The sequence below is a fragment of the Atractosteus spatula genome, chromosome 14 (assembly GCF_055471065.1).
Source record: "Atractosteus spatula isolate fAtrSpa1 chromosome 14, fAtrSpa1.hap1, whole genome shotgun sequence".
Taxonomy (NCBI): domain Eukaryota; kingdom Metazoa; phylum Chordata; class Actinopteri; order Semionotiformes; family Lepisosteidae; genus Atractosteus; species Atractosteus spatula.
The window spans coordinates 30,766,291-30,837,371 of NC_142719.1; the positions used below are offsets into that span (position 1 = coordinate 30,766,291).

A 71,081-nucleotide genomic window follows, 5' to 3' on the forward strand; every position below is an offset into this window, starting at 1 on the left:
TAGATCAAACTGCCCAGTTTCTGGGACGGGGACATAACACAACAAGCAGTGTTACTTCGGGGGAGTCACTGAAACTTACTGCAACATGTTGTTGCCAGAACGATAGCTCTGTTTTTTTGACCCATCTGTAATGAAAAGGCTGGAGGTTGGAGAAGCAGTGGTGAGGGTGGGTTGCCGAAGGTTTGTGCTGCGTTGGTGAAAAGGGGGATCAGTAGTAGTGTGGCACTGACGTCCTCACTCACCAGTACGATCTGCCCAGATAGCTCAGCCCTTAAGCCAGTGTCACCTCGGGCCCCCTTCAGCTTTCCTCTGATCCCTGAAGAGGATAAATTAGTGGGGAAGGTCAGGCTTGAACTGCACATCCGGCTTGAGTGCTTTGTGAGCCTTGAGCTCTCCCTCCCTCTCTCCGTCAGCCTCACGACATGCTGTTTCCCCTCCTCTGCCCTTCCACAGAGGAGAGTAGCTGTCTCTTGGAGTGGCGATGTCATGCGTGTGACATGACATCCTGGGGTAGTTACGCCATGCGTGTGACAAAATGTCCTGGCATAGCTGAGTCATCTGTGTTTTTCCCTCCCTGATGAAGGTATGTCTGTGTGTGTGGGGGGGAGGTTTCCAAAGGACATAGTAGCTTGAGGATTGAGAACTGATCTGTAACTCCCACCCCCTCCCCCTGAATAAAGGAGAATGCATTGCGGGCTCAAAAGCAAAGTGAAATCTCTTCGACATGGTGCGAAGACGGGGCACTCTTCTCTAAACCAGGAGCCTCCATTAGTTTGGGGCCTCAGCGCTGCTGCTGCTGTGCCGTGCTGTCTGGCACCAAGATCCCTAAAAGCAATTTATTTTTTAAACAACCGTATCTTGTCAACAAAAATCAGGAGTGGTTCTTTGCACTCTTTTATATTTCCCTACTTTTCATTGCTGCAATATTTCCTGGTGCAATTAACGCCGTTCCAAGGCAAATCACACTACGATTGCTGATGCTTCTTTCTTCCCTGAGAATCGGGCTGCGTGTTGAATGGAGCGTCAGTTTTGCTGCTGGAGTGATTTTTCTGATCATATTTATCGCATCCCATGTTTCTTGCAGCACCTACAAACCTGCTGGCATCTCGGATTGGACAGTAGGGTGATGAAAGAACTACTCTCAGTTTCTAATATCGTTAATTGTTCATTATCACATTAGCTATGTTAGTTCTCTTTTCTTGCTCACAGGCGTGTGTTCTTGCTAGGGTGTGTTGGATTCGGAGAGGGGAGGGGCCCTACTTCAGCTTTCATCTTTGCAGCTGTTAAGGGAGAGGTAGCCGTAACGCTCCCTAGCGCGGTGCACAGTACGTCACGATCCGAGCATTAAACGTCTTCCGCCAGCCCGCACCTCCGAACGAGAGCAGGTTTGATGAGGCAGTCTAAGCTAGAACGGTCGGGGACCGTGTCTGCTGGCGAGGGTGAACGTGTCACTTGTGTGCAACAGAGGGCTTTTGTCACAAGCTGAGCTTGGTAGAACACAGTGCACATTTTAAAATTGATTTTCATTTTCACACATGCTGGAGTTAATTTTGAGTACCGATGAGACATCTTTTTTTTTTCTTCCTGTTTTTACAAGTCTATGGAGTAGAGGGAACGCGAGGGGGGAGGATGACGTTACACCCTGTTTTCTATAGTCTTCTGAAAGTAATTTATTTACCTTTCGTTGTCCCTTAGGTGTATTAAAATAGGAGTCCCTGTTGATTCTTTCATTACTGCTTTGGAGTAGCCAGTTAGAATCTGAGCTTTTTTTAGTGCACTCGGGGTGTGGGGGGTTCTGTATGTTCCTGTTAATCTCCAGGCATCAGCTTTCTCGGCCTGTCCTCTGACCACTCCGGCATCGGTGCTAATTCAAGATCAGAGTCCGCCGCGCTGACGTGCGGGACAGTTCTGCAGGGCCCTGGCTGCAGGTTGTCTCGTTGGTCATGGACGAGAAGGTTTTCGGTCTCTTCAGGCCAGATCGACTGCCGCGATGAAGTGCCCTGGGGTGTTGGCCGGAAACAAGTTACGAGTGTCGTTCCCTCAAAACGCGTTCCCCCTCCCACCTAGATGTTGTGTATCTGCAACAATCTTCCACTTCCCTGGTAGGTCCTGTGAGGCTGTGTGCAAGCCATCCTCATTTAAACTCTCCTGCTGTGTAAAAGCATCCAGTGTTCTCTCTGAAGGAACAGTGGGCACTTGATAAGTGACATGGCTGCAAGGTGAAGTGCTGGGATTATTTTTGTCTTTAGCAGAATTACATCTTTCTAATCATGTTTTCACAGTGGGGGTGGCGGGGTTAGGCAGGTATCATTCAGCTGTTAAGACTGCAGGCATCCATTTACTGTATATCCTCTGCAGATGAAAGCAATGAAATGACCTTGGCGAATCCTTTGGAAACATAAAAAAAACAGCTAGTTCCTAAACTCTTCCTAAGGTGTTTTTGTGATATTTTTTGTCTTTTGAACAACTAAAAGCAATGCAGAGCTTGTGTCCTCAAGACCCCAGTCTCCCCCAGCCTGCTCTAGGACTGGTTAACAAAGCTGTCTGCTGCCCCTGTGGTTCACCCCTCCTCCTTAAAGAGACTCTCGCCATGGCCCACTGGAGTGGACATCTTGCTGGTAGAAACACACTGAGTGACTGTCAACCCCAGTGAGAATCAGTTCTATTTATAATGGTGGTTGGCTTTGTATTTTTTATGTTCCCTTCCTTATCTGTTTGCAGATCAGAGAATGCTGTATATTGAACAAGGAAAAAAAAAAAGTTAAGACATTATTTGTGTAAATGTTTTCTGATGTACAAAGATTATGTAAATAAAATGTTAACTACAAGGAATCTGACCTAGTTGTCATTTTTTTCCTCCCCCTCTTCCTCTGCCCCTGTATTCCCTCAACTGTTTTGGTCTCTTTTTAAGAAAAAGAAGGAATAAATGAACAAAGCTCCATTTGCTTAGGTAATGGTTGTTAGTCCAGTTGCGCGTCCCGGTCACTTATCCTGTGTTGATCTGAAGCATATAGAAGGCTCTGCCTTCGTTGCAGCCAATCCATGCCTTTTAACAATGGGCGGATGGTTCTAAAATCGCTCCTAGTCGGGAGTTTGGATGAGGCGTGACACTGCGCCTTTTCAGACATAGCAAACTTGAGAGGAGAAAGTTGAGGCTTCCTGCTTACCCTGGGGAAGGCCGATACCTCGGAAAGCATAGCTGCATCTGAGGAGGTGTGGAGACGCAGGCTTTGCTCTTCACTACGATGCAAGGAGGGTTTTACTGGATGAGAGGGTCGTTTGGTGGTTTTGAATTCTTGGCACAGTTTATTCTCTCACCTGCAAACAGATTTTCTTCTACCTTTTTTTTTTTAAAGGCCTCCCTGTTCTAACATTGGCCTCGGGTGTGATTCTCGCATTGTTCTTGACTTAATCTTAGGGTGATGAGCGTGAGCAGGGTGTGCAGCCGAGTCACAGCAGGCAGTGGCTTTGTTCCCTTCTTCATTCTTTTTCTACCTGGTGCCAAAAATATCTCAAGCAATCAGCCCTGGTACCTTGACGTTTGTGTCACTAGAGAAGGTTGAACCGAAGGGAGTTTTCTACCTTGATGCAGAGTGAGTTTTTTTTCCCCCCACAGCGAGATTTGAGGGCACTGTGATGGAAGAAGACTAGTCTAGAACTGTTCAGCTTTTGGAGCGTAATCCGTGCTGTCGGTTTGGAACTTGAGTGGCCTCTGCTGAGGACCCTTTTTTTTTTTAAAAGCCACCCCCCTTTTTTAAATTGACATTGAAGCATGGAAACCCAGAGGATTTCCAATGGCAGGAGATATAGGTCCTGTGTTTCTGCACTGGCAAAAGTGCATTGAACTGTAGACCCCTCTGGGAATGGCTAGTTGCGCAGAGTTTGAAATGGGAGCTGGGGTGGCCCTACGACACCGTGATCCCCGTAACACTAGAAGGGATCGGTTCTTGACTGGGTCACATTATAAGGCAATGTGTCGCTAGGCAACTGACAGTGGCCACCTGTTGCTAGCCAACTGTGTCACTGGCGGACTGTGACACCGGCTGGTTGTGGTGCTAGCCGACTGTGACTGGCCAAGTGTGACATTGGCCGGCTGTGTTAGCTGAGGGACTGTTAGCTGACTGTGACACTGACCACCTGTTTGTAAAGCAACAGTGACACCGGCCAGCTGTGGCACTAGTTGACAGTGCTGCTAGCCGACTGTAATAACTGGCCAACTGTGACATTAGCCGACTGCGACCAAGATCCTCCAAGCAGTGGGGCATGGCCTGGGGCCGGGCTCGCTCTCTTCCCTCCCCCGTGGCTTCCCAAGCGCTTGCGGACTCCGCAAGGGATGCTGCTGTCTTCCAGTCATGATGTGTCAAAGGGTCACGGAATTCATGGCATATCAAAGGGTAGGATACGTCTCTCATTACTATGTTCCTCGTTCTCCTTCTTATGGGTGCAGAGCTCCTCACTGCAACTGGGTACTCTATTTTCCGTAGGTATCTAATTAAAAATACACCTGTCCCTCAATTTGCAAGTAATATCACCTGATATTACTTGGGTTTACCCTAACAGTGCACTGAATTCTGAAAGAGCACAATTGTTTATTCATGTTAATTACCCTGTTTACCCTGGGGTAAATAGAAGGAGCCCTAGTTGCCCCTCTGCTTCCAAACCTCCTCAGATAGCTCCCCCCAGCCCTCCAGCTCATTAATGCCACGTCCACAGTAAACAAAGGCCTTACAGCTGCTGTCGCTCAAGCCTCATTTCACGTCTGTGCTTCAGAAGAGCTTCACAGTTAACAAGATAAGCAGACAAGTGAGATGTGTAAAAATTCGCAGAACGCAGACGCGCCAAGGAACTGTGTTGTGGGAGGTCACGCTTGTCGTTTGTTCTAGCGAAAAGCTCTTTGGGACTGCGAACAACAGGTTTGTCAGAGTGAAGATCTGTACACCAGGCATTTGTGGATAGAGGGCCGGTATAGCAGGCGATTCTAAATTTTCAATAAATATTTAAACACTTTCAGTAAGAGACTTTCCTGAAACCCCTGAGGCCCAGTTATATCAGCAACCAAAGCCCACGAATGTTAGGAGAATTTGGGGGAGAACACTCCCCAAAACCCCTCTTCTAAGAGGTGAAAGTAGAGAGGGAAGGGGTTTTGGGTCAGAGACTGCAGTCAGACAGCTGCTGTGCCAATGGGAATGAGCACAGGGACCTGGAGAGCGGGGGCATTAGGAACACGCGTCCTGCCCTCCACCCCAGAGGGGGCGTTTTTGTGGTGAGCCTAAGTGCTGCTGAATTATTTTTGAACATCCCATTCATTTTCCCTTTAAGTAGTTCCTGGCTCCCACCCCTCACTCCTGTTCCATGCATTCTGAGCGTGGTTCAGTCTTCGAAGAGCAGGCAGCCTGCAAAGCTTGGGCAGAGACTTCTGTTTGGCCAAGAAATACTAGGCTTCCAGGCAGTGCAGCGGTTAGTATTGCTACCTAACAGCACTGGTGTTCAATCCTGGGCCTGGGGAGCTATCTCTGTGGAGTTTGTATGTTCTCCCTGTGTTCGTGTGGGTTTCCTCCGGGTGCTTCAGTTTCCTCTCACAGTCCCAAGACAAGTTGGTAGGTTAATTGGCTTTTGGGAAAATTGGCTCTGGTGTGTGCGTGTGTTTGTATCTGTGTGTGCCCCGTGGCAGTCTGATGTACTGTCCAGGGTGTATCCTGCCTTGCAGGCTCCAGCTCCCCCTTGACCCATCCAACTGTATTGGATGAAACCATTAGAACATGGATGTGTAGGTACTGGGCTCCCTATTGGGACCAGTGTGTGCTGCCCCCCGGTGGCAGCTACTGGACTCTCATCCTATAGCAACGCAGCTGCATGTCCTCATGCCTCCACTGAAATTGCAGCACTCTGACGCATGGCAGCACTACTTGTGCTTCATTGCTGCAGTAAAATTCTGCTGGTGCCCGGGTTGGGTATCTGCAGTCCTGTGAGCACTTGCCCTACACTTCGCAACTCACTAAAGAAGACCTTGAATAAATGATGTGTAGCGGAAAATGGCTGCAATTGCATTGTTAGATACAATCTTTGTTACAAAGGCAAGTGCACACCACGGTCAGAGGATGGCTTTTGTGCCGGAGTCTTTCATCAGTAGCAAAATCCTGTGCACACAGATGGTGGCCAAGGTTTCAGCTATTTATAGTCATTCCTCTATCTCACAGTCCCTTTGGACAGAGAAGAGCACATTCATGTGTTTTATGTTTTCGGCATCTCGTCCTGCACCTGTGAAGCACAGGACTGGAATCTGAATGTTATGGATGATATAACCAAGAGTCTGGGAACAAGGATGTCACTTCTCCTTGTTCTTCATTACTCTTCCCTGAGAACAAAGGCATCACTTTTTGTTCTTCATTATTCTGCCCTGAGAACAAGATCATCACTTCTCCTTGTTCTTCATTACTCTTCCCTGAGAACAAGAGCGTCACTTCTTGTTCATTATTCTCCCCTGAGAACAAGAGCATCACTTCTCCTCATTATTCATTACTCTTCCCTGAGAACAAGGATGTCACTTCTTGTTATTCATTACTCTTCCCTGAGAACAAAAGCATCATTTTATTATTGTTCTTCATTACTCTTCCCTATGAACAAGAGCATCACTTCTTGTTCTTTATTACTCTTCCCTGAACCTATAGATTACTGTACGAGATGGGCTATAGTCAACAAAATATCTCCCCCTCCAAAAATTATAGTTCTTCAGCCTGCACAAACTTTTGGAACAAAGTGTTGCTTCTAAGTTAATCCGACCTATAAGAGCTCCCTATCCTATTTCTTTTTTAACAAAGGAAATGGTTTATGTGTTCAGGGAGTCCCAGGTTTTAAAAAAAAATCCAAAAGAATGATCGACTGACCCAAACTCTTGGCACCTGTTTCCAAAGTGGTGATGCTGTACTGTCGTAACCAACATGTGAGCTTCCCGAATTGGAATTTCTTGTTTGGCACACACCATGTGTTTCTGAGCTGCTGCCTGATTGGTGGGATAAATAATTGTATAGATGAATCCCTTCTTTGCACAGAAAATATATTTTAGATGGCACACGTGCCTGAATCACATACATCTTTTCACTGTGTGTTAGGAAACAACCTTATGAAAATGTGAAGTATATTCGGTAGGGACAATACCTGGATTGCTGAAAAGGGCATTTCTGAGACTAAAGAAAGTGTGTGAAGGGTGTTGGTTATTTGGCTCCATGCTGGACATCAGAGAACTGAGATGATCAACTCGGCTGATTTAACACTTTAATCTTTCACCCCCTGTGAGGCACTGAGCTCCTGTATGAGGAGTCCAAGCCTTCTGATTTTAAACACACTGCATTTTTTAGCATGGTTCACCCTCACACTGGGAGCTGTGATCATTGGTTTTACTTGGCCTGACAAAGCTCTTTAGAGTCAAAGTGCTGTCTAATGCATAATTTATACGCTGTCAAGTCTAGGTGGGATGCTAGTGGCCTCTTCAAAAAACCTGCAAAAGTTCCCAGCATTGTATTTCAGAATCATTTGAAAAATAAGATTTACAAACTAGCCATTTCTTGCAGCTGTATGGATCTCCTAAAGGACACACCAGTGCGTGATGCAGGAGGTATTGTGTTATAGATGAGTAGGAGCTCAGTGTGAGAAGTCTTTGGGTCCAGCAGTGCACTGTTGGGGAGATGGCCCATCTCTGGCCTTTGCTGAGAATCTCCATGGCCCAGGAACTATGACCTGATCTGTGCGACATCTGTATTCTTCCCTCTTCAACTTCCTCCCATTCAGCCCCGGGAGTGCCACTCAGAAGCTGGTATGTAGTTAGTGTGCTATGCAGACATGAAAGGAGCTGTCTCCTCTCTGTGCTCGTGTGCGTTTCCTTTCGTCAGTGTGCCCTGCGGCGTTTGTCTTCTCTTTCGATTATGAGGGAGGTGTTATGTGTTAGGGACCGAAGGCTGACTTCCTTGTTTCTGCAATTTCCCTCACGGGATCAATAAAGTATCTATCTATCTATCTATCTTGTTATCATCAGATGAGAGGGCGAGCTCACCTGTGAGAGGAAAGACTAGTTTCTGAAAGCAACCCTATCTGCCCGGATGAAGATTTGTGTCTTTCAGCCCTTGGTGATCTAAAGCTGACTAGATTATTGCATTGGGTTTATTCCATGCTGAAAAGAAAAGAAAAAAAAGGAAACGCAACGTTTCGGCTGTGGAGCCTTCTTCGGGTGTGAAGAAGGCTCCCTCACACCTGAAGAAGGCTTCACTGCCGAAACATTGTGTTTCCTTTCTTTTCTTTTCAGCCTGCAATAAACCCGCTACCTGTTCCTTTGCAGTCTGCGCATGCGGACGCAGCTCCCTACTTGAACTAGATTATTGCATTGCCTGCTATCAGCCTTGGCTTTCAAGAGGGCTCTCCTGGCTGTGTGAAGGCAGTGTTGATTTTCAATCAGGACGGGCTGGTATAGTTGCCATAGTGTATCATTTACGCCAAGCACACAAATTAAAGCTGGAGGGCAGCAGGGGCTCTGTGGTCCTGTCTGTTTTGGGAGGGAGCACTAACAGTATCTCCCTGTACTAGACAGCCAAAAACAAGGCAAGACACCTCCTTATCTCCCAGAGGAGGCCAAAAGAAGAGGATCCGTAGGGTGCCGTTTCCTTCCAGGAAAGATCCACCTTAAATCTGAATAAACACACGGGAAGAGGCCAGCAAAGTTAGCCAGGTTTCTGCGCTCTGCGGAGGAAACTCGGACGTTTCTAATCAGATCAGTCTAATCCTTCACTTTGCCTTCAGCGGCGCTAGCTGACAGCTCTCCATGAGTTGCTGCTTCTCTGTTTTTGATGCCTGCAGGGTGATTTCTTTTTTACGCTGAAATTGCGTTGTCTGGATTGAGGACAGGAGGAGTGGAAAGTTTTCTTGGTTTGGTATCGTGTGGTCAGTGCAACCCAGGTTTTAGCTGAGTCGGAAGAAGGGGGCTGTTTTTCGGTGTCTTGTTTTCCCACAGAAATAAGGCCTGTGAGCTGCTGCCCTGGTACTGTAGCTTGTGCCCGGTGGATTGTCGAATTCCAAATCTGAGCTTTCTTGGCGTGACCGATGGATCGCAGGGTTGCCGAGGCAGAAACAACTGACACGACATCTCCAGTAAAAAACTCTCTGTCCATTTCTCTGTGGCCACTGCATTCATCCCTGGGCTGGGCTTGTGCTGGAGGCAGATTTTTGAAGCGCACGGCTTGTTGTGTTTCTGAAGAGTTTCCAGCTCTCCCTCTGGAAGATGGAGGAGTCAGCAAGCCTGCCTGAGCCGGAGGGCTTGTTGATGGAGGAGGGTGATTAACCTCTGACCTGCCTGCACACCTGCACGCAGATCTGGGGTCGCTTGGCCCTGTTTGACCCCCTCCCCCCAGCTCCCACAACCCTGGACAGATCAAGGGTCGTGACCTCTGTGGCCTTTAATGGAACAGAGCAGCAGTGGGGCGGGCAAGAAACTGGGGAGTGTGTGTGTGGGGGTGCAGAGCGGCAATCAGCTGGTTTCCGAGCTGGGAGGCTGCTCTGTCGGCCTGCTAGCAGTGCCGTGTTCGTAGCACCCTGTCTGGATTCACGCAGGGGGGGAAGTCCTCGACTTGCAGGCCTAGGCACTGAACTCCGAGAGTCGCAGGAAATGACCAGGCTCATCTCTCGGGTGGAGCCGCTGGCCCGGACGTCCCCGCGGGCGGCGGGCGCGTGTCGGCCTCTGCTCGCCCATCCCGGGTCTGACCCCCCGCTCTCTGCTCTCTTCCAGCGCGGCGACACTGAAGGGCTGCTGATTGGTCCGCGCCGTCCACACGAGCACTGCCATTGGTGGGGAGCCAGCGGCAGGAGGGGGGTCGCCGCGGGGGACGGTCCAGGATCCCGGAGCACGCGCCTTATCTTCGCATCAGAAGCCAAACGGACCCCGCTCCCCCCTCCAACCCCCCCCCCCCCCCGAATTCCCCTCGTCTGGACCCCCCTGTTTAACCCTCTGAGCCCCGTCGGTGTGGGAGAGGCGAAAGACAGAACTCACAGGTCAAAGGTCAGGAGCGCAGCGAATGCTGGGAGACGGCCGAGCGGCGCAAGGGGCTCAGGACTCGCGATGTTCACTTCCTGGATAATTTTACTGCATCCGCCCCCCGGTGACTGTCCCAGTGACAGCCGCGGACAGCAAAGAGACGATGTTTTATTACGGAAAAACTTGGCAATAAAACGCAGGACCGTGAGCGAGTGTGGTGGGGGGAAGGAATCTTTCGATCGAGACGGCCAGAGGGGACAGAGGTCTCAAGGCCTTTCACGTGTCCCAAGACCCGTCCCGTCGCGCACTAGCCCACCATCCCCTGCAGGGGGCGCTGTCTCTGCTCTGCTAGAAGGGAAAGAGAATTATGCTCACGTCGACGAAGCACAGGGCTGACTTCCACCGTTGCCGCGTTTATAGGTTTGTTTTGCCTGTCTTAATTGCACATTTTTAAAAGCATATATATATATAGCGGGGGTCATCAGTCAGAAAATAAAAGCAGTACAGTTGCAAGGTTATTTTCATTTGCTTTTCTGATGTGCGCGCACACTGGCATGTATATATCTGTAAAGCGCCCTGCTCAAGTCTGCTTGTGCACCAGGACTCGAGTTCCTGTGCAGCTGTGAGTGCGTGTGCGTGTGCCCGTCGCCAGGTCTGTCGCATAGGTCGACGGTACGAGTGTCCCCGGTCGCGGCCGCTCCCGGTTCGGAACAGAACAGAACCCGGGGGCGGACAGGAGGGCGAGTGTCGCAGATCGTACCGAATAACCAAAAACAGAAACTATCTCCAGTCGGACAGGCTGGAGGTGAAGAAGTTGGGCCGAGGGGCTGGGAGGTGGTGCCTTGACTTTTTTTTTCTTAGAAAAATAACCTAATCGAAAAAATAATTTATAATCACGGACTTCAGCTGATCGTGTTGCTTTCACGCCTCAGTACACTGCCGCTTTGTTGTTTTTTTTTTTAAATAATGTTGTTGGAACTTCATTAGCAAGATGACATGGCTGAAAATTGTCTATGCAACTGTTTCATTTGGTGACGTACAATGGGCTTCAGTTGTTGTTATTATTTAATTGTTGTGTTAAACACACGCACTAGGATGGCTCAACCTCCCGAATGGTCCAAAGACTCCGGTAGCAGTGTCGTCTGATGCGTTCTGCTCTTGTTAAAACATTGTTGAAGAGGTGTATTCTTGTTGATGACTTTGATACAAATCAAACGGAGAGGAGGCGTTCAGTGGTCTCTGCATGTAGGGCGAGCCCTCACTTGTGATGTGACACTTCGCCACAGGTGCAGAAATGAGAGTTGTGCTTTTTTTTAAACAAAACAGAAAACTCATCCTGCCTAACCCATCAGAACAGCTCAACACCCCATCCACTTTTTATAGAATCCGCTTTATAAACTTTCCCAGTTCTGGGAACAGCTGTGCACTCTTTTCCAATGTCTTGCAAAAGGCAAGGACTTGAAGTATACTGTTAAATCGAAAAGTTATTATCTCGACAGCTGTATTCATACCTCCAGCAGTTTTATTTTATCTCCCAGTACAGTGATTGGAATGGTTTTTCAGGGCTCAAGAATGGACTTTAATCGTCCTTTAGCCCAAGATTCTTTTGTGTGAGCCTGAGGTGAGAAAATCAACTTTACAAGTGCTTTCTCCATGTCAAAACAGCAGTTTTTTTTTATTTTGCAATCACTGACACTTTATTGGCAGTGGATTGGTTTAAAAGACCTTTCACATTCCTGTGGAAAAACTGGGTTATCATACTTAAACTGTTCATCAGCCTCTCCTTCCCTCAATCAGCTGTGTAGCAGGGCTATGGGCACAGACTGGTATCCCCCAGAAGTGGGTCTGCATATCTATGGGGTGACATGGCTTCCTTCCTGTTTGCAAAGCATGCTGGGCTTCTGTGGGAAGAAAAGAGCTCTGTGCCTGAAAGCGTAATAGGTAATTGTAGAATCGAACCACATGGCAGCACTGCTACCCCTGCAGTCTGGCTTGGGGTGCCTGTCTGGGTGGAGTTTGCATGGTCTCGCTGTGGAGTCCTGGTGGTAGGTGGTTGTCCTCAGGACTCCAGTCCTGTCTATAGGAACAGAACCAGCCCACCAGCCTCGGCTGTATCCTTCCTGATGTTCACGAACAGGCACTGTGACATAACAGCAACACACTCACATATTTACCCCCGACACCTGAACCTTTGCCCCATAATAATCTGTAGGATATGCTTATTGTGGCATAACTGCAGTGTCTTTAAATTCAGGTATCATTCTGACGACACCTTTTGACAGTTGAGACTCAGAACCTTCCTAGTTCAATTGGTTCACCTTGATTCCACTGGGATATTTTTTTGTAAGTATACTGATGAAAAAATAGCAGTGTTTTCTAAACTGTGCTACAGCCTCTCCTGGTTTTCTATGTGTGTGTGTTTTTTTTATTTTTGTTAAAGTGTAAAATCAAAGGTTTGTGTCAGGGAAATTTTTTAGAGTAAAATTGACAGTACTGTATTGCTTTGGGCTTTTTTTGTTTTGGGCTTTTGAGTTTGCTTAATATTTAAGCTGCAAATCGACCCCACTGTTTCATTAGATTCGTCTCCTTTATTTTGTGAGCTTGCAATGAAAACAAAAAAAAAATCAAAAACTGCGTGAGTCGTGTTTAAAGCTTCATCCAGACCGTGTTTGATGAATCTTGTCTCGCAATTACTTAAATAAAGAGGATTCTTTGTTTTTGTTGATATTTTCTAGTTCTTGGTATTTTTTTTTCCTTTTTTGTTCCAGACAGTCACCTCTCTACTGTGTCTCCTCACCACAGCTCATAAGGGATCCCCTCATTTTCCGTCCACATCCATCTTTAAATTAGTTTATTGCAGTAAATTATTTAATTTATCACTCCCAGGTACCGAGAACCCCAGGCCTGTGGCCCTCAATGACTCGAGCCCTGGAGCTGGAGTTTGTCACAGAAGGATGTCAGTCTGTGTAGCTAAGCTTACTCTCTCCCTGCTGGTGCCACCCAGGAAGTGGTTTACCCCTGTTTCTGTGCTGGAAACAAGAGGGTGCAGTTATCAAAGGACTTGGCCAGTAAAGATCAATTTAATCATTAGGAGCGCAGCTGAAATTGCAGGTTTGTTTCTCAGAGTGGAACACTGGAACTAGGTAAAGGCACTGGAACACATACAGAGCACACATACACGCACAAACTCACAAATATACACACATGCACACAGATTTGCATTCACACACTCGCACACAGACACGCGTGCCACGGGAAGTTAACTTCGAGTTAAAAAAAAAAATAGAGCTCCAGAAATGTTTTTTTTTTTCCCTCTCTCATTTTCTTTTATCTTTTCTGAGCCGCTCTGGCACCGCAGATAACAGCATTGAAGAGAAAAACGCGGGCTGGAAACCGCCGGCCGGCCTCGAGTTCCAGCGACGTCAGACAGACCCCCGGGAACGGCTCGATGGCCAGACGAGGAATCGTACGGTTCGGGCCGCGGTAAACCAGCTTCCTGCGCAGAGGGGCTGAAACGCGTTCTCTCCACAGAGGAGCGGAGGAGAGCTGGCGAGACTCTGCCTGCCCACCCCCCCCACGCTGTGCCCCCACAAGGCACTGCACCGAGCCGTGTCGGTCTGTGCCTCACAAGCACAGGGACGCAGGGTTAAGCCCCCTGCCCACACCCTACTGGGAACGAGTGGCGAGGGGGGTAAAAACAGGCTCCCCAGAGCACCCTTCACAAAGGGGTATTAAAGGGAACAACGCCCCTTGCAGGCTGAGACTGAAAGGAGACGGGGCTCTCTGGGAACAGAGGAATGCTGATGAAGGGTGTGGAATTCAGGCAGACCGAGGCAGATGGTAGACTCTGACTGGAACCAATTTAGTATTTAGCAGACTTGGTGATTTTTCCCATGCAGTTGGACAATAGAACATTGCATTTGGTCGGTGCTTAAAAATATTGCCGTACCACGTGTGCAGTTAGATATGCACTCTGCGCTTGTCTAGACATTTATGGTGGCTCAGGTGTCTGCTGGAACTTGTATTCTCCAGATCTTGGATTACAAAAGGTTGGATCTGGAGCATGGTTCTGCTGTGCTCTCTCTCAGCAGGCGGGGTAGGAGAAGACGGATAATACACTGGCTTTATAGTTCACAGCAGTCTGATCCACTCCAGGCTTTACAGTGATGTCAGTCACCCTACCAGTGCACAGCAGTCTGATCCAGTCCAGGCTTTACAGTGCTGCCAGTCACACTCCCAGTGCACAGCAGTCTGATCCACTCCAGGCTTTACAGTGCTGTCAGTCACACTCCCAGTGCACAGCAGTCTGATCCAGTCCAGGCTTTACAGTGATGTCAGTCACCCTACCAGTGCACAGCAGTCTGATCCATGTTGCTTATCACTAACTGGCTCCTTCATGCTAATTGCCTGACTCGATAAATTTAAAAAGCTAGTACTTTAAAAGAGTTAAAAATGAGTAATAGTAATAGTAAATGTTTGTGTTTTTTGCACTTTTGCCATGCTAATAAGTTTTAAAACAAGCCTCCTTGCCTGTCTTCTCTGAAACCTGGAGTGGATCGAACTGCCACACACACACGCGTGATTTATTTCCAACTCTCCTCACTACAGGATGACAGTCCACACAACAATCACTTTGCAGCTCCTGTACTTTATTAATGGAAAAAGAAAACAGCTGAAAAAATTAGGATGCAATTGGCCTCTCGTGGAACCTCCTGACCTTAAAACAAGCGCACGCACGCACGCGCGCACACACACACACACACACACACACACACACACACACACACACACACACTTCTCTTCCAGGCGGCTGAGAGCGGTGAACAGTGTCGTCGGCCAGCTCTGGGATAGTCTGTTAGACGCACTGTGTGTACTCGGCGCTGCGTTCGGGCCCTGCGGACCTACGTGATGCTGCCCATAGGGGCAGTCCAGCGGTGAGTCTTTGGGATGGGGGTGTTTGGAGAACTGGGGTTTGGGGTGCAACGCAGCCGGACCCCCCGATGCTATCTGTTGTTATTGGGGTTCTGAACAAAGTTGATGGAGTAGGATCCGCTGGCGGGGTCCTGCTGGACCTGGAAGTTCTCTGTGGAGAGGCCGAAGGGGCGCAGGAACAAGTTCCCCAGGTCTTTGAGTTTGTCTGTGCAGAACAGAGAGGGAGAGAACAGGGATGAGCTGCATCTGCGCGGCCATACAAACTCTTTTCTCTAACCAGGGATTTTCTGCTTTCGGTTTCTTGGCTACTGCCTCTCGCAGACATGCTCATGTCAGCTCTGCTGAGCTCCTCAGGGACGTACTGTACCCCAGGCTACTCTCTGCACATGCAGGTACTCTCACGGCCATGTGAGGAAGGGGCACTGTTAATTCAACTGGCCTGAGCTGAACCCTGAGCTCAACTACATCCCCCCTCTAGTCTATCTTCTCCAGGAGATCAGCTACATCCCCCCCCTCTAGTCTATCTTCTCCAGGAGCTCAGCTACATCCCCCCCCCTCTAGTCTATCTTCTCCAGGAGCTCAGCTACACCCCCCCCCTCAAGTCTATCTTCTCCAGGAGCTCAGCTACATCCCCCCCCTCTAGTCTATCTTCTCCAGCAGCTCAGCTACATCCCCCCCCTCTAGTCTATCTTCTCCAGGAGCTCAGCTAAATCCCCCCTCTAGTCTATCCTCTCCAGGAGCTCAGCTAAATCCCCCCTCTAGTCTATCCTCTCCAGGAGCTCAGCTAAATCCCCCCTCTAGTCTATCTTCTCCAGGAGCTCAGCTAAATCCCCCCTCTAGTCTATCTTCTCCAGGAGCTCAGCTGCAACTTCCCTGTCTATGTGAACACAAACAGAACTATTCTTCCAGGAGGACTATCATGCTAACAAGCGCAAAACTAAGGTTCCTGTTCCATTTCTAACATCCCCTCTGCCCCCTGAGAAACAGCTACTACATTTTAATCACAAATTTAGAAAGCAGGAACACAGGTGATGGGGTAAACCCCAGCGGCTTAGGGACAAAACTATCAAGACAATCATGTCAGAATTGAGAAAAATATACAAATTAGGGCTGCTGAGCGTTACTCCCTCCGTATAAGTATTTGTCACGTTTCGCCCACAGCAGCAGTGTGAAGCTGCAGCCGTTAAATCGATAGGAAATGTTGCTAAGCAGCCAAAAAATACAGAAAAAATAAAAGCTGGTGCTGCACACTGTAATTTGCAGCTCCATTCAGACAGCAGAGCAGCGTTTTCATGTTGCCTCTCTGAAGAAAGAGAGTGGGGTAGGCAGTCAGGCAGAGCTTTGTTTTGTACGATCTCAGCACTACTCCTCACTTCTGCAAAGCCCCACTGCTTGAAAAACACACGTGATTTCTCCTTTCAAAGGTTACACCAGCTCGCTGCATGACCTTCTGTGTCAGGCCCTGCACTGGTCACACGCCACGCAAAGAGGGGTGCGTGTCTGCTGCTCCCCTGTTGGGGGTGTGCGCTGCGGGTTGCTCTTCCCCTCTATGTGGGTTGTAAAATCACGTCCCCCTCCTCCCCAGCCTGGTTTCCCTCCTCGCGTAGTACGGTGGCTGCCTGCCGTCGCCAGAGCTCATTTACAAGTCTCTCTCGGGCTGGCAGCAGGAGTGTCAGAAAGCAACACGTTCTGACAGGGGAGAGGAAGCTGGTGTGAATCTGATAACAAAAAAGCACAGCGGTGCGATCCCAATGTGTCTTGAGAGCTCTCCGCCCCCCCCGGCCAGCCCCCAGGCACCACCGAGACAAGGAATTCTAACACCCACGGAGCTCAGAATGGAAGCGATGCCTTTCGCGTTATTTCTCATCCATCAGAACAAGAGGAGGAGTTACGCGGATCGGCGCGCGACGCGCTCCTTCAGAAACTGGCCCTGTGAGGTTTGCATCTGGGTGTCAAGGTATTGCTTCTGGCAGATCTGCTCTTATTAGGCTGAGAAGGACAGACCCGCGTGACAAGAAGCACAGTCTGTGCACAGAAGACTAACAGGGTCGACGATTTGAAGGCAACAGACGGGTGGGGGAAACTCTCCCGCTGTCTTTTCGGAAATGGGGGGTTTACATTTCTGCCAGGCTATGTAACTGCAGCAGCCTGACAAAGTGAGCTCCACACTGCTCCCAACTGGTGCTTCATTCATCCTATTCATGCACCCAGAACAATTCTAAAAACCCTCTGTTACACAGTTGCAAGAAAAAGTTTGTGAACCCTTTGGAATTACCTGGATTTCTGCATTAATTACTCAAAATGTGGTCTGATCTTCAACTGAGTCACAATAATAGACAAACACAAATCTGCTTAAAGTAATAACACACAGACAATTGTACTTCTTCTTGCCAGTACTGAACACATCGTTTAAACATTCACAGTCCAGGCTGGAAAAAGTATGTGAACCTCTAGGCTAATGACTTCTCCAAAAGCTAATTGGGGTCAGGTGTTCCAATCAGTGAGACGAGATTGGAGGTGTGGACTGGAGGTGCCCTGTCCTTTAAAAAAGGTACACAAAGGGTGCTTACTGACAGAGTCTGCTCTTCTCAAGGAAGAGCTGTTCATGTGAACCATGCCCCGAACAAAAGAAATATCAGAGGACCTTAGAAGAAGAATTGTAGAGATGCATAAAGCTGGTAAACGCTACAAAAGCATTTCTAAAGGCCTGGGTGTTCATCGATCCACAGTAAGACAAATTGTCTACAAATGGAGGAAATTCAGTACTGTTGCTACACTCCCTAGGAGTGGGCGTCCTGCAACGATCACGGCGAGCAAGGCGTCCCAGAAATATCAATGATTTGTAAGGAGGAAGGTCCAGAATTCCTGCTAACCGTGCAAGTCTCATCAGCAGCTACAGGAAACGTTTGGTGGAGGTTCTACCAGTTACTAAATACAGGGATTCACATACGCTTTCCTGCCTGGACTGTGAATGTTTAAACGGTGTGTTCGATATTGACAAGAAGAAGTGCAATTGCTTGTGTGTTATTAGTTTAAGCAGACTGTGTTAGTCTATTATTGTGACTTAGTTGAAGATCAGACCACATTTGTCTAATTCATGCAGAAATTCAGGTTATTCCAAAGGGGTTCACAAACTTTTTCATGTGAAATGCTTAAAATCCAAATGAGTTTAAAGTGAAGGGTCTCCTTTAATGCAGAGCGCAAATATCTTCAGCGCACTGCAGGGAGGTGGTCTCTAACTGGCCAAGAGCGGCTCTTGGCACAGGAGGTCTATCTGCACATTAAATGTTAAAAAGCAGCAGTGGTTCACCCCAGAGGCACTTCTGGCTTTTAAATACCACACAACTGGCTCCTGCTACTTCACACGGGCTGAGAGTCTCGAGTTCAGATTGATTAGCCTTTCAGGGCGCTGCACAGCAAACTGATCTTTTTATAGCTGTGCTGCTGCAAACAGAAATCTGCACTAGGAGACGGGGGAGAGGAGAGAGAAACTGACACACACTCCCACTCACCTCCAACCCCCACACACTCACGCTCCCACACACACCTCCAACCCCCACCCACACTCCCCCACTCACACTCCTCCACACACACTCACACTCCCCTCCAACCCCCACACACTCACACATCCCCACTCACACTCACCTCCAACTCCCACTCACTCACACTCCTCCACACACACACACACTCACCTCCAACCCCCACACACTCACACATTCCCACTCACACTCACCTCCGACCCCCACACACTCACACTCCCACACACACTCCCACTCACCTCCAACCCCCACACACTCACACATCCCCACTCACACTCACACTCACCTCCAACCCCCACACACTCACACTCCTCCACACACACTCACACTCACCTCCAACCCCCACATACTCACCTCCAACCCCCACACACTCACCTCCAACCCCCACACACTCACACTCCCCTCCAACTCCCACACACTAACACATCCCCACTCACACTCCCCCACACACATCCCAACTTGTGCTTTATTCACCTTTTCTGCTTTTATTTATTCAACTGTCTTTTCCCCAGTGGTTGAACTGGAGTGTTTGTCTTTGTGCGTCACCCCCCTAATAGCTTTCTAAATGCTAAAGGAAGAGGAAGAACCGGTCCACTCACCCATCATCTCCTCCTTCAGCTTCTCGTTCCTCTCCTTGATCTGCTCGGGCAGGCGCTGGGAAGACAGACAGGGAGGGAGTGACTTCAGGAGACCAAGACCAATACCAGAACCGGGACCAAGTTCAAACCCCGGACCGGGATCAGAACCAATACTGGGACAGTGACCAAGACCAGAACAGGACCAGGTCCAGCTTAAGGGACCGGGGACACCGGGCTGAGGGGGTATGACTCTCAATTAAAATACAAATCAGTTCGACACTTAACGTGTACTTCAGTCTACAGCACTAACGTTCTGCACAAAGGGAGTCTAAATTAAACCTAATCCTCCAGCCATCTGCCAATCGGTAAATCCTGATTAGCATGGATGCAATGAGTGGATTCAAGCAGCCTCTGGCAAATCAGAGCTGGACACCTAGAGACACATCTGGAACACACCTAGAGAACATCTTAGGAGGACCCCAGCTAAAGAAAGGTTGGTACTTTGGGAACGGAGGAAAAGAGAGACACAAGACTGACATTACTGTTACCAGGCTGCTGGCTTCATCTCCTGATCCAAACCAAGAAGTGAGAAAATCGAGGAGGCACAAGGGTGGTGGGAGTGTGGAAAAACACTACTCTGCTATGCGTCTGAAGCCTGCATTAATTTAAGAAACAGCCAGGAAAGAAGGCATTTCTTTACACAGAGGGTGGTGGGAGTGTGGAACCCTTTGCTCAGCCATGCTCATATGTCCACAATGGAAGAGAATATGCAATTTTTCCCGCTTGAGCACTTTCTCCACCCAGGCACTGCTGTTATATTGCTGATCCTCCTCGCCTGACAAGACGGCCCCCTTGCGGTCCGTGTCAGGCAGGCCGGCTGTGGTTTGCATGCACAGAGCAGTGTACAGCACCGCAACAAAAAAAAAAAAGAGAGAAGCTCTAGAAAAGTTTGAAAGTCAGCAGTATAAAAAGCCAAGGCACCTCCAGCCCTCCACCCCCACGCCCTACTTTGTACACCAGACACGTACGGAGATGCTTTTGAAATGCCAATCCTGTAATCTCAGGCTTTACTCTTGCAAGCCTTCCAAGACACAAAACTGCAGGCACTTTCAGGGGAAGGTGGGGGGGGGGGTGGGGGGGCTGAGAACTCCCCTGCCCTCCCCTCCGTGCTTCTAAACACTGTCCTTCTGGCAGCTTCTGTACGGGCTAATCGATAGTTACTGGTGATCAATTCGCTTCCAGGTCGATCTGTAACAGAATACTGGAACAAAGCGAAAAGGGGCAGACCGGGTGTCTGAGAAACACTGTGCTCAGAGAGTCCACATGGTGCCCGACACTAAGCACCGGCACCGAAAACACGCCCACCATCCCATTCCACGCCACCCCAGGAAACAGAAATCGCCAACGATCTGACCCGATCTGACCTCTCGGCCAACGGCCACACAAGTGCCAGCTGGAGGAATCAAATGAAAAGGTTTTTCTCCTGCTTTCTCCTCTGCGTTTCCAGGTTTCAGTGTGAAAGGACCAGGACTCCTCACCCTACGCATTCAAAGGAAGACTGCAAATCGCCAAGGCCAGCTCCCAAGGCAAACGATGGGCCCTGTGCTTCACATCAGACACATCCTCTAGTGCCCAACTACCACTGGATGGGCTGGGTGTTCAGGGAGACAAATAAGTGTCTAACACATCAGCTCGCTGGGCACACGCACCATCTCATTTTTGTATCGAAACACTCAGCGATAGGTCTGTTGATTGTTTGCGTAGGTCTGTTTCTTCGGATGGGATGCAGTGCTGCCTCAGAGCGCTGGGGCACAGGGTTGAATTCCGGGGCCACGGGTGCTGTCTGTGTGGAGTTTGTACGTTCTCTCACGGTTTCCTCCCACAGTACAAACACATGGTGGCAGATTAATTGGCTTCAGGGAAAGCTGGCTCTGGTGTGCGCGTGTGCCTGTGTGTGTGTGTGCGCCCTGTGATGGACTGGTGTCCTTGCCAGAGTGGGTCTTGCTTTGTGCCCACTGCTTACCAGGACAGGCTCCAGCTCTCCCACGACCCTGAATTTGGACTCAGCAGTTATAGAATGGATAGAGAGATGGTTGGATGTTTTTTACAAGATGCAGAAACAATTAGCCAGCTGCTTGTTTTCCTTCACCCTCACATCGAGTTCTTCCCTTTCTATTTCTGAATGGATGAACAGACAAAGCATCTATTAAGACATGTATTATGATACATGAGAAAAAAAGCAGGCACTCATTATTTCACATGCAAATGCACGGCACTCAAGCATTCACAGTACACAAGGCCATCAGAAAGATCACAGACGACAGGAGACCATCTGGCCCCTCTGATCATAATTGGCTAAATGATCCAAGAAATCTGTTCTAGCTGATTCTTGAAAGAAGCCAGGATATCAGCTTCAACAGCATGGCCAGCTGGGCAGCTTGTTCCACACTCCCACCTCCCTTTGTGCAAAGAAGTTTGCATTCTATTTAAATGTCCAGGAGTGCTGTGTGTCCATAAAAAATTTCCCTCAGGGGACAATAAATCTTATGATATTTCCTGTCCTGATCCAAGGATCTCATCCAGCTGTTTATTAAAAAAAACAGGGTATCTGCTTCACCAACATGGCTGGACAGCTTGTTCCACACTCCCACCACCCTTTGCGTAAAGAAGCGCCTCCCACCCTGATTGGAGGATCTCTTCCAGCTGTTTCATGAAGGAAGCCAGGGTATTGGCTTCAACCACTTGGCTGAGAATGCCAGAAAAAGAGTATATCTCCACAGGACGATCCGTGTGACAACACAGTTAGCTCTCTCTAACTGTGAGAGAGGGAAAAGATGTACAGCAGACACAGAAGTCAGTATTTCTGGATCTGACATCAAACCACCCCCTCCACCATGACCTCAGGAAAATGCATGTGAATTGGGGGGCTGTTAGTAGACACAGCTGGAGAAGGTAATCAGAACCTGGGACACCAGCACGTCGGTAGGTGATGCTGCTCAGACTCACCATGCAGGCCTCCCTGGCCTGGTGCACTGTGGGATCCTTCTCCAAAACGGCCTTGTAGTCCTCTAGGGCCTCGTCCAGCTTGTCCGTCTTCTCATACAGCTCCGCCCTGCGGAGAATCGCCCGGACGTAATTGGGGTTCAGGTCTATGGCTGTAAAGAGAGGTGGATCAGAGGGGCAATATGGCAGGCAGGGACTGGGGTGACATAAAACAGGTCCACTGTATTCACTGAACCCCACTCTGGTCTTGTACAGTTTCTCTCTCCTCCCCTGATCTGTGTGTCGTGGGGCTGCAGGAGGACTGAACCCCACTCTGGTCTTGTACAGTTTCTCTCTCCTCCCCTGATCTGTGTGTCGTGGGGCTGCAGGAGGACTGAACCCCACTCTGGTCTTGTACAGTTTCTCTCTCCTCCCCTGATCTGTGTGCCGTGGGGCTGCAGGAGGACTGAACCCCACTCTGGTCTTGTACAGTTTCTCTCTCCTCCCCTGATCTGTGTGCCGTGGGGCTGCAGGAGGACTGAACCCCACTCTGGTCTTGTACAGTTTCTCTCTCCTCCCCTGATCTCTGTGTCGTGGGGATGAAGGTGTACAATAACAGGTGGTTCTGCACTTCAGTAGGGATGAGATTCTCTCTTATCTATATGAAATTCTATGGGATCCTTTGTGATTAAAACTGTATAAATGCAAGGAATAATTATTCATTAGAATTGAGTGCTTTCTGAGGACAAGAGGTTACTGCACTTCTTTAATGGATGAAGTGTGTCCCCTCCTTTATGTGAAACACTCAGAGATGAGCAATTGCAGAAATCTTATTGGGCTTTAGGACTACAAGTACCAGAATGCACTGGGTCAACACCAGATGTTCCGCCTCTTCGTGTTCAAGGTGGACAAGACCAGGCATGGAATTTGCACAGCAACACTGTGTACAAAGGGATACAGAATTTTTTCCCCTACAAACAATAAGACAAGAGGAACATTTTCTTACCTTTTGTGCAGTCTGATATAGCTTTCTCCTTCTTATCCTGCAAAAGGAAAGCAAAAAGCATATTGGCACACACTGCGACAAGGTGATCTGTACCTGACTATTGCAGGGATCTTCATGGGTCTGACTGTGCTGAAGGACTGTAAATAGACTTGGATAAAATGCCCAAGAAGCAGCAATTTGTCAGTCTAAACTTCAGACTGTGAAGATCCTGGAGGTGATCTGAGGTGGGACAGTCAAGGATCATAGGGCAGAAACACAGAACTAAATATCTTAGCCTTTAGGTTTTATTGGGAAGTCAAACTTCACAATGACTAAAGACTTGGGAAGAGCTTGAATTAATTCAATTAAATCAGTAATTGATTCAATTAACCCATTAAGAGTTTGGGCAGAATGAAAACCTGGAGATCACTGACCTAGAGTATAAGAGTATGAGAGAGGTGGGCCTCTGCTACAAAAAACAACAAACAAAGTACCTGCCCAACAGCAAACCAGAAACTCAAATCATCCGGCTTTGTCCGAAACAATTATGCACCTGTGCCATAACCTCCAGACTTCTGCACAAGCTTCTGCATCAGGGCTGCATCAGTGCAGCTCCAGGCTACCAGCAATGGATGTGTTCGGCCTAATATACTTGTGTCAAATCTGTTCCCTTCGCCTGTTACTATGCTCTAATTGGAGATCCAGAGTAGCTTGGCCAGAGAAATTGCTCAGAGCACCAATGGAGCCCTGCAGTCTACACACTGTGTTTAAATAGCTACGAAGAGGACAAGGACGCCAAACAGTAACGCACGAATGAGCGAGTGTCTCCCAGAGTCTGGGGCCTTGGAATATACCACACCAATGACCATCTACTTGCGCGCCTGCTGCTCTGTGAGTACAGTGCACACCTCTCCTCAAGTTACTTAGTTTCTCCCCTATTAGGCAGCACAGAGCCCGTGCTGTGTCAAACAACAAGTGTTTCCATCAGACAGGCGTGGAAGAGCGAGGGCGCGGGTCTCTGTTCCTACCAGGCATTAGAGAGGGCTTGACGGAAGGGGGAACTGTGGGGAATGACCTGCCACCTGACCAACTGCAGGAAGACAATTGGCTGCCTGACAAGTGAAATCCAGGAAGTGGAGGCTTCCGGTGGGTCGTCAGCCTCTGCTGCCCAGAGGGAGAGCAGAGAGCAGAGAGCAGAGAGCAGAGAGCAGAGAGCAGAGAGCAGAGAGCAGAGAGCAGAGAGCAGAGAGCAGAGAGCAGAGAGCAGAGAGCAGAGAGCAGAGCCTCCGAGATACGCTACACCAGAGGGAGCGCCCGCCAGATAAGCCTGTGAATTGTCTCAAATTGAACTGATTTTAGAAGTCTAGTTGGAACTCAAATTTAAAAAAAGGGGTTTTGTTTAAACCCTTAAGTGAACCAAGTGATTTAACCCCGAGTATGCTGTTGTGCAAAGCTCCGATACTACAGAAATTATTATTTCTTAGAATAATTATTATTTTGCCTATTATCTATTACTTTAGCACGGGTAATGCTGGGGACATTGTACAGAAAAGGCACTGTATTTAACCTCAGGCCTGCCTTTGGGCGTCTTGTTTTCTGATGTCTCTGCTACGGTACCACCCCCCCCACCCCCGGATGTTATTAAGTGTGAGACTCTTTTTACCAGCTTCAAGCGGGCGGCCGCGCGGTTGGAGAAGAGGATGGATCTCTCTTTGCTGTAGCAGATGGGGCAGATCCTCAGGGCCGCAGTGTAGGACTCCTCTGCCTCCGAGTGCTCTGGGGACACAACACACAGAGGGGCTGGAGACAGCATCACCACTCCCCACGCACACAACACCACACAACAGCGCCCTCACTGCCAGGGGAAAGAAAGGCGCAGGGAGAGTTGACGCCCAAGAGCTTGCGACACATGCGATGAATCAACACATCAGCATCTTTGATCCAAATCAAAGGTCTACGGTGGATTTTTAGGACACTGAACGGCGGTTTGACAGCTTGCCTGCCAGTTTACTGACATCAGAGAGAAAGCGACTCACATACTGAATCTGTAGAAAGCTTAAGGAATAGGGCCTGCCGACACAAGTAGGTTCTAACGGTCTGTGTTAATGTTTCACCTTAAAATGAGCTCAAACCATGTCCTTAGCTGAACCTGGAAATGTGTCAAAGAAAACTACAAGCCAGTTGGACTCATTTCTTTCGAGAATGCATCGTTTATACTTTATACAAGGGGCTGAGTCACACATCTGCTAAAGTGAGTCATACTGCTGTTAAATATTAGACTAGCGTTTCAAAGTTAAAAAGAGCTTTAGCCACACACAGCTGGAAATAGCATTATCCACAGACGATGTCCCCCCACAAAAAAATACAGAGACAGACCTAAAGTGAACCATATCCGGTTTGGAAGGAAGCAAGGCCAATTTCAATCACCGCTGCATGGTTGAATTATTGCTGTTTCAGTTTGTGCGCTGCTTTCACATATTAAACGCTCAAGAGGTCTAAGATGAGAGCAATCACTTGTGCCAAGACCCTGCTGGTGTTCTATCCCAGCATGCCCCTCACTGCCAAGCAGACAGGAAGTGGGTCCCGTGCAGTCAGCGGGGGCTTCTGTCCCGAGTTCACGAGTCGGCGGGCCAGAACTCTGGATCTTACCTCCTTTCTTGAACTGCTCGTTCCCTCGCTCCTTCAGCTTCATGCCTTCATCTCTCCTGCTCTGGAAAACCGGGAAAGCAATGTGAAGGAAAGGTGAAGAAACCATTGGTCACCCCTATCACAGTGCGTGGGGTCTCGGGAGGTCACTGGCCCTGCCCCATACAGGACTGAGGACAGTCTGATGCACCGTCACCTTCCACACACACACGGCTGTCCAATGACAACGCAGTAGCAATACATCAACAGCTCGCTGGGCACCAGCATCATCTCATTTACCATCCAAACTCGCAGAAACAGGTCTGTTGATTGTTTGTAAAGTAGTGTTTCTTGGGCTTGGAGGCAGACTGACACAAAGGTTAGCACTGCAGTGCTGGGACCCTGCGTGCAATTCCAGATCTGGGAAGCTGTCTGTGTAGAGTTTGAATGTCCACCCCGTGTTCACATGGATTTCCTCCCACAGTCCCAAGATAAACCTAGATTAACTGACTTCTGGGAAAATTGGCTCCTGGTGTGTGTGTATGCACGTCTATGTCCATCTGCCCTGCGATGGACTGGTGTCCCGTCCAGGGTGTACCCTGCCTTCTGCCCGTTACTTGTTGGTATAGGCTCCAGCTCCCCCCTCCACCCTGAACTGGATGAAGCGGTTAAAAAAATGAATGGATGGATATTATTTTATTACCCGGGATAATAAAATATAAAGCGAAGATCTTGTTATTTTCAGAAAACAACCATGTCCAGCATGTTCTGTGATTTGGCTTAAAAATGTCATTTTCTAGGATTAAATCCATTAATCCTGCGTGTTTTCAGATATGCAAGGGTAAGACTCCTTCACTTCTCAAACATCGTCCAGAATCCCTCTAGACCAGCACTGTTCAATACTGCATTAGAGTAACAAACGACACCCAAAAAACAAAAAGTTTAATTTGAATTATTCTGCCAAGAGATTTTATGAGGGGTGGAGGAAGTAACTTCTAAACCAAGAAGCCTGTTGGATAACCTGCACAAAAACATGTTCTCCTGTTCTCCTGTCCCCCAACGTGCTCCTCAGCAAAACATGAACATGATTACTGATGCCAAGTGTGCATATTAGAAAATACAATTTCCATAATAACCAGATGGGATTAAGCAAGGAATGGGCTTTTTGATATCCTTGAATACAAGGATGTTTGAATCCTGCCAAGGCGTCTTGAGTGGCTACAATCTATGTACATGATCAGCTGTGTTTGAAAACCTCGGTAAATGAAATTGAGTTGACTGTCAATCTCGTTTTGAAGAAGACCGAAAAAATCCCATTGTTCGGTCTTTCACAAAGCCTGCGGTGTCTGACAGAGGAACATCAGACAAAGACATCAAAGCCAGTGTTTCGTTTCTGACACGTTGTCAGCTTCCACATGCAGGAATCAAAGACAGGCGCAAGCTGCAAGCTTCTCAAATCGTGAGCCTTTTCAGCCTTCATAAAAGAAAAAAAAAACGAAAATAAAAACATTTGAGGTGATAATGGCGTTTTCTTCGGCGCAGGGGATTATTTTGCTATTAAAAACCCCTTTCGAAAACAATTTCACTGAAAGTTACAACTGCACAGATAAACGTTCAGAGCCGAAGTCAGTTTTTCGAACAGATAACTTTGAACATTTTGCACATCAAACACAACCACGGGCTCTGCTCAGTTCTGACTGGCTTCTCTCTCCCCATCAGCTTCAGCAAAGGAGACACTAATTCTTGGGGGAAAAGCATGAAATGGGAATCTGAATTCTTCCTTTGATATTCTAAAATCACACAGGTGCCCCTTTCAACATTTCTCCTTCAGTCTCCCTGCAAACTTCTGCACCCCAGCACGCTGCTACCAGCTCACAGCCCTGTGATGCTTTTCCACCCATAAAGTAAAATAAAGGACGCTGTGTAACTTACTAAGCTGCCAAAGCTACACACCGTCAGCTCAGTGACACAGCGATCGCAGGACACCAGTGGGGGACATGAGGAGGTGCACATGCAGAACTGAGAACAGCAGGCACTTCTTTACACAAAGAGATTGTGGGGGTGTGGAACCAATTTCCTAGCCATGTCACTGATGCTCTGGGACGCATTAGGAAATGGACAGAGGAGTCTCAAAGCTAGGGTAGGACTCCCCTGGACGAGGTGTACACTGTGGGTACACTGCCCAGCAGGGACACTGGGGCTCATTCACACGACAGGGGTGACCGGACCCAGTGGCCTTGATGATCTATTGATTATTGACTATACCGTATCAGCCTCCAAACGTCTGGCCGCTGCGCTGTGGCTCTCGGACCAGTCTTCTCACAGAAAGAAACACGACACTCACCTCCTTCTCCTCCTCGGTCAGGTCTTTCTCCAGCTCCCTCAGGTGTTCCTCGTCGAACTCCGGCACCTCCTCCGGCTTCAGCTCCAAGTCCTCCTCCTCCTCCTCTTCCCCCCTTGCCTCCGCCCCCTCCAAGCACTCTTCCCACCTCTCGGCGCCCTCGCCGTCGCCCTGCCCCCGCTCCGTGCGGCTCTCCCCGGCCCGGCCGCCCGCAGCGTCCTCGTCCCTCTCCTCCTCCTCCTCCCTGCCCTCGACCGCTCTGTCCCTCGCCTCTGTGGACTCTTCCCACAATGCCCTCTCCCTCCCTGCCGCGCCAGGCTCCCCGGCCTCTCCGGCCTCTCCCCTCCTCTGCCCTTGCTCTGCCTCGCCCTGCAGGGTCTCCTCGCAGTCGAAGAAGCACTCGTCCTCTGGCTCGGGGCCATTGTGCCGCTCCGAGAGGTCCAGAGTCCGGGCCAGGGCTTCTGGCAGCCGATCCCCGTCGCTGGGACACTCCGCCATGACAGCGCCTGTACGGACACAGCGCACAGGAAGATCAAAACTCAGCAACACAGCCTCCTGCTGTCAGAACTGAGGAGGGCTGCGGTGAAGGGTACTGACTTTTTACTAAAATGAAGAGACAAATATCCCACAGCAAGAGCTGAACAGGGCAGGTTTCAATCCCACAGGGCTTCTGGGTCAGAACAGGCCTCTCCTCAGGGCAGAGAGCCAGAGTGACTTTCTGGGTCCTGTGGAGCTGACCATACGCAGTTACAGATCCCTGAGGAAGGGAAACTTGAAACTGCCAACAGAGTCTAATTAATAATCATGCCTTGCATTTATACATCATTTTTCATCACAGAGGGTTCCAATGGAATTTCATATATAAGCCCCACGACACACAGATCAGAGGAGGAGAGAGAAACTGTACAAGACCAGAGTGGGGTTCAGTCCTCCTGCAGCTCCACGACACACAGATCAGGGGAGGAGAGAGAAGCTGTACAAGACCAGAGTGGGGTTCAGTCCTCCTGCAGCCCCACGACACACAGATCAGGGGAGGAGAGAGAAACTGTACAAGACCAGAGTGGGGTTCAGTCCTCCTGCAGCCCCACGACACACAGATCAGAGAGGAGAGAGAAGCTGTACAAGACCAGAGTGGGGTTCAGTCCTCCTGCAGCCCCACGACACACAGATCAGGGGAGGAGAGAGAAGCTGTACAAGACCAGAGTGGGGTTCAGTCCTCCTGCAGCCCCACGACACACAGATCAGAGAGGAGAGAGATGCTGTACAAGACCAGAGTGGGGTTCAGTCCTCCTGCAGCCCCACGACAAACAGATCAGGGGAGGAGAGAGAAACTGTACAAGACCAGAGTGGGGTTCAGTCCTCCCGCAGCCCCATGACATAGATCGGCTACTGTTGGGAGTCATTCCAGAGAAGGGCAAGCAGGTGTATTCCAGGGCTGAAGGGACTGTCCTACACTGGCAGTCTAAAGGGACTGAATCTCTTCAGTCTTGGAAGGAGAAAACTACAAAGCAGACCTGATACAAAAATGCACAGTCCTCAAAGACTCTGACAACGTCAACCCAGAAGACTTCTTCAGAATCAACAGTGAAATACGGACAAAAGGGCACCAGTGGAAACTACAGGGAAGAACATCTAACACTGAGAACAGGAGGCACTTCTTTACACAAAGGATGGTGGGAGTGGGGAACAAGCTGCCCAGCCATGTTTTTGAAAGCGATATCCTGGATTCTTTTGAGAAACGACCGGATGAGGTCCTGGGACCAATTAGCTACCAAATACCGAATGAACCGAATGAGCTCCTGTTCTTGTGTTCCCTGTTCATAAAGATGTCGTTGGCTCAAGGAAGCTCATCTCTCTGATTGTGTAAAGTTGTATTGTGGAAGTATTATTATGTGAATAATAATCAGATCAATCGATTTCATCACAGGTCTACTCTACCAGTTTTAAACTGCAGAAACGTGAGCCCACCGTAGCCACAAGACAGAGCGAACCATACAGACACAGACCCCACAGTCTGGGGGCTGCTTGAATTACAGGTGGAAGAGCGGGTCAGTTCACAGAGACTCTTCCGGACAAGGCCCACGACTCCGAGCCATGCAGAACTGTTCAGTTCAAGAAGGCTGGTCGCAGCTCTCCTTTAAAACTACAGTAGCGAATAAGCACACAATCGCATTGTAGATAAAAGACACATCAAGTTTAAGACCTATGCTATTTACGCTGTGAATCGGAATCTCCTCCAGAACTCGAAGGGCTGTTCTACGGTCACGCCAATGAGCACTGCCTTCTGAAAATTATTTTAGGACTGTCAAGCTCATTTCATGTGTTACTATTTTTCCAACACGCATGTATGCACACGAACCAATGTGTGCCGTTAAGCCAGAAGGCCACTCGAGGCTGCCTGCGCTGTCCCTTCCAAATTTCCTCAGAAACATGTTAATAGAGAAAATAAAACACTTGCTCTGTCATTCCTACCTTTATGATGAAGCCAGACAGTCGCTTTGCAGAAACACTTCCGGTCCTTCTGGCGAATCATAGCGTAAAATACAAGGAGAGGGTTTAAAAGAGTCGGTGTGGGATTCTGGGAAATGTAGTTGCTCACTAGAGAGAAGAGGATTCTGGAAGCTGTAGTTCTTCGTGGCCCTCGGGGAAAATGCATATCTCAGGATACAGTCAAGAATGCCTGTGCTCGCTAGTGTTCGCAGGAGCGCGCCACCTGGCGCCGCTCATTATAAATATTTCACCATTTACTGGTTGCTTTATTAAATCAGACAAATACGCTGATAGTAAGAGCTTCATGCATAATCGCGCGTAAACATGTCAGCAAATTTTGCATCTCACTGGGTTCTGCAGACGTCATTCTTCTGAAGGAATGTTTTCTAATACAAACCCATCTTTAGAGGCGCCTCTTTGTTCAAAAAGTAAAATAAAAGCCGTCGAACTTATTCCTGTTTTTTTTACGTTTATCTGTTCTTATTGCTTCAAATTGCTCTTGCTTATCAAAGAAAATCTCGACAAAGTTGTGCTCAGTCCACGCGGATCCTGACCGAACTTCTCGTATCGTGTCGCTATTGTCTTACCGTACTGAGCACGGGGGCAGGGTCACGCCCATCTTCATGCGGTCATTTTTATTCAAAACGTGTTGGTTTGGGTCTCTTCCAGCCAGTAAACGCTCATTTCGGAGTTCTATTGCCTCGATAAAACTGGCAGAGGGGAGTTTTGAAGTACCTGGGGATGGGGGAGGAATCTGTTTGCGATTCCGTGCCCGGGCTGGTCCACCTTCTGAGTCGGTTATTGCCGTGGGTATATAGTATATTGATATTACTATTATTCTAATGAAAATGTTTTCAGATCGAATTTCTATCCATCCGATTTGTAACCGCTTTATCCAATACTGCGTCACAGGGGAGCCGGAACCTATCCCAGCATGCTAGAGGGAAGTCGTATTTAAAAAGTGGTACTTTGGGGCACTGTGTTCAATTTTGCACCTGACGTGTTGTCTGTGTGGAGTTTGTATGTTCTCCCAGTGTCCCTGTGAGTTTGCTCAGTGCTATAGTTTCCTCCCACAATCCTAATATTGGTATTGGTGTGATTGTGTGTCCTGCGATGGACTGGTGTCCTGTTCACAGTGTACCCTGTCTTGCATTATTTGTGAGACTCGTCGTTGTTGTTCTACAACACTGTGATGGAACGTTTGCACTGTGAAAACATGCTAAACGGGCAAAAAACATGCAAGTGTGTTTCAGAGGTTTTCACCGAAAGATGTGCTCTTTAATGATTTGCTCCATAAATAAGTGCGTATATTAACTGTTTCTGTCTCATCCATGAATTAGTTGGCTGTCTGTTTGACTGTACTTGAGTACAGTCTTACAATACTGACATTTCAACACTTGCCGTTTACAATTCGTAGAAAAACCAAGCATCAGCCTTCTAGAAACAAAACAATAGCTGTTTTAGTTAACTCAGTACACACCTGCAGTTGTCTGAACTCCTCAGACTCTGGACTTTTAGTTCGCAATGTGAGGCTCTGAGAAACCCCAAGGGAATGCTGGGAGATTGTGGTGGTTGCTGGGAGATCCTGAGATACTGCAAGGAACCCTGTGAGACCCTTGCTTGACCCAACACTTTCAAATCCTACCTCACTTTCATTCTCTAGCTGTTTTTTTCCAGTTGATTTACTGTTCTAACTTGTCTTTACCTGCTTTGTTTGATTGTCCTATTGTATGTCACCTTGAGATGAGGTACCATGAAAGGCACTATATACAATAAATTTTACTGTTATCTCTACTATCTCAATTTCTCTACTGTTTGTCAGACGAGAAATTGAGGTAGAGGTTTAGGTACTGAGCTATTGTGGAATTATGAAAGATGCTGTAAGATATTTGGGAAAGATGTGCTGCTAATTGTAGGCACTGAGTCAAGTTTGCAACTTTTGAAACTGTGCTGGAATTACAGCAGCATGGCTGGTTATAATACACCCAGGAGGAGAGCACAGAACCACACAGGGACACTTCTGAAAAGTGCCGAATGAACAAGGCTGAAAAGAGATCTCTCTCAGTGGGATTGCTGTCAACTGCTCATCATTTCAAAGAATGGAAACATTCCTCAACAGCTTTTAATTCAATCTTAAAAATGCACGAGGCTTAATAACAGTGGTTACTGGGCCTGGAGAGACACATCAGCACAATGTTCAGACCCTCTTGGTCTGTGATGTTCTCTTTAAGGTGATGACTGTGTTTTACACTTGTGAATCTTCAATATCAGGAGAGTGCAGCCCAACAACCAGCCAACCGACCAACCAACCTCCATGAGACACATAGACACAGCCATTTGTACGGCAGCTCTGGAGCAGTTAAGGTTAAGGGCCTTGCTCAGGGGCCCAACGGAGTAGGATTCCTCTGCTGACCACGGGATACGAACCGGCAACCTTCCAGCCACAGGCGCAGATCCTTAGCCACAGAGCCAGCACACCACTCAGTTGATAAAGCCAGTTCAGATATGGGGATTATTAAGAAGCCATGATTGGTAAGGGCCAGTGGGAAATTTGGCCAGGACACCAGGATTACACCCCTCTACTTTTTGAGAAACTCCCTGGGATTTTTAATGAGCACAGAGAGTCAGGACCTCTGTTTTACGTCGCATCCGAAGGACGGTGCCATTTTACAGTATAGTGTCCCTGTCACTATACTGGGGCATTAGGACCCACACAGACCACAGGATGCTGGCCCCACTAACACCTCTTCCAGCAGCGCCCTTAGCTTCCCCAGGAGGTCTCCCATCCAGGTACTGGCCAGGCTCACACCTGCTGGGCTTCAGTGGGGCTGCCAGCTGTGAGCTGCAGGGTGATATGGCTGCTGACAATAGCGAAGTCGGGTTCTAGGGCTTGTGCCCTCGCCGCTCCCGCCCCAGTTCGTCCCTCACCGCACGGGCACGAACCCGGGTCTCCGATGTCGCTCCACAGGGGTCCTGCCGGCCGAGCTACAGAAGGTCTCCTTGAGGAAACAGCTGGGCGGATCCTCCTTGGATCAATTAATTGCTGACATTTAAACAGACTGGATGTCCCCTGAAAACTTCCTTCTGTCCAGAGGGGAGGCACAGGACGCTCAGCCAGCGTCGCTGCATGAATGTGTCGAGCGTTCTGATGCTGGAGACATACCTCCCAGAAACACGGGTATGACAGATGGCTTGAGGACAAGAAATACGGCAGCGTTCGTAAAAAATATTTTATTACCTTCTCCCATGTAAAAGCATAAATAACATTAACACGTATGTAAAAGTATGTCTGCTTTTGTATCTTCAGTGTGAAAACGGATACAACAACTCAACACCTACATGGTGTGGAAGGCTACTGGAAGCGGCATTGATTTTTCCCGTACTGGAAAACGATGATTTGAGTGGAAACGGAAGCGGAGGCGGGAAGACAAGCGGAGATCCACACTGCGGAGTCTACTCACCTCGACTCCTCCGGCCGAGACGTCCGTCGGTCTCGCCCAGCGCGCGCTGTAGAGAGCGAAGCTGGGTGACGTCAAGCGCGCCCCCTGGTGAACACCGCACGGCGGCGCGCGTTTGTGAAACAGCGGTCACCGCCCTGCTTCGGACAGCGCGCTAAACCTAAACCTGTCTCAGGATGCTCTTTTCAGTGTCTCAATAATCTTTATGTTTTTTTTTTTATATATGTTGTGACATGAGTTGCTTTGGAATTTTCCAAAGAGTTGCCAATTTAATATGATGGAATACAAGTTTCGGGTACAATCCTGCAACTTCCTCCCTTTCCAGAAGGAGGAAAGGGAAGCATTTTGCTCTGCCTTTACTCAAAGACTGATACCTGGAAACCTGTAACCCTGTTGTGCAAAGCTCTCAGCCACTGTGCACTGTTCTGCACTCAGGGACCCCCTCTTTATACAGAAGCACCAGTCTGTGCTGATCTTCCACTGAGACTGCAGGCTGTCTGTGCTGAGCTGACAGATCTGTGGGCTCCGGTACACAGACGGGTCTTCAGCTCTGTGGGTGTGTGGAGGAACAGCTGATGTTAGAGTTGAGGAGAACCTGACAGTGAGTCAATCAGATCTGATTGGGAAATGAGAGCAATACAGTAGCTAGCATACCAATACTGGTTTATTTACAGTTTACCTTTAACTGTTGTGGATCAGTGTGAATTGATGAATAAAAGGGTCTCTTCTCACCCAAATTAACAAAATATGTTCTAACAGTAAAAAAACCCACTGTCTTTAAGTAAATTATTTCAGCTGATAATATACATACAGTACACTGCAACAACACAACCTCATATGCCTCTTCAGGAAACTTCATCAAGATTTAATTTGTCTCAAGTCTCTCAATAATTTGTGTGCATTTTTTAAAGTGCATCTCAAATCACTCTACACCTGAGAGCCCTGAACTGGTTCCCTTTAGGTTTCATACATAAGAATGCCCAGTATTCTGAAGAGTCCCACTATGGTTATAAAGTCAGCGACTCCATTAACCTTTATCGACCAGTGCCGGTCCGTATACTGTGCAATGCACGAATACATGCGTGTTTGTGCGTATAACGGGGAACACAGAAGACGTATTCACAGAGACCACGAGGACGACGCGTCTCCTCCAGCAAAAATCAAGAGTCACACGGACACAAGTTAAACATCTCTTGCCTCAGCCCGCAGTTCCCCAGAATACCGTAGATTTACAGACTCGCAAGATACAAGTGCGATGCGTGTCGTGCAAGATGCGTTCACTTATTTCGGTGTGTCAGTCGCTGTTAGCTCATACATCGATCTGTCGAGGCTCTCGTGGACAAAGTTACCAGCCAGCGTCCGTGTCACAGCTGCCTATGTGTAGCGGGGCTCTTCAACCCCGCTCAGTTACGGCAGTGGCGTCACCGCCCTCTCTTACAGCGGGACAGTGACGCACTCTGCCGCGGCAGCCCGCGAGCGACCGGAGAGCCCGGTCCCGGGTGCAGCTCGACGGGTCCGCGCTACGACCCAGGGGCTGCGGGCTCGAGTGTTACCGACGGTCTGCGCTGAAGGGGGTGGCGAGTGCGCGGGGGCTCTCTGGGCTGTGCGCCAGACGCCGACTCCGGTGGCCTGCCGGGATCACCGGCTCAGCTCATAGTCCGTCTCCGTCGGCCCCGGCAGGCTTCGTTCGCAGACAGCCGAGTTCCCCACCCATTGGTCATTCCAGACTCGGTGGGTTCGCAAGGAAACAAAGGGCAGGTCCGCTAAAACAACAAGAAACAACCAGAAACAAAGCGCGGCCCGGCGTGCGGTACCCGCCGCCTGCGCCCCCGAACCGCCGGACCGCTGGTTCACTCCGACACCAGGGCGAACCCGCCCACACGGCCGCTCCCCCCGGGCCCCTGGCAATAGGGGGGGCCGTGGCCCTGAGGGGGCCCCAGGCAGAGGGCGTAGGGTCTCTGCAGCGGATGCGTGCTGCTCCCGTTGCGCTCCGGGAGGCCCCGGCACAGGCAGCCGCCGTCCAGCCCCCCCGCCAGGGGCTGGAGCTGGCTGTCGGTCGGGCTGCCGGGGAGGGAGGAGGCGCTGGGCCGCCAGGCGTGGGGGGCGCCCGGCTCGTGGTGTCGGTCCGGCCGATTGCACAGGCAGCTGGGGCTGGGGCTGGGCGAGGACAGCGTCCTCTGGCTCCCGTTGAAGAAGATGGAGTCCACGGAGTCTTTGCGGGAGTAGTCGGAAGAGTCGAGGTGGGAGGTGCGGTAGTTGGACGCCTTCCAGCCCGGGCGTTTCCTGCGCCGGCACTGGCACCGGAGGATGCGGATGAAGGCCCTCTTGAACTCCTTGCTGGAGCAGGGGTAGATGATGGGGTTCAGGCAGCTGTTGAAGTAGCCCAGCCAGAAGATCACCTTGAACAAGGTCTCGGGAGGCCGCAGATGGGTGTTGAAAGACCCTGGAAGAGTGGAAGGATTTGTGTTTTGAAAAAACGTATTCTCTCCTGGCTCAGGCGAAACTACCAGTAGCACAACATCAATCTGATTGTAGTTCAGGTGGGGAGCTGCGTCAGCATGCGTAGGCTGCAAAGGAACAAGTAATAGGTTTATTCCATGCTGAAAAAAAGAAGAAAGAGAACACAACGTTTCGGCCGTGGAGCCTTCTTCAGCACACCTGAAGAAGGCTCCACGGCCGAAACGTTGTGTTCTCTTTCTTCTTTTTTTCAGCATGGAATAAACCTATTACTTGTTCCTTATCAATCTGATTGGCTTGTTCAGCTCCTGAACTCGCCCCGTTGGCGGCGCTGCATGCACGTCTATATTTGACCAGCAGGTGGCAGCACAGGCTCACTAGCGCGGGATATTCTTGCAAGTCACTGGTTGCTCTCGGGATGTGTCGATCAAAGTGCAGATTTTGTGTGCCTGCGCTGATTCTGTCCTTACCATTAACAAGGGTGTGTCTAATATCCAACTCGGATAGGAGCATTCCCTGTATTCATCGTGAATTTACTGTCTGCATATCCCTGCAGTTAACCACTCTGGCTAATCTGGGGTGAGTTTCCCGAAAACGATGAATCTTAGAGACTAACGAGCAACTTTACGATGTACGTACGTAACGTACGAGCTACTTTTTCGTGGGTTTCCCAAAACCCTTCTTAATCGATCATTTAACGAGCGAGTATAAAGTACTTCTTTGTTAACCCCGCCCCTGAAGTCGCTTAGCAAAAAGCATCGCAAGTCGATTGACAAACAATCGATTGACAATACTTTCATTATATGGTGTCGGTTTTGGTCCTTCAGTGTGATGAAATAAAGTTGTGAAAAGGAATATGAAGTAAACATGACATCATAATTTAACAACCATTTAAGCGAAAGCGTATAGATAGGCACAAAATGGGACCCTTAGTGTTTCTAAGAGAAAATAAAATAAATGACTGACATGCCGTAAAAGAAAACCAAGTTTAACTGTGTGGGCAGTGTATGCGTCCTGCACGACGTCTTTGATTTAAAGCAATATTTTTTGTCACGCTGCCATCGTTAAGAATCACAGTGTTTCATGAGAAAATACTGTTGTTATTTAAAGTTGTTGGGTGTGTTGGAACTCCATTTTAATTGGTCTTATTAACATGACATCTGGAAATACTAACAACTAAGCTTGGCACGTGTCACTCAACAAATACAGGACCTATAATCAAATGTAAAAACAAGTAGGTCTAAGCTTTACCGTCAACAATCAAGACAGAACATAAAATGGCATTCGAACTTTAAATATTGTATCGACCGCGGGTTTCGGTACGGAATGGAGCAGGCGTGGGACTCAGGGAATGGGGTTGAACAACACATTTAATAACTCGAATCGGGAAAGGTACACACACAGGGACAGGGGTTACAGCGCTGCACCTACACTAACATACACACACACGAAGGGAAGAGACTGTATCCCAGCCTCCGTCCCACTATATACATTCCGGTAGCCCGCAGGTGCAGTTCTCAGCCCGCCCTGCGTGGCGCTACATTGTAATACATGTTACATGTTTCACGTTCTTTATGGAATTTAAATACAATTTAAACCCCACCCCAAAAGTACTAAAAGAGGGAGTATTATTAAAACATTTGACTTATGAATATGAAATTTACCCAAGATGACTAATAAATTCATTACTGTATAAATGTTCTTTTTTCGAATTTCCTCTTACATAGTACAACAAAATATCAAAATCCTTAATATAAAATCTTAGTATTCTGTATTTCCAGAGAATTCCCATGACGTGAATTGAATGTGCTCTGTCTGGCGATCTCTGTCGCTAAGGTTGGCGCAAGAGGTAGCCAGTTTAAGAAGCACTTAGTGATTAACGAGTGGGTCGGGGAGCACGAAGGATTTAACGTGCTACTTTAGTTACGATGGGTTTTGGGAAACACTCCTAAATTAACGATCGATCTTAAGAGCAAGTTTACGATGTTCTTAGCGTTACGATGCTTTCGGGAAACTCACCCCTGATCTGACTTCATACAACAAAACGGCAAATTGTTATTTTCCACCCTTAATCATGTACAGAACACATGCAGAGATGAAAGTCTTTCCCATGATGCAACTCCCTGTTTCTTTACTGTAAATATACTGATGCACACTGAAAATGCAACATTGACAGCTCAGTGTGCACATAATACAGTATTATTATTTACACTTGAAACAGTGAGCAGAAATGTTGAGCAGTATCACTCCTGAGGATAAAAAAAGGGTGGAGCTCACATCATGTGATATAAAAAAGGAAGGAGTTGTGTGTTAGAGTCCATTTTCTAACCACTTCTTCCAATTCAGGGTCATGGAGGAGCTAGAGCCTATCATGGCAAGCAACAGATTCAAATTGGGGTACAGGACACCAGTCCATTGCAGGGCACCCACATACAGACACAAACATGCACACACTTACACCAGGGCCCGTTTTCCCAGACAGTAATGAACCTACCAGTATGTCTTTGCACAGTATGAGGAAACCCACACAAACATGGGGTGCACATACAAACTCCACACAGATAGCACCCCAGAAATTAAACCCAGGACCCCAGCTCCATGAAGCAGCAGTGCTAAACACTGTGCCACCCCTGTGTTAGAGTTAAATTACTAGAAATAAGCAGATTAAGAATGTGTGTAGTCACTCAAAATGACAATGACAATTGACTGCATGTGAAAGCAGTGAGAAGTAGATGTGCACCATGCCCCATGTCAGCAGCGAAGATGAACTGCTTGCTGTGGCTTTGGTTCATGATGGTTTGTCTGTGAGAGCAGCTGTCTGGAGAGTGAGGTGCTCTGTATGAAGCATCAGCAGACCAGTCCAGAGAGACCAGGAGACCGGTTCTGGAGGGCAGAGGGCCACCAACCGGGCTCAGGACTCTCCTGTCCAACCGATCCACCTGTGTATCAGTTTTCAGCAGCACGAGAAACCCCAGAAAGAAACAGCCAGCATTTCAGCTGCGTGACTGCAGCTCACCATCTGCTTGAAAATGAACTGCAGAGTTAAAGCTGACAGCCGGGCGATGGAATTGCTGTCTTTTGCAGGCCAGAGAACATCTGAAGTGATGGAAGAGAGAGAGCTGGAGTGTTGTAATCAATGCTAAACTGCACTTTGCCCTGGCCAGACCTGACAGAAGATAGGAGGACTCTCTTCTTAACAGAACAGTGCCCTTGGTGTAGACTGTGGAGGAGCAGCTCACTGCAGTCACAAGACTGATCAGGAGACTGTGCTTCAGCACTAACAGGACTGTGTCCTGTGTTGGTGTCCATGGAAGTGATACCTGATATGCTAAATGGGCAATGCTAAGATTTTGAGAGATTGCTATGTTACATACTGTGAACTCACCACGATTCCTTGAGCTTTTATTTTCGTGCTCATTTTCTGTGACGTCAAGCGGCTGAAAGCACTATTCTCACTACAGCTGGCTTGTACAACCCATACACACACGTGCTTTTACACATACACAAGCCCTTTCTCACACACACGAGCCTGTACACACACAAACAAGCCCTTTCTCACACACACGAGCCTGTACACACAGATGAGCCCAATCACACACAAGCCCATACACACACAAGCCTGAATTCGTGAGGTGGGTGGAAGTGGGGGGGGCACTTGGGGAAAACCTACACGAATACCACGCAAACTCCACACAGAAGGCCCATGCCAGAATCAAGCCTAATCCCCATGCCTAACTTCCCATGTTCTGCAGGGCAGCACTGGTAACTGCCAGGCCACTGTGCCTCCCGTTAAATATCTTAAAATGCTCAAATTTCAGTGCACATTTATGTCTTAGTGTTCGGCCCATGTATTTTATGCATCAGTATATATGTGTTTAGAAAGCAGGATGGGCTGATGAATGTGACCCAAATGGAATTACCTGCCTATTACCTGTTATTGTTTTTAGATGCTCACAATGAAAAACAAACACCTGACTTTACCAGATTGCACTGGTACCTGCTGACAGTCACGGCGCTCAGTACATACTGGGGCTGCAAGCAGAGTGAGAGCACAGCTTGTGTGGATCTCACATTCTTTTACCATTACACACATGTAGATGGCTGTGGAATTAAAAACAAATCTCAAACCTTGGCAATAAGTCCATCTCTCTGTCTGTATTATTTCTCTTCCAGGCTCTGAATGTTTCCAGAACTGGAACGGTGACCAACAACCCAGTGTCCTGCAGTGTGAAAGATGACAGACACTGTTGCACACTCCCTGAGCAGAGTGTCAGGGTGCAGAGTCACAGCTGGGTGATGCACACTCCCTGTGAGCAGAGTGTCAGGGTGCAGAGTCACAGCTGGGTGATGCGCACTCCCTGTGAGCAGAGTGTCAGGGTGCAGAGTCACAGCTGGGTGCAGCACACTCCCTGAGCAGAGTGTCAGGATGCAGAGTCACAGCTGGGTGCAGCACACTCCCTGTGAGCAGAGTGTCAGGGTGCAGAGTCACAGCTGGGTGATGCACATTCCCTGTGAGCAGAGTGTCAGGGTGCAGAGTCACAGCTGGGTGCAGCACACTCCCTGTGAGCAGAGTGTCAGGGTGCAGAGTCACAGCTGGGTGATGCACATTCCCTGTGAGCAGAGTGTCAGGGTGCAGAGTCACAGCTGGGTGCAGCACACTCCCTGAGCAGAGTGTCAGGATGCAGAGTCACAGCTGAGTGCAGCACACTCCCTGAGCAGAGTGTCAGCGTGCAGAGTGCACAGGTGGGTGCCGCACACTTATGTGAATATCTTATACAAGGAATTGTATAGGGCCAATAAAGTGATCCTATCCTATCTTATCTTATCGTAATGGCGGTACCGCCAGGAAGAAACCATTGCAGAGTAAGGAGTCTGACAGTGTCTAACACTGCCGCTTGGAAAAACGAGACTCTTCCTTCCCCATTGAAGACCCCGCCCTGCCCGTCAGGCATGGTGGAGGGAGTATCACGGCGTGGGGCTGCTTTGCTGTACCAAGACAGAAGCTTTCTTGGCATGGGCATCGTCAAAAACCACAAGCAGTTGTAAAAAGGAAAAGGCACTGTGATAATTATTTACGACAGTCATTCATTAGGACACTATGGATGTGGCAGGATATACCCCCTTCTCAGGGCACCACACACACTGGACAACCTACACACAGCCGAAACATTGTGTTTCTTTTCTTCTCTTTTCAGCCTGGAATATGCCTTTACTTGTTCCCTTGCAATTTACACACTTGCACTGTTTACACACAGGACAACTGTGAGTTACCCCAGCCAGCGTGTCTTGAACTGTGGTAGGAAACAGGAACACCGAAAGAAAACCCACTGGGCCAAAGGGGAACCATGCGAACTCCACACAGAAGGGTCCCCAGTTCACTGTCACCGCCATGCCCATACCCACTGGGCTTATTCATTTCAAAACAGAAACGGCAAACAGCTATCACTATTACCCGCTATCAGACCTTATTCATGTAAGCAGTCTGCACTGGGAAAGCTGGTGTTTATCCTGCAATTCTCCTGGCCGGCTGTAATCGCTGAATCACCTCTGCGCTCCGATTGCCCCTCTGTCAGCAGCCTCTGCGGGCCCTCAGACCCACGGGCGCGCTCCTGCTCGCTCCTCACGCCAGGGACGCGACACGAGGCCAGGGGAGCAGGAATTTTAAGTGCCGTTAAAATAAACTTCGAGCGCGGACACGGGGTTGCTAAATGTGGCTTACAGGCGAAAGAAAGCGGCAAACAGAGATTCAAAACCTGTAACAACAACAACAACAACAATAGTAATGGATTGGCCTTCTTCCTAAAGAATGCACGCGTTTTTTTTTTGCAGTTACTGCCTCCGTTAATAGACTCCCAGGGAAAACAAAACAGGAACAGTCGAGCAAAGAATGCAAGTCGTGCGAGACGGAAATCCAGCAACAACCTACAACAGTTATGTGTAAATGAAACACATACGTATACAGTATATCGATTCGTTTAACTGCGCTGTTCCACTTGTGGGGTGATTCTTGGGGTGGCGCGGGCCCTCCCTGTCTCTCCACCCCCTCTGCCCCCTCCCGAACGCCCTGCGTGTACCCCTGCGAGAGAGGCAGGAGTTGGGGTCACATCTCGATAACCCCCGCCGCCAGAACCAGGAAATTCCTTGCCTTCCCCTCGTGCCAAAGCCAAGCTGAAACCAGAGCCCGCGAGCGGGAAGATTAATCTGCGCGGAGCTCAGACACCGGGAGCCCAGTCTGCGCTGGTATCTCGAAAAACCTTCACAGGCCGCACCGTGCGGCGTCTCTGATTGCCGTCCGAGAGCCGTGGCAGCCGCGGTGGGCTGCGTGACAAAAGCCAGCGGGCAATCGACGCTGTTCATACCGATCATTATTCAACCCGCAGGGCGGCCACACGACCTACAGTACGTCCAGTCGTCCAGCTGTTGAATCAGCACGGTTTAAGGGTAAACGATTCTCAAACAACGCTTGTTTTTAACCACCCAGAGGGCCCGTCGCGTCGTTGGCGATTTCCCCGATCAGTGTCGTGGGAGCGTGTGGGAAGGCCGAAGAACTGTGTGTGTGTGTGTGTGTGTGTGTGTGTGTGTGTGTGTGTGTGTGAACTTGGGAAGGCTGTGTGAACGTCTTCTATTCTCACAGCATTCCTCGGAAAGTCTCACGAACCGGCTTCAATCTATCACGAGAGCCCGGCCCTTACACTGAGGGTGACGATAGGAAAAGCGGATATTTGGTTTCATGAAGGGAAGACACGGAGAACCAGGGGGTTCATGCCGTACTGGATTTTGATTCTTTTTTTAACGCAACACGAATCAAGCGCATGTTGCAGATGCGGACTGTCTCGTTTACCGAAGCGGTGCGGACCGGCCTGTGTAACCCGAAAGACCGCCTCCGGCACGACTGGGCGGGTTTCTCTCGGGACTTGTGTATTGGCGAAACACGCGGCTCAGAGATCAAAATAGCTGTCTAGAAATCCCATCACAAACACGACAGAGCTGGAACAAAGCTTACTGCTCCGTCCAAAATCGTCAGAGCACATCCTTCCTTCCTTCAAACAAACAGGTAACAAGCTTCACGCTGTGCCCCCTCAAAAGAAATAGCGCTCTATAAACACAGCATCCTGTTTTTCTCTTTGGCTACTGTACGGTATTATTTATATACTTGGCAGGCTTCTTTCACCCCAAGTGAACAGCTTGTATTCCCATTTAGTCTGCTGGGAGTTCAACTGCAGTAACCCTGGAGGAGTAGGGGGATTCGAACCCAGGGCTGCTACACCATTCGGCTGCCTCGTGGTGCTTGTGCGAAAACAACTACAGAGTCGTGCGAGTCCATACTCTGTTTCGCGCGCAAAACAGTTTCCTCTGCAGGCCCCTGAGATCACCATTCCTTGGCAATGTGAGGGCAGGGCTGGAAAGCAAATAGCTCCGCTATCACGGAATGTAATCTTGCAGAACCCTCTGACTTCTGCCAATTACAACAACCGAACGTGATCCAAATATGGATCTCAGCAGCTATAAAAACGGAATCTTGTGGCACAGTCGTTTATAATCCTGTGCCTTGACCCATCCTTCCATTTTCTGACTCGCTTTGTCCAGTACAGGGTCAAGGGGGAGCTGCAGCCTATCCCAGCAAGCGATGGGACAAGGCAGGACACACCCTGGACTGGGACACCAGTCCATCACAGGGCCATACAGACACCCGCTCACACCAGGGCCAATTTTCCCAGAAGCCAGTTAACCTACCAGCATGCCCTGGGACTGTGGGAAGAAACCACAACACCTGGAGGACACCCATGCAAAAACTGGTGAGAACATGCAAACTCCACACAGACAGCACCCCAGGTCTGGAACTACACCCAGGGCCCCAGTGCTGCGGGGGAGCTATACTGACCACCGCACCACTGTGCTGCCCCCAAGTCTTGATAATACCACTTCATCAATGCTGTTTGTCTTCCTCAAAAGTTTTCTGAAGAAAACTGTTTCACAGCTGCGTACCGAGACGCACTGAAGCAATTTTCTTGTCAATACAGTTCAGTTGGGATTTGTCCAAGAGGCACAGATGAGTTCCGCATGTTTGGCAGCCCCAAACTAATACACTGATACTGTAGAGGAAATACCCGTTCCTCTGATCACACAGCTGTGGGAAGAGCAGCAGGAGCAGTGAGTAACACGGAGCTCCTGTCATATGAAAATGAGCACCCAAGCTTCTCAAGCGGTTCAGCTATCCAGCAGTTGGGTTCTTCTTTGAGCATCTGCATCAGCCCCTGCGTGGCGCAAGAGTGGGGTGGTGGTGGGGGGGTTGGATTCGTTCCCAGCCTGGAGTCGATGACTGTTTTTTAAGGCATCTCCATTCCCCTAAAGCACAAGACAAGAGAAGATTTCCAAACGGTGGGGAAGTCCACTGTCCCAGAAGGTTAAAACCCCCGGGCTGTATCAGGGCGCTGATGGGTTTGTGCCGGCTCAGGTTTGTGCTTGGTGATGGGTCGAGTGCCTTTTATGTCAGTCTCTGGGAAGGCAGCTGCTTCTTAGGGCTTCTTGGGGCTGTGCTCTCTATAAGGAGAGGGGAGCCCAAGCCACAACATTGTCAAGATTAACCTTTTGAAACTGTGGTACAACAAGGCACACAGGGCCTGAGAGCCGTGCCCTGAGTAACACGGTGCCTGTTGGACGAGGGGCAGGCTGGTGGTGCGATGGTTAGCTCTGGGTTTGACCCTGACCTCGAACACCTGCCTGTGGGGAGTCTGCGTGTGCACCTTGTGTTTTTCGGGGGTCTTCGATTGTTTCTCGTCGCTGGGGAGAGCTGTCATGTGCTCTCCCTCCTGCCTGGCCTACTGTCCGTGACCTTCATTGTGAGGGTACATGACTCGGGGGCAGATGGAGGAGTGCTGCAGTGGATGTGGACGTACAGCCCTGCTGGGTCCAGAATGGATTTATGATGGACTTCATCTCACCTTGAAACTCTGACTGAGCTCAGAGGGCACTCAAGCCGCCGTGGCTTAAGAGTGGAGACTCCTGAAAGCACTACAGCGCTGCTACTGCGAAGGCCAAACATGACGTCCGGCCACAGGACCCGTGGGGATTGTCTCGCGTGGTTTCTTGTGACGGACGGAAAACCGCGACGGAAGGCAGGAGCTGCGCCTCAGGCACCGCGCGACTCGCCCCGGCCGCGCCGAGCCCCGCGAGGCACTCTCTCCGGCACCCTCTCTACCCTGGGTCTCGCGCAGTGACGTCATTGGAGGACGCCGCCAAGCCGCTCGGCGGACGAGAGCAGCAGGCGCTGAGACCTGGCGGCCGCGGGGGAACCACTGAAGGGAAATAAAAAAACGGTCTAAAAAAAAGCTACTCAGCCTTCCTAGGAGGTCACTAGGTTACGTGGTTGTGGGATTTGGGTATCTCCGGGAAACCCCCCAAATCATCTGTGGCTTATTATATTTCTTCAAGAAATTAATGGTTTGATTAGCTGATCGGGAATTTCTTTATCATTCCGTCACGTAGAAGCGCTGGCAAAAGCAGCGTTTTTCTAAGTTTCTCGAACCGGGTCGTTAATCTCTAGGGTGTTTCCGAACCCAGTTCGAGTTCGTTTCTCAGGTCCCGGGCTCGTCTGGAAGTGCGGAGTCTGGGGGCTGACGGGTCAGAAACGGGTCTCTGGTCTGTTTCGCAAGTGTAGGGGACAGGCTGGGCTCTGGTTTCGCACCGCGCTGAAGTTACCTCTGCCTAAAGATCACTGGGAGTCGACGACCCCCAGAGAAAACAGCTCACTGATGCCTCATCTTCAGCGTTACTTTCCTTGTCCCCCTGTCCTTTTTCCCAGCAGATCCAACACAAGTCCTAGCAGATCCGGGGCTGAATATGACCGCTGTTTATTTCAGCATACCGAATGGGTATGCAATGAGAAAAAATGTCGCATTTATGTTAATAAAAACTTTCCCTAAAAGAGGCCAAGAATGCTTAATGCCGTCTGTCCTCAATTGACCATTGCTGGTGTGGTTTTGCTGTCTGGGAGGGCTGTTCCAGACACCCACAACTCTTGATGTCAAGTGTTGCCAATTTTTTTTAAATCCCAAATGAGTTTTAGTTTCCCGAGTTGACAGGGTGTCTTTAATTCTGTACTTAGCTGGCAAACACAGGCTTGAAAGTCTCCCCTTAGGCAGGTTTGTGTGTCTTCCCTTATGAGCAGAATGCCAAAAAAATATGTTAAAACCAGATGACTATACTTTAATTACTCAGACGGGATCTCATCAAGCACCTCAGCTTAACTGCTGTCCAATGTACCCTCAAATCTGTCGAAATCAATTTAGAAAAACAATAGGTTTCAGGCCTGCCCAATCTGCAGTGGTATTAGAAATTATCATCTATGCAGAACTCGAAGGAGCCTGAATTTGGAACTCAACCACCAGGCAGTTAAGCCTGTCTAAGACACCCACAACTCTTTGTGTAAAGACATTATTCGTTCTGTGTATTTGCCTCTCCCCATTTTTGTATCACCTGCATCTTTAACTAGTTTGCTAACTGTTCTGGAATCTGAATTGCTAACAATGAGGAAGAGCAGATGGCTTGAGTATCCCTGCAGTACACCACTGCTCAACATCTGCCCAATTACAACTTACTGCTCTTCAGATCCGTGCTGTTTCCTGTTTGTCAACAAGTTTTTGATCCACGTTCACATATAACCTTGGATTCCTGTTGCTTTAGCTTGTGCATTAATCTATGAGCGACCTCATCAACAGCTGGCTGGAAAAACAAATGTATCATGTCACATGCTTTAGGGTTACCAGCTGTCCTTGATGCTTGATCAAAGAACTCTAGTATGTTAGTTAAACAAGATCCAGCAGGTTAGCTCAACAAGATTTAGAAAGTTAGTTCAACAAGATTGTTCCTCACTAACTCAATGCTGGCTGTTAATTATTAAAATGACTATTTTCTGAGTATTCCTTATTAAGCTCTGTTATTTCCATAAGTTCATCAGTAACATAAGTAAGACAGATTGGTCTTAGTTATGGGGGATTAGTTATGGTGTTACAGTTGTAATTCTCCAATCTGTTACTCTTGGCCTAACAGATGCAGTCCTAAGTGAGAGTAAAATATAGAGGTCTGATGTTAAGTGCAGAATATATATTTAACATACAGGGGTGGGGGGTGGGGGTCTTTTTATAGCAACACCTCAAATATCACCTGTTCAGCAAGTCATTAAATATAGGAAGACCCATCACTCTGGGCATGCATTCACTCATTCACTCGGGGTGCGAGTTCACTCATTCACTCTGAGTGTGTGTTCACTCATTCACTCGGGGTGCATGTTCGCTCATTCACCCTGGGTGCGTGTTCGCTCATTCACTCGGGGTGCGTGTTCACTCACTCTGGGTGCGTGTTCGCTCATTCACTTGGGGTGCATGTTCACTCATTCACTCTGGACAAGTTCTGGCACAAATCCTGGAAACACTGGTGACCGTTTTTACGGATCCATTCTCCCTAACTTTCACTCCATCCCTCACAGTGTCACTAGCTGACCGGATGGCACCCTGCACTAAAAGTTGGAAAAAGTCACAAGCCTTGGCACCCTCTTTCTTGAACACGTTTCTGCACTAATTTTAGGAATTAACCAATTTGAATTAAGGGTGGCAATGAACATGTATTTCTTGGATGACCTTCTGTGTACGTGCTAAGCAGCTTGCTGTATGTGTCAGGTGGCTCTTCTTCCAGCCCTGACAGAAATTGCACAGGGCTCCCAGTGGTCCCAGTTTGTTGACCTTGTGTGATGCAATGGAACACAGCAGGTGTGAAATACCCAGCAGAGGGATCTGCGTAACTATACAAAAAAGGCTCCAGACGAGAGGAGCCATTCAGCCTGTCTGGCCTGTTTGGTCTTTAGCGGCTAATTGTTTCTTGAAAGAATCCAGGGTATCGGCTTCAACAACATGACTGGGAGGCTTGTTCCACACTCCCACTACCCTCTGTGTACAGAAGTGCCTCCTGTTCTCAGTTTTCCATGCACATCTGTGCGGTTTCCACTGAAAACTCTGAAATCTCAGGGTCAGGTTGAAACTGCGTGCGCAGCAGCGGACAGGGGTTTCTGATGAGTGCTGTCCACTGGGCGATCATGCGGTCCCAAGCCACAGCCTGATGGAGATCTGCTGGAGATCTGTGCCGTGCAGAGATCGCCACTGTCAGGACAGCCTGGGCCTGGCTGTGCGAATGCAGCCATGTGCTGAAACTTCTGTGAGGAAGAACAGGCCCTGGCAACCTCTTCCTCTTATGGTCAAGAATCTGGCCTGTTTCCTCGCTCTGCTGCCTTTGCCAGACCCTGTCCCATAAATTTCCTGGGATAAAATTTCCCTCTTCCCAGCCGCACTCACATACCTGGGTCACGTCTGGCCAGCTTCAAAGGCTGTTAACATGATACTGCTCGGCCAAAGGTCTTCGGAGGTGCTAGTATTTTCATGTCAGATCAGCGGTCTCGAACACAAGTCCCTTATCGTCTCTGGGAATCCAGATCAGGGTTTCTTCAAAGTTTTTTTTTTTCCTGGCTACTTTTTGTCATTTTATTTTAGGGTCGGAGAGCCACTGGCATCGTAAGGAGCTGGGGATCTGCACGACGCGGTCACAGAGGAAAACTGGGCTCTGCGGGCCCGCCGGACAGCCCCGCCCCTGCCGGACTCCTCGAACAGTGATGAGAGCGCCGCGCCCGTGCGGCTCCCAGCGCAGTGTCCGTTAGCTGGTACACTGTCCAGACTCGCTCCCACGCGCCATTCCGGGCCGCAGGAAAAAAAAAAAGACTTCATTCCCCGACTCCTCCTGAGAACATTCCTAGCATCCAGTGGGAAACTCTGTCTGTCTGATCTCCTGCAGGGCCCTGCGTTGCGTGCCCATTAATCCTGGCTCGCCCTTTTGCAGATTCTCAGGGCTCCTACAAGGCACAACTGCCCATGTTCACTCTGCAGCCCTTGTCCGGTTAGTTTTCTCCTCAGAGCTCCTTGAGTTGAGGGTTGGGGTGAGGGTGAGGGTGAGGGTGAAGTTTAGGGTGAGAGTGGAAGTGAGGGTTGGGAACAGGAGGGCTAATCTTGTGCAAGTTCACACACCTCTGAAGCACAAAGCAACCACATTGAATGCCGAAGGTATTTCACTCTGAATGTACTTATTCCCTGCGATGGCTTTTGTAACTATCCCATTGGAATGAAGCTCCCAAGTTATGGAATTTCTAACAGAGGTTCGTGAGAAAGGTCCTGATTTTGTACATACGTACAGAAACCTGGCACCCAGAACCTCCCTGCGTGCATCTCTCTCGCCCCCCCCCCCCCGCCTCCCCATCTACACCTTTGGAGCAGCTCCCTTGCTCATTCCTCACAATAGTGAGCCTGTCCTCACAGCTAGATTGCCATTCCCCATTCCCTCAGCTAACAGAGTCATGCCAAATACAATACCTACACCAGTGGCTGAATTGAAGTTGATGAGAAAAAGGATGTGATGTCCTGTTTTCTAAGCCTTACTCAAACACCTAGCCAACCAGCAGGTCCAAACAGAAGCTTTACAGCATTGCAACACCTGGGCGTGGTTTCCTGTGAGTTTATTTTTCAGACGCAGCATGATTAGTATCGACCCCCCCTTCTCAGATCATTAGGACTCCCCAGACAGCATTACTGTTGCCTTGCATGAGACGGCCTCCTTCTGTTTGTTGAAAAGCTCTCTACAGCGCAGCAGAGTGGCCGACTGGGGCGCGCATCCTGTAAACTACCACCATGAAGAAAGGTCAAGAGGTCACTGCAGTTTCCCATTGGCCTGCCCGGTCACAAGACAGGTGCACAGACGGATCTCGATCATGAAATCTTTAGCGCTGAAAAGTGGGTCTCCCAAGGACAAAATCTCAGACGTCTTCAGATGATTAGTGGCACCAGTACTTCTCCCAGTCCAGCATTCCCGACTCTGAGAATTCGGCTGTGAGAGGCCAGGAGCCCACCGGGACTGCCTTACAGAATCAGACATCAAATCGAGAGTCTTAATTGTCTGAAGCCAGTTGAGTGGAATGTCTGTCTGTAACGCGCGCTGCTCTCCCAACCCTGCTGGGATTCGATTCCGGTCCCTCCCAGGCTCTGGGACAGCAGTCAACTCCACCACACAGAAACACTGACTCTTACACGGGCTGGATTCCAGACGTGGGGAGGTGATGTCCCCTCTGTAACACGCACGGCGCGCTGAGCCCTGTTTCACACAGGATCGCATAAATATCATCGATTGAGAAAATCTAACACAGGCCTGACCGGGACCAGGATTTTGTTGCTGCTGTTATTCTGATTTTCTGTAAGATATACTTCTGTGAGTATATCTCTCCTGCACTTTGGCAACGCTGCTAGCTTGCCTGCCACATTGTAGAAATAGCTACCGATAGTGTATTCGATGAATTCAGTGCATGCAGTTACCCGTGCATACAGCAATGGAAATCTCACACTGCGCCTTTCCTTCACCCACGCCCCTGCGCTGTCGAAACATGTCTTCTTGAAAAAGACTCGTTTTAAGTTTGATGCTCAGCTCCAGTCCCTGAGACAGTGACACGGCATCCCAGCACAAAAGCATGACAGCAGGAGATGTGAAAAGACCAGCAGGCAGGGGGGCGATGAGAAGGCACCCTGCCCCTGGCTGAGACCGCTCAGGCTGAGCTCTGCCCGGCCTGCAGGGCTCTGTCTCATTTTCCGTGGTCAGTCTCTCTTCACTCCCAATTCGGGGACAGCAGGGAGAGGAAACGGGAATGCGTCCGCCAAAATGACTGAGGAGCTCCGTTTAGTCCAGAAAACAAATACCTCACAGAATGATCTGGCGCAATTCATATCCATTAACAACAAAACGCGACTTCTGCTCCTGTTTTTTTTCTTTCAATTGCCTCTACTAATCTGTTTTTGAAACTGCTGCTTTGTCATTAACAATACACTTACAGGTACGAAGCGCTGCCCCAGCGCGCTCTAGAACAGACGCTACAGCAAGGAGTGTCGCTGTGCCGCGCGCTGTTCTCGGTATTAAAACAGCGGAGCGTCAGGGGGCTCATTCGCGTGCCCCCCTATACAGTTCCAGCCTCGCTCCTGCCCTGCGGAGGGCAGCCCGCGCCCCCGGGCACACGGCGCGCGCTGCCCCCCTCGCGGACACGAGGAGGGTCGTGGTGCTCATGACCGCGGGACAGCTAGGCGTCGCGGGGTGAAGGATGGGACTTGTGCTGTAAGTTGGCGGCGGCGCTGCTGTGACTCGACTCCTGCGCTCCTCCGTGTGTACCTGACGTGAAGTCCTGGGCGGTTCTGTTTGTGGCCAGGCGGATCTGTACGAGGGGGGTGGCGGTGGGGGGTTCGGTTTGGCTTTTAATGACTTGTTTTTGTTATTTGGGCTCATACTGTAATTATCCTGTAATTACCGACCGCCCCCCCCCCCCCACCCCAGGAACCCCGAGCCTGGCTTTCTGGGGGTCTGTCCGCAAATCACCGCCAGTAACGAGAAAAGAGTTGGGAAGGCGAGAGAGGGCAAGTTAACAAGAGCTAATACGACGTCGCTCTGAATGACAGAAATTCTGTGCTGTGAAGAGCTATAATACACAACAGTCCAGTTTGCGAACTTATCATGAGCAGCGTGCGAGTTATTTGCACAAGAAATGTAATTTGATCTTTTTCTAAAAAAGTCTTCCAATGTGAAGAAATAACAATAAGAAACGTCCTGCCTAACAGACTCCTCCCCATTTTATCTAGGAGACAGGAAATCTGTATAAAACTGCGGAGCACGGAGACGTGCATTTGTACCCATTGATCTCACGCGCGCTATAGATGATGCTTATAGGTACCGCAGCAATGCCACACCCCGGATATCGCTTTCCCACGTGCGTCCAGACTCTCCTGCTCGGACCTGCAGCACGGGGCTCTGCTCTCCATCCTGGCGCTGCGAGGTTTTCCCAGGAATTCTCCACACTGAGCGCCTCCAGCCTGTCCTGAATCTGGAATCCCTCTAGAGGTGAAGTCACGCACCTCAGTTTATGCCTGATGGATTATTATCCTAGTTTATTTGAGCGATAGATCATACTAATTCTATATTTCCCCGTTCTAGACAGTCTGGGAGTTTGTCTCATGGCCGAGCTACTTCAAAATACGAAATAGTCAAGTCGTTCACAAAACTTTTGAACTTTTGGATTTTTGGGGGTACGCGCGTTTCTATTTGTTGTGCTCTCTCGGGAGGTGGTACCGTATCTTACCGACAAGTTTCTTTTACAACAATGTATTCAGGTGCAGCTTAAAGACATGAATCTTGAAAGAATATAACATAGGTAAGGTTTGTTCTAGGAACGAGTCCTCACCAAACGGCTTTCTACACAGATCTTTATCACACAGCTTCCCAGAATATTGACCTCCACAGCCTGCTCGGAGTTTGTGGACATCTGATGTCCCGGCGTGCACGCGCCGACGCTTCCCTCGTGAGGTTCTCGGCTGTCCGTGCCGCGAGACAGACGCACCTTCTTCTGCTCGCGGACTGAGCGAACACCCGCCACGGGAGACACAGTCAAAGGACACACAGTCAAAGGCTGAGGGAGAGAGCCCTGGCCTCCTTTCATGTTATTTTCCAAGCCATAAGCTGATAGCGTTAAATGCCACTGTCGCCATTACTAGAATGAACCGGTTTGGATGAAACTAAACCCCGCTGGTTCGAAACCGGGCCCGAGAACAACACAACCCGACTGCGCGCCACCGCAGTTCGAGCTTCGACATATATCGTGCATTAAAACGTTTTTAATTTTAAAATTGTAAACCCCCCCTCCCGTGGTGCGAAGATAAAATGCAATTTAAGAACTAAAAAGTAAATTCAAACATTACTTTTGCGTACGCCAGCTCTTACAATCAAACCCATTATTACCATTATCACAAGCCCAAACAACGTCCAAACACAAACCCTTTACAGTTCGCTAAAGGAAGGACTACCCTTCACGTCCATACCTGCGATGCGTTGACCATACCTTGAATTATCGTCTAATTCAAATGCAGGGCTGCTTCATCAGCTTGCTTTGTCGTTGGATGTGATAAGACAAGCGAACGGACCATACAGAAGAGCACTTCACGGAACAGGAAGCAGGAGTATAGCGCCTTGCGAGCACTTCCTCTATTGACCGCACGAGGCGGAAGTTTTAACAAACTGAGCAGGTCAACCGCAGAGAGACGAAAAATACAGCCTCGCGCCAGAGGTCAATGAAGGATTTTTAGATTAAGATCCTATTTTATTGTTTACTTCCTGTATACGCATGCCGTATTTAAACTGTATCTATATTTGCAAGTTCTATATATGTACAAATGGTTATATATCTACATATTTGCGAAGTGTTTTCTGGACGGAAATCGCATCTTTCACCCGGCTAACAAGTTTTTATTCTGCAATTGTTTCTTCACTCGAAGAAGGCTTCACAGCCGAAACCTTGTGTCTCTTTTCTTCTCTTTTCAGCGTGAAATAAACCTTTACTTGTTCCCTTACAGCCTACGCACGCCGACGCGGCTGCCTGCTTGAAGTTGTGATTCTGTTACCTTGGTCATATTGATTTGATTTCCTTATTGTCTGCGATCGTGCCTGTGCTCCGCGCCAGAGCGAGAGCTGGGTCCAGTTCGGTTGAATGTGTTTAGTGACATCTCAGCGTGTGGATCAACACCTTTCTCTTAAAGGCTGCTGTTTTCTTAAAATAACAACAAGCGAATATAAGCAGTTCGTCGGCTCACACCCATTAAAACATTTAAATTCATTGAAAAAAAGTGAGGTAATAAAATATCCTGAGTATGCATTAAAATAAAACAATACGAATAGATTTTTCCCCGTTGTTATTCACAAAAACACTGCCTAGCTAAAGAAACGATTGCTCTTGTGATATCGGATACAGAAGCTGTTAGACAAATGTTCTAAATCAACAACTAAAAACTGCCAATGCTATATGACCTGGAGGTGGACGGAGAGGAAACGGAGGACAAATACAATCTATAAGGGCATCATAATCTTTCTAAAACCCCTCCTGACAGCAGAGAGACCACCGCCGGATCGCCAGACTTCATCCCGGGGTTGTAACCCCAACACGCCGCCGAGGGCGTGACAGTGGGAGTGGGTCCGTGCCTCTCACGCGCGTGGGTGCGGGTGGGGGGAGAAAACGGACGGGCTTTTAAATCAGGGCTCGATAAAGAACTTGAGAAGGGACAAAAAAACAAAACAAAAACAAGAGAACACATCCCCACCTACCGATGGGCAGGGCCAGGAAGAAGGGCAGCCAGCACAGGATGAACATGCCCACCACGATGCCCAGAGTCTTGGCCGCCTTCTTCTCCCGCGAGAACTTGAGCAGCCGGACGGTCAGCGAGCTCCGGATGTGCTGCGCTCGGCCCCTGCCGGCGCCCGCGCCCTCCTCGCCGGCCTGGGAGCCCCGGTAGTGGATCCTCAGCGTGAACTCCTTGGCGTCGCTCCTCTCCTTCATCACCCCGGCCTCCAGGTTCCGGGTGGTGCGCTTGGCGACGATGTACACCCGGCAGTACATGGCCAGGATGACGGCCAGCGGGATGTAGAAGGAGCCCAGGGAAGAGAACAGCGCGTAAAACGGCTCCTCGGTGATGACGCAGACCTTGTCGTCCGGGGGCGCCGGCTGCTTCCAGCCCAGCAGGGGCCCGATGGAGATGACGACGGAGAGCCCCCAGACGCCCAGCATGGCCAGCACGGCCCTGCCCTCCGTCACGATGGTCGGGTACTGCAGGGAGTAGCGGACGCCGATGTAGCGGTCGATGGAGATGACGCACAGGCTCATGATGGAGGCGGTGCAGCACAGCACGTCCACGGCCGCCCAGATGTCGCAGAACACCCGGCCGAAGACCCAGTAGTCCACGATCTCCAGCGTGGCCGAGACGGGCAGCACGGTGGTGCCCAGCAGCAGGTCGGCGATGGCCAGGTTGATGATGAAGTAGTTGGTGGGCGTGCGCAGGTGGCGGTTACAGGCCACCGACAGGATGACCAGGATGTTGCCCACTATGGCGAAGGAGATGAAGGCGCCCAGCACGACGCCCAGCGCGGCAGCCCTGGTGACGTCCAGGGAAGGGAACAGCGTCTGGTTCCCGGAGGTCCCGTTGGAGAGATTGGCGGGCAGTCCCCCATCGTGGGACGCAAGCCGCGGCGAAGACGCGTTAACCCCGAGGGCATCTCTAGCGTCCAGACTCATCGTGAGAGGTGCGACCCTCCATAGCAGGCAGGCGTGCGGCGGGGCGGCAGCAGACCGGGCAAGCTTCGACGATCGACGGCAGACGAGTAGCTTCCTTCTCCGCTGCATGCACTTAATCTGAGTTTTCGTTAATCGCACGGCCACACGCAGGGCCCAGAAAGCGCGTTTTCTGTTCTTCGTCGACTCGGCCAAAAAAAAAAAAGCTTTAAAAAAAAGTTTACCTTTTGCGCTATATGGTTGTTTTCCCTTCAGCTGGAGGCAAAGACCCTCTCTCTCTCTCTTTCCCGACCTCCGTTTGAACTCTGCAGTCCCTGTCGAAATTGGCCCAGGCAGCAGAATAGGAGCGACAGATAAGGCTAAGCCCTCCTGACTCCACAGAGCGCCGATGCGCTAGCGAGCTGCGCGCCTGCTCCCGGACCGTGCCTACACAGCTATGAATGGAGAGGCCAGCGTGCGCTAGCTAGAGGCCAGTGTGTATGTGTGGGGTGGGGTGGGGGGAGGGCGTGCACAACACATGACGTCACGCATTCTGAACGCTAACGCGGCGAGGGAGCCGAAGGTGCGGGCGCAGACCGGGCACGCGCCCGTGGAAGGTGGCGAGAGCGCCGTGTCCGGCGCTCTCGCCACTTCTTCTATTATTATAAAGAATAGAAGTCTTCTTCTTCTATTATAAAGAAGGAATGTTCTTATATATTTTATATTGTCGTTTGAAAGCCTGGTGGCAGAGGTTTGTTGGTTTTAGAGGAACTACACAGCCCGATGACGTTCTTGCCGGGAAGACACGTTATTTCGCCTTATTGCAAGAAAAACACACACGAAGCCCTTTCCTGTGAAGTGCACTGAGAGAAGCAGGATCCGTGTGAGCGCGCGGAGAAGAAGATACGCGGAGCTGACTCAGCGCGGTGCTTAGAGTCTGATTATTGTTGATGTTAAAAATGAAGAAATGCGTTGAGTTTGTTTTCATAAACTTTTTTAAAAAAAAACACGCATGACAAGCTATTCCACCCTTCTGTTATTTTAATAATCAGCGCTGGGGGCCTGTGTTCTATTGCGGACCTGGGGTGCTGTCTGTGTGGAGTTCGCATGGTCTTGCCACGTTTGCGAGGGTTTACTCCCACAGTCCCAGGACCTAATTAATTAATTAGCTTCTGGGCTGATTGGCTCTGGTGAGAGAGTGTGTTTCTGTGTCCGTGTAGCCCTGAGGTTCGCTGGCGTCCAGTCAAGGGTGGATCCTGCCTTGAGCCCGGTGGCTGCAGGGTTAGACTCGGACTCCCCCGCGTCCCAGACTTCGATACAGCGTTAAGAACACGGAGAAGTAAAAGATAACAAACAACAACAAGTTGGTTTTTTTGTATCAGCGACAGAGAAGCGAGGAAAGCCAGGAACAGGGCTTCGCGCGCGTCGTGATTTTTACAGAACTCCCCCCGAAAAAATACTCAAGCTGCTAAACTGTCTGAAAAATAAGTCCTGTCAGTCCCTCCCCGCAAAACACGCCCCTTGTCTTTTCTCGGCTACTTTTCCACTGTCAGTCAACAAGATTCCCCGCACGCTCCGGACACGCGTGGTGTTTCGTGTGCAGGCAGCACGTAAAAAAAAATTCCCACGCGTGGTTTCTAAATTCCAGGTCTTTGTGTTTTTTTCCCCTGGCTCTCACCAGCGGGCCGTGGTTTCAAACCGTGGGGGGGGGCGTCTTTACTCCCGGCAGGAGAGGGGGCCTCTGGACGCGCACGTGGTTCTCATTACCAGGGGCCTGGAGCAGCGCGGGGACGCGGATCTCTCGGTGTCTGTCGGGCTCGCGGGTGGCGAGCCTCCTCGCGGGTCCACGCAGGGCAACTGCGAATGACAAAAGGGGCCGCGTGTTCTTCACCGAGGGCACACAGATGAAACGTCTCGGCACTCCACCCATAACCTCACGCAGCAGCCCCGTCGGGAACGCCCGGTTAATGAGAAGATGCCGTATGGGTCGGCCTTGACTCTGGCGCCGGCGGTACCAGATCCCTTGACAACAGGCGACAACGCGATCGGTGTCTATTTAACCCCCCTCCACCCACGAAACACCCCCCCCCCCCACCCTCACTCAAGCCTTTTCGAAGCGGGCGACAAATAATTAGAACCTACCTGGATTCCTTCACAAATGCGGTTAGTGTTCAGGAGGCGCCTACATGCGAAATGAGCTTTGCGTGAGGCATTAGCCCTGTTTTTACGGAAGCGCACTGCCGCCTTCGAGGATATAAAAAAGATATTTCATGTGTTGTCTCATAATTACCTGAGAACACATGAGGATATCTCATTTTTCCTTGACGGCAATACAACAGCAGTATAAGCCCGTACCCTCCCACTCTTTCGTGCGAGGATCATGGCGGTATTATTACTTCTTCTTATTAAAAAGCTGACAGGGTTCGCTCATAAATCTCGGAACATTCCTGGACCTGCGAAGAGCGAGATGTTCTAAAACAACATTCTGTGGCTCTGGTGCCGCCCGGCGGGATAGGATTAAACGTGCTTTATGCACGGGAGGGTAGAGGGTGTCTATGGAGAGGCGGAATACTTCATTTTTCGGCAAGATGCCAGAGAGCACCGGAAGTGGAGGCCTGTGGCGATTTGTATGTTACAGCACACATGTCCCGGACAGGGTGTGAGAGAGAGGGGGGCAGCTGGAGGATTGTAGAGCTGTACTCTGGTGCCCTCCACCAGGGGTGTCCAGCTCCTGACCGGCTGGTCCTGGGTTCAATCCCAGGTAGGGGCAAGCTTGCTCTAATCCCTTCCAGACTGGTGCCAGGTCCACTCAGCCTGCTTTCCAAGCGAGTCTCGGGTGTTAATCCCTCTGGGGGTGATAGGCTGACCGGAGTGTGATGCTGACCACATCACCTCCACCTCCAGTGTCGGATGGTCAAGAATAATGGTGACCCTTGCCATTCCCCATGGGGATGCTCCCACACGCACTGGGTCCTTCCCACAGCTCCGTGTTCCAGGGCACACGTCTGACTCGCCTGCATGGGAGCCCAGGGAACCATTTTTCTTCTTTCAATAATGTCTTTTTTTCTAAAAAATAATCTTGAAGCGCCTTCCAACCCCAAGGCCGCTGTGCACAGTGGTGAAGACAGAAACGGAAACGACAGGGAGTAAGAAGGAAAAAAGGCTGCAGGAGAGCAAACAGGCCCATACAGAGAAGAGCGCAGGGCAGCCAGACACAGGCCGGGCACAACCGGGAGCTTCGGGTTTGGGTTTGGAGAGGGTCGGGTCTGAGGAAGGCCATTCTGTAGTAACGCAGAACAGTCTCCAAAGGCCTGTGAGCTGCAGGGAGCAGAGGAATGGCCTCAGCTGTCCGCAGCCCACGAGAGGGAGCGTAATATGTAGGATTGAATAGTTATGGAGCCCAAATTTTGTTTTAGCATTAAACAACGTGTATTGGAAAAATCAGGAGTAGCTCTACAGCTTCCCTAACAGGACCACGAGGATCCAGCTACAGGCAGTAAAGAGACCTGTCTCGCTCGGTGAAGGCTTCTTGGTCGCACAGAGAAGAGCCCCCTCAGCCTGCTGGTCCTGAAGCTCACGGACACCAACCAGCCTCAGGACAGCACAGCTAGAACATCACGGATCAAAGTCAACCACATCAGAACACAAGCCAAACAACACCACCGCATCCACTGGGGCACACACACAAGCACAACACAAACTGGACTGATACAGGACCCTAAACACACAATACACTCTAGCTGAGTATCTGACCAGGATTAAGATACAGCAAAGAGACCCTGACAAAGTTCAGGCTCAGTGACCACAGCCTGGCCATAGAAACTGGACACAGACAACCCTGACTGTCCAGAGAGGACCGGCTCAGTGACCACAGCCTGGCTATAGAAACTGGACACAGACAGACCTGACTGTCCAGAGAGGACAGGCTCAGTGACCACAGCCTGGCCGTAGAAACTGGACACAGACAGACCTGACTGTCCAGAGAGGACTGGCTCAGTGACCACAGCCTAGCCATAGAAACTGGCCACAGACAGACCGGACTGTCCAGAGAGGACAGGCTCAGTGACCACAGCCTGGCCATAGAAACTGGCCACAGACAGACCGGACTGTCCAGAGAGGACAGGCTCAGTGACCACAGACAGACCGGAAAGAGAAAGGAAGACTGGGCTCAGGCACGAACTTATGCGATAACGCCTCTCTGGCCACGCGGTTATCGCGCACGTGCAAGAGGAGCTCGCTGCGAGAGGAGTCAGGACTCCCTCGTCGCTGAAGCCACGGAACAGTCTCTTGGCTCACCCGTGCAGCTCCCACACGCTCCGAGCACGTCGGCGCACGTGTGAAAAGAACAAGCGGTGCCAAAAACCTGGATTTCGCAACAGCGCCTGTCCAAGCAGTCGTCTCCAGGCGCTGAACGACGCACGCCAGGTCGCGAGACACGAGGCTGAAACTGCGGAGTGCAGGAACACACGGCACGCGCCGGGGAGGAGCCACTGGCAATAAAAGCGTCTGGAAAACTGTCAAGCGAGTCCGGCTCCCTGGTTATCTTCAGGGCGGTGCGCTGGAGCTTTGGGGGTACGGCGATGCGGAGCGGAGACGCACAGTGGGGGCCGACACACAGTAAGCCTAAATCAGTTGAGCCCGGGACACATGAAGGGAATTAAAAAAAATATGGGCTAGATTCACAAAAGACTAGGATGAGGCTTTTTAAGCATTGGGCCAGTGAAGTAAAATCTGTCATTTCTAATCAAATGTATATGTCAGATTGAGAGATGAATAAAAAGGTAAAAGCACGTAATTCCAGCATTTGCTTCTGGTTATTTTTGGGTGTACACGTGTAGCCATGTTAGAGCCTTGTCATTTGCTGTGTCCAGTCCCCCCACTTCAGGTAGCATGAGTATAGGGACAGATGTCTGGCAGGTGTTCCTAATTGCTCAGATGTTCCATGGTGCAAGCAATTGTGAAAACACAAAACACAGCAGCTGTGGCTGTATGGCCCTGGTTCCAGGCTTTGGTGTTTACTTTCTGGGTCCGACTCTTGAGTTAGAAGGCAGAACACAAGATAAAGGCTTGTTGTCTGTGATGGAACAGCTAGCAATTCTGAAGATGAGAGCAAGCAAACAGTAAACAGTATTGTATATACAGCAATGCAAAAGTAAATAGTATTCTAATTAACTGTGTGTATTTCCACTGTTTAGAAAGCCTAAACAGGCAAATAGACAGACAGGCATGTTCACACACACAAACACACATGCACACACACTTGCACGGATAAACACATACATACACACAGATAAATAGGTAAACACAGACACACAGACACACGTACATACACACACAGACACGTACACAGACACACGTACACACATACATACACACACAGACACATTAAACATACACAGACACATCCACACAGACACACATATACACATATACAGAAAGGCACAGACACGTGCACACACAAAGAGACACTCACACACAAATCGACACACATGCACACACACAGACATGCAAGAACACACAGACACACACACAGACGATGCTGCAGCCAGTAACATTCCTAACCCAAGAAAATCTAGTGCTAATTTGTGGTTTCCATCTGAAACCAGTGGAAGTCATCTGGGGGCAGAGAGCGGTCAATAATAATGAGATTAAAATGGATGCGCAAGGGGAAGATGAAACGTCAATTTTCCTGGGATATTTTGACCCACAGACGACCACTGGCAGCCGTTCCAGTGGTCTGTGAGACTCCTGTCCGGGAATAACTCTCACGTTTGTGAGTCACCGTGTCAGACAGGTGTGGGGGGGTCTGCTCTTCCGAACGGACAGCGGAGAGAGAGAGACTGTCCAGTTGGCTTCCCAACCTGCGCGCTGTTAACACCAGGAGCACACCCGTGTATTCGGAGAGGGAATAATATTCCTTCACCAGTGCTGGGAGGAAGAATGAATCAAGGGGAAACTGCCCGAAGAATCTGGAAAAGCTTTAAAAAGGGTGGAACGCGATTGTCTGGAATGTCACGTGGGCGTGCGTGGCCATCCGTCAGGAAGACTGAGCAGGGCTCGGTCCTCATTCCTCATTCCTGCTTCCTCACCGGAAAGGATCACGGCCCAGCCCTGGAATCTGGAGCTGGGTGGGGTTTCACTCTGGGAAAGGAGTGGGGAGCAGCTCGCGATCTGGGGCTCCTTGTGGCGAGGGAGGGAGGGTGCCCGGAGGAACAGCACCCCCGGAACCTCACCCATGTGCGAGCCAGCTCCCATCATGCCTCAGGCTGGCAGCTGCCCGGGGAGAGGGACAGGAGAGTCTGTGTGGCTCAGCCACAGCTCATGAAGGGGAAGTCTTGCAGGCGTTTGCCTTGATGAAGTCGTTTATTTTTAGCTCGCTCTCCTGGGGGCACACTGGCATGGCATGCTTGAATTCGACAGTGCTGTCAATGTTGGTCCCAGTGCATCTGTGGGCACTTCCTTCCAGATGTGGCTCAGATTGGCACAGGCTCCCAGTTACTTATAAATAATGTGAGCTTCCATTCGGATATCTGGGCTTCCAATCGGAAATGGCACTAACAGACCGAGAGGGACTGCCAACAGCACTGCCAGAGAAGGGGGGGTGTTCAGGGACCAGGGGACTCTGGAGAGAGATTTGAAAGCCCCAGAAACAGACCTGAACTGTGCGAACCACTCAGCACTCATCTTCTCAGTGGCTTAAGAATTAATCCGCAGCTTTTCCGAGGGCCGTAAAACATCCAGGCTCTGGCGCAAGGCATGCCAAGTCTCCGGTGTCCCCCGGGGGAAAGGCAGACTAGTTCAGGCCGTTTCACCGTGACCTCAGGGTCAGCCGCTCATGGGGCTGCCAGAGTGGTTCGCATGCAGGCTTGTCAGGGCTGTGCAATGGATTGTGGGAGGTTAAAGGCCAAGGAAAAGGCAGCGAAACCTCAGCAGGGAAAGGGCGCAGGGTGGCATTATAAATCACCCGCGGCCACTGCGAGACGGAGGCCTCTGCCTGTGTTGACTCACTGTGGGTTCAGGAACAGTAGCAAAGGGGACCTCTAGCAAACGTCCTGGCAGCAGAGCGCGAGCAGAGGCGTGCCTGGCCCAGCCTGACTCTCGGAGAGGTGACTCGATTTTGATTTTCCGATTCGATGCCCCTGTTCTATTTACCAGATCCTAAGGAAATGGAGGCAAAGTTGTACATACTCTGGCTTCTCGGAGAGGAGAGAGGCACAACAGCACGGATGCAAAAAGAAGGAAGCACTAAGCGTCTCTAGGTCTCTAGGTGTGTGTGCCGCTCCACATCTGTTACACCTGATGACAGGAGACAGGTGACTGGTCCAGACCACCTGGGCAGGAGGGAGACAAGAGCAGGACCTCCTGCAAAGGAAGGAATCGCCTGTAAAAGTCCGTGCACCGCTCCAGCAACTCTGTGGAGAGGTCACCCTCCCGATTCTTCTTGCAGAGCGCAGAGAGGCGGCCTCTTCAGGTTTTACGGCCTCTCGCCTCACTACGGGATGAGGCTCCCACTGCAGAGGTTTTGAGAGGAACCGGCTTTCAGGTCAGGCCGTGCTTCCGACGATGGAAAGATTGTGTCTTGTAAGGACCGAGAGAGGGCACCTGAGGGCCATGCCAAGCGCTGGCGCGGAGAAGGTGTGAAATGCTGATCAGAGACACAGCTGCTCCACGCTGAGGGACCGGGGCCAGGTCCTTCATTGAGTCCATTATACTCATTGATGCTGAAATCAGAGCTCCGTGCAAGTCAAAGCCTGAATGTCTGGTCTTCAGTTGATGTGGACATTGAAAGAGGCATTTTTGCACGCGGTCCACCAATGCATTTACAGCCTCCTGATGCTAATCTTTGTTGCACAGATTTCTATCTAAAACGGAAGAAAGTCTCATTCTGTCGTGTGTACGCACTCCAAGTTGTGGAAAAGGTGTGGCAGCCCTGCATTTATAAATCACTCCCGCTATATTTCCGGCTCTGTACTCGGGAAAACAGAAGCCTCTGCAGACAGCCCTGCCGGCCTCTGATAGGTTTCTGAAATCAGAGCAAGCTGGCCTGTCTGCACATCAGGAACGCTACAGCCCAGCTTTCCCAGCTCAGGACACAGCGCCTGCGGTCTGCTGGGAATCATCAGGGAGCCTTCCTGCACGATCGGCTGGGGGCTTCCGACTCCACGGAGAGCCGCGAGACCACGGGCACGAGCCATCGGCTTTAATCTGAAGAACAACAGAGGAAGGTAAATGTCAGAAAACAGCAAGACTGTGACGTCTCTCCTAGGCCCCATCTCCCGCCTCGTTAGGATTCCACTTCTGCGCAGGCAGGGGGGTTGGAAGGCAGGCCGGCTCTGCAGCAGACTTCCCTAGGGCCTTCCTAACACATCAACACGCTCGCTAATCACCCACAAACGTTGACACAACAGCTCTTCTGAAGCTCTTCTGAAGGGAGGCCGTGACCTCCCCTACGCCAGCGACACGCACTGCCACTGTTCTGAGCGTCGGGCCAAAGCCATGGCATGGAACAGGACCATTTCTACAGTCACAACTCTTTTCTGCGTATGCAGTTCGATTTTATTTTCATTCAAAATGCTCGCGCGCTCCCAGTCTGCTGCTGAGTTCACAACTTTCGAAAAGAACGCCCGTGGGCTTGTAAAGTATTCCACTGCAGTCACAGATGATTAGCGTAAAATGATATTCCAAAATTACATCGGGGCAAACACGTCATAACATAAGAAATGCAATAATCGAGATATTCAGCCATTCGAGCTTGGTAGTTAGTGGTTAATTGATCAGAGGATCTCCTCCATCTCCAGGGTGTTGGCTTTAACGTCATGGCTGTATGGTTTGTTCCACGCTCCTGCCATCCTTTGCGTAAAGACGTGTCACCTGCTCTCAGTTTGAATTGCCAGATCCATGCCTTTTAACCGCATCTGTGACAGTTTCAAGCTTGACCACTCTTTGCGTCACCAAGAATGAAGAATGTTACCTACCAGGCAATAAGGCAGATCGGTGCGACTTTGCTGCATCGAGAACTGTCACAACGCCTACAGGAAGGCACCAGCTCCCAGCAGGCTGCAACACCTCTGAACTCCAGCTCATTCACTGAAACGAGCATCTCGCCGTGGCTCCTGGTGGACACAGCTCGAATGAGAACGATTGACGGTCACCTTTTGTGGAGTCATGTGCTACTTTTCAGAACAATTCCAGCATTAGGTGAACTGCTGGACAACACGATGGTCGAGAAGGATGCAGGCATGGCCTGGACCGACTAAGAAATGGCCGCTCTCCCTTGAATCCTGAAGGGTCCAGGTGCTGTCTTTAGCAGGTCACCTGGTTCAGCGACACACCTATCAGGCAGTGTTGTACAGAGAATCACCTGCACTTCAGTAGAGGAAAAACCCAAGACCCAAGAGAGTTCAGGTTTTCACCATCACTACCAACAGTGCAGGGCTGGGACAGGACGTCAGCCGAGAGAACACTGCCCTGCGCCAGGTCTCCTTCTGCATGGTGGGACTCCGATCTTTCGGAAGGAATTCTGTGCAGCTCCTGCAAGAATGAGGTGCCATCCAAACGCTCGGCGCCTATGTTGCGGTGGAGTCTGGCTTGGTCAAGCGACGGTGGTCACTAGCCCTGGAAGGGACACTCGTGTCCAAGCAGGATGTCCGACTGGATGAAAGGGCGCGTATCCAGAGTACTGGGCAGGATCCCTGCAGATACCTGGGACCCAGAGAGAGAGATGGTATCCGGGCTGCCGGGATGGAAGAGGAAGACCTGTGCTAGGAGTAAAGTCCCGCTGTCCTTCCTAGTGCAGGCGGCAGGAGAGTACTTGCTGACAGTCAAAGCCCATGGAGCTGCACCTATGATTAAGCAGAGGCTGCTCGGTCACTTAGCTCATTTAGGGGCCGGGGGCCGGGGAGCCCCAAGGGAGGAACAGACCACACTCCCCCACCCGGTGTTGCTGATTGCTTGACCTCTGACCCGGCTGGCAGGTCGCAGCTCAATAGTGCTGTCTCCCACCGGACCTGTGGAGGCGATTCTGGACGGGAACGCTGTCTAATCAAACCTGTCACGCAGACTGGGGCCAGAGTAGATGGCCCTGGTGTGGAGTAGATACGGTGGAAGGCCTTGCTGAGAACAAACCCAGCCGCGCCACCAGGGCGACACCAGGGCGTGAGGCAGCTTACAAAATGCGAGCATCAGAACGGTGACACCCAGTTAATTTTCTTTGCCAGCAGCATATTGAACTCACCCACGCATTTCAGCGGGAACCCGGGAATCTTCTTCAACAGAAAGACGAGGGACTTTGTTCCCGTCCCCCGCCACCCTTTGTGTAAAAATGTCCTTTCTCGTCTGAATCCAGCCTCAAGCACTTTATAGACTCCGAACACTCAAAATAACCTGGATGCCGGAGTGGTTTGATGGCTGTGGTGCTTCGGAAGCCAGGATTAGAGAAATGTAGAACAGAGCTTCCAACAGAGCCTGTCTCTCCGTGTTAGAGGGCTGTCCCCCGCGCTCTGCTGCGCCAAAAACGAAATCCTCATGTGATTGATTAGGATGAACGGGTCGCTCGCTCGAGGTCAGCGCGGGACTCGAAGAGCGAATCTGTCGTTAATGCTTTCTGGATTAAACCCTCTGCCCGTTTTTCATCCGTCTAACACATTTCACTTTAACAGGGGAGAAGCGAAGGAAAATCCATTCGGAGTCTCCTCACAAGATACTCCGCACAATAAGCGTGCGAAATGATATATGTACCATGTAGGTGACGTATCATGTGATCTATGGTGTGCACAGGGTGAGCTTGAAAGGGAAGGATTTATGCCTTAAACCAACAGCTCAATACATATTTCTTACTGTACGCAACAAGCTCAAGCCGAGGGAGTAATTCATTCAAGATGGCAAAACACGGAGAAACTTCACCTCCCGAAGACATAAGGTCGACACCCCCTCCCCAAAAAAAACACACCCAAAACTTCGGCACTACCCGAACCCAAACAGAAGCTGACAAAACTGTGCGATTTTAACGTTTTAAACCATTTTTAACACCCCCCTTCCCGAGTTGTGTAACAGCTTTGCTTCGGTGCAGCGCTGCGCTTTGAAAAGACGTGCAATCGATCTTACAGCTTAACGGAGGCCGCTTACAAAACTCAATCTCCTCTGGTCAGGTACAGTGAGATTTCAAAACAAATTCAGAGACTAACGCCGAGGAGTATTTTAACGGGTTTTTTTGGAATAAAGAAGCCTGTAGCCCCGTTTTCACCGCGCTGTTACTTTCAAATGCGCTTCAAGCCGTGCGGAGCAATTAGAGGGGAGGGTCTGGACCGAAAGTCTATCATTGATTTCAGATGAAAGCTCCAGTTTTGATCGTTCGAAAGACAGAAGGGCAGTCTTCGCCTGGGGGGAGGATGTAGGATACTGTTTTTAGAAATCCCAGCCCGGTTTGGAGCCGTTTCTGCGTAGCGGTACTCGCTGGCCGAGGGAGACTCGGTACCAACCGAGAAGGTCTGATCTCGCCGATCGCCCTGAGGACCTGAAAAACACCCCATCCTTCCCAGCTGTGAGGATGATCACAGACCCGCTCTCCAGAGGTTAAACTGCCCCAACGTAAAAGCGATAGTGAGGAGTTAACTGCACAGCGGGACTTTGCTTTGATAGACTAACCACTGGTTACGAACCAAAATGAAAAAAACAAACAAACACACAGTACACGAAGTCGATTTGTTCCGCCCACCTATCCGTTTTCTAGCCGTCCCCCCCCCCCCCCCCAGAAGCAAATTAACCTCCCTGCGTGTCTTTGGTCTGTGGGAGGAAACCCACGCGAACACGGCGGGAACATGCAGGCTCCACACAGACAGCACCTCAGGCGCTGACCCTCAGGACCCCGGCCTGCGAGGCAGCAATGCGCGGCACTGCGTTTTCATGTCGTACACAAGAAAGTTATCGATGGTTTAGAATACATCGGTGTGAGATATCGACTGCTGCCGATTTAGAAACAGGTAGTCTTGCAAGTAACTGCATTTACAGGATTCGGGACAGGTTGCTTCGGGATGATTCGAGTTCTTGTGTATTTAGACAAGCTTGGCGAAATCCCAGCCACGCGAGTGACATACTCCAGACCAGTCCAGCACGGACAGGACCATAAAACCAGTTTCAGGAGACGGTGGCCTAATACGAGTCGAGGGCAGAGAAGGGCGCGATTCCCTTCGGCCCAGTGATTCTGTGGCTCTGCTTGTTGATCCCTGGGCTGGGGTCAGGTTTCTAGGATCATGTAGCAGACGAAACATTCTTCCTAGAGCGTTCACACGAGCTAGACGACAGAAACCAGATGGCGTCTGCATCTTCTCAACTATAAAACGCTTCAGTCTTGAACTGCAGTCCGGGAAGCCATAGTAGAGCATCGATTTGCTCCAAAAAATATTTCAGTTCTTTTCCTGAACGGCGCGGAACTCGTAGCACCCATGCAGTCCGTTTCTATATAAAATAAGCCCCGTTGCATATTGTAACGCTTACGGCCGACAGGCACTGTGTAAGAGCCGGCGTACCAGAGCAGGTGACGTCACCGCCCTTCCCTGTGATAGCAGGACCACAGCTACTGGGCTGTAGAGAGATCTCTCTTTGGCTCACCGGGCTGGGTGCGGGGCCGACCTAATGCGCCCGCCTGAGCCCCCGTTGCGTTACAATATAAATCGCACTGCGTCCACCTGCCAGGCTTATATTACAGCAGAAGCAATCGCGTTTCTAAAAGAGAACAAAATAGTTCCAGGCAGCAGCATGGGAGCGAAGGGTTAAACGCGGAAGGTTACAGGACGAGAATCGAGAAACGAGAAGACGCGAACGGGTGACGCTCCGGGGCAGGGACGTCAAACGCTGTCTTGTCTCGCTTCCAGCCGGCGCCGCCGCTGTTGGCGGAGCGCGTCGGCTCTCGGGCTGGCGGCCCCGGAACGGACGACACGGTGTCTTTCTGTTTCGCCGCCGAAAATAAAAACAGGAACAACTGGGCCCTGAATGTGAACAGGTGAAAACCGCGCGCCCGTTCCTCTTTCACCGGCCCCAGTAAGAACAGAAACAGGGCTCGGAAAGATTGCGGCTTTAACCTTTCCAGCGGCCGACAGAGCCTCTCTGCGCAGGAAAGAGAGGAAGCCTTGACTTAACTGAAGTTCAGCACTGAGCGTGGTAACGCGTGAGTTTCTGCACTTCCCCAATGTTCCGAAAATCCAACCTGCTTCGCGTTTTCGACTTTTCCCTTAGCGCGTTACCACGCTTTTACCACGAACTCTCTGGAGCTCAGCCCACTTGGCAGAGCTGGTTACCCTGCATCTCCCCGGTAAGCCGTGTAGTGAGAAATCTGGCTTTTGTCACCGGGACTGGAATTAGTTTTTCCGCGGCCGAGGCCGAGAGCAGCGCGATGCAGAGTGTCTCATTGTTGGAAAGCAAGGCTTTGCTTTGGCAGCCCAGCGGACCGCTCAGTACCACCGGCCTCACAGTGTGAGGGTCCAGAGTACGATTCCCACCCGGCGATCCTTCTGTGCGAAGTTCGCATGGCTCCATTGGCTAGGTATGTTTTTAAGTTTCGAATAAACACTTGTTCATTTAAGCAGCGCCAAATGCAATGACAAACCTGTCCTTGTCACAGAGGCCTGGACGAATACATCTTTGGCGCAGTTGATCATTCGGCACATTTTGCTTTCTCAGCACCAAGCGGGTGTGAAAAAAAGGCCCAGATCAGATCAGAGAGACCCAGCAGCGCTGCGAATCTCCAGTCAGCCGCCTGCTCTGCCTCTTGCCCCCGAGGCCTACAGGAAACCCCAGCCCAGTTTTCCTTCTTGACTGCTTCTCCTGTTGTCCGGAGAAACAACACTGTGCTGAAAACGTCTGACTGGGCTGGGGAAGTGGGAAAGATGCTCTACAGCTGGTTCTGAACTTGCAGCGGACGAGGAGGAGCCCAGCTAGAAACCCCTTACTCAGTGCTGGTGGACATGTCCCACATACTGGGCTCGGTTCCGCCCGTCCTGCAGACTCCAAGACACAAGGAATCCCAGCAACAGGGTACCTGCAGAGCGATAGGCTGCTGCTCATGTCTCAGCCATCAGCTGGTGATCTGGCCCATGCTCCAGCCAGTCACATCGGGGGTCAGAGGACTCGAGCAGCCACATTTACTGCCTTAACCACTCGGGAGCCCTCCGTACCCCAATTTGAACGGGGTGTTTTTTCCACTCAGAACTGTGACCTAGCCCTTGGAGTTCAGACGCTCAAGAGTTCAATCCTGGTACATCTGTTCTTGTCAACGTCATCAAGCGAGGCCTTTCCATCGCTGGGAAATGACTGCAGATGAAAAGGAGTTTTTAAGTTTAGAACCGCAATGAAAAATTGACCATGAAGAGCCTGATCACATATTTCGCTTGATGGGCTGGCTCCAGTTGGCTCTCTCCCTATGCAAAGGAATCACTGAAAATGAATGAGTGCACAACATGAAGAAAGCCATTGATTTCTTCCACCTGCTCAAGGAACTCAGACACTTCATTATGGCAGAGTCCATGTTCTGCGGTTTCAAACTCCATCTGCACTGCTCTTGTGATCTCTGGGCCAAGCCATCCCCCTCTGTTTTGTTCTCGATTCCAGAACAGGAAGAGTCTAAACAAGACCTGTCTGAGTAATGTCTGAGTGCGTCCCAACCCAAGGAGTTACAGCTGCAGGGCTGGGGGGCAGGGCATTTTGGCTTTTATTTCCAGATGACCTCTTATTTGCCTAATTGAATGCTTTTCAAGGTTTAAGAGATCAATAAAATCTGCTGGACAGCGGTTCTTGAGGACCAGAGCTGAACTCCTGCTGGTGTAAACACATCTGTATACTGTATTCCGAAGATTTCCCAGCCTGCTCCCTCGTGCTCTTGACACTGCGAGAGTAGTGCTTGTGTTCACAACACCAGGGTCTCCTTTGATGGGGGGGGGGGGCACTCCCTCAACACCTCCTGCCTGCTTTTAACTGAATCATCAGAGAGGAAGAGTGTGAACAGTCTGTCTCTCAGTGCTGCTGAAAGACATGCCAGGCGGAGCCCTGGGGGCAGGGGACATTCTGATTGGAGGGATTGCAACCAATCACCTCCTCTTCCTCAGCAGTGCACCACATTATAGGGACACCCATATCAACCCTTAGGAAACAAAACAAGTCACCTCTGACCTCTCCTGGGATACCCTGGAACAATCCCATTAGTCCAGTAGGTTTCATGAGTAACCATTAAACCAGAATTTCCACAGATCAGTTGAACGGGTGATTTGTTAAATGGAGCAGATCATAGCCCATTTAGCATGCTGAAAACCCTTCAGATCCCATTAATCACATTTCCCTTAGTTCCACCCATTACTAATGTTCATTTTGCAGGGGTGTCCTGTGTGGTTTATGGTGCCTATGACAATCCTGGTCCCAAGAACTGCTAGTTCTCATTCCAGACCAACTCTCCCTCCCACAACCGATCCTTTAACTGACTTAATAACAGGATTTATTTGAACTGTTCAGATTTCTTCAGCGTTTAAACTCAGCTTGA

General features: G+C 50.0%; 2 protein-coding genes across 3 annotated transcripts; both read right to left on the bottom strand.

Annotated features, from left to right (window-relative positions):
- Positions 1–14,643: 14,643 nt before the first annotated feature.
- On the bottom strand, positions 14,644–30,527 carry ttc1 (tetratricopeptide repeat domain 1). The gene is made up of 8 exons (XM_088932489.1): positions 30,470–30,527; positions 28,001–28,503; positions 25,681–25,741; positions 24,695–24,807; positions 23,053–23,089; positions 22,071–22,219; positions 19,086–19,140; positions 14,644–15,152 (listed from the first exon to the last, which is right to left on the bottom strand). The coding sequence occupies exons 2-8, from the start codon at positions 28,493–28,495 to the stop codon at positions 15,019–15,021; spliced, it is 1,044 nt and encodes a 347-aa protein (XP_088788615.1). The 5' UTR covers positions 28,496–28,503; positions 30,470–30,527; the 3' UTR covers positions 14,644–15,018.
- Positions 30,528–33,703: 3,176 nt separating this feature from the next.
- Positions 33,704–56,017, bottom strand: LOC148821071 (alpha-1B adrenergic receptor-like). 2 transcript variants are annotated; one of them, XM_088933012.1, is made up of 2 exons: positions 54,619–56,017; positions 33,704–36,388 (listed from the first exon to the last, which is right to left on the bottom strand). In XM_088933012.1, exons 1-2 carry the CDS (start codon positions 55,688–55,690, stop codon positions 35,796–35,798), a joined length of 1,665 nt encoding a protein of 554 aa, XP_088789138.1. In that variant the 5' UTR covers positions 55,691–56,017; the 3' UTR covers positions 33,704–35,795. The 2 variants fall into 2 exon arrangements, with proteins under 2 accessions (XP_088789138.1, XP_088789137.1); XM_088933011.1 differs by having other exon boundaries at positions 54,615–56,005.
- Positions 56,018–71,081: the final 15,064 nt, after the last annotated feature.

Excerpts from the sequence above, each read along its gene's own strand:
- LOC148821071 (XM_088933011.1), bottom strand. The coding sequence starts at position 55,690 with ATGCAGCGGAGAAGGAAGCTACTCGTCTGCCGTCGATCGTCGAAGCTT. Across the intron at positions 36,389-54,614 it reads CTGGCCCTGCCCATCGGTAG|GGTCTTTCAACACCCATCTG; the intron begins GTGGGGATGTGT and ends CCACTCTTCCAG.
- ttc1 (XM_088932489.1), bottom strand. The coding sequence starts at position 28,495 with ATGGCGGAGTGTCCCAGCGACGGGGATCGGCTGCCAGAAGCCCTGGCC. Across the intron at positions 25,742-28,000 it reads TGACCGAGGAGGAGAAGGAG|AGCAGGAGAGATGAAGGCAT; the intron begins GTGAGTGTCGTG and ends CCGGTTTTCCAG. Across the intron at positions 15,153-19,085 it reads GCTGAAGGAGGAGATGATGG|ACAAACTCAAAGACCTGGGG; the intron begins GTGAGTGGACCG and ends TGTTCTGCACAG.